General features: G+C 36.2%; 2 protein-coding genes and 1 long non-coding RNA gene across 5 annotated transcripts; 1 reads left to right on the top strand and 2 right to left on the bottom strand.

Annotated features, from left to right (window-relative positions):
• Nucleotides 1-29,982: 29,982 nt before the first annotated feature.
• LOC129443897 (uncharacterized) lies at nucleotides 29,983-34,236 on the bottom strand. 2 transcript variants are annotated; one of them, XR_012359940.1, is made up of 4 exons: nucleotides 34,152-34,236; nucleotides 33,013-33,082; nucleotides 31,482-31,652; nucleotides 29,983-31,004 (listed from the first exon to the last, which is right to left on the bottom strand). It is a non-coding gene; the product is annotated as an uncharacterized lncRNA (long non-coding RNA). The 2 variants fall into 2 exon arrangements; XR_012359939.1 differs by lacking the exon at nucleotides 34,152-34,236 and having other exon boundaries at nucleotides 29,984-31,004; nucleotides 33,013-33,348.
• Nucleotides 34,237-38,336: 4,100 nt separating this feature from the next.
• Nucleotides 38,337-40,137, top strand: LOC141352868 (PWWP domain-containing DNA repair factor 4-like). The gene is made up of 5 exons (XM_073858931.1): nucleotides 38,337-38,476; nucleotides 39,127-39,315; nucleotides 39,422-39,510; nucleotides 39,612-39,677; nucleotides 39,998-40,137. The coding sequence occupies exons 1-5, from the start codon at nucleotides 38,459-38,461 to the stop codon at nucleotides 40,005-40,007; spliced, it is 372 nt and encodes a 123-aa protein (XP_073715032.1). The 5' UTR covers nucleotides 38,337-38,458; the 3' UTR covers nucleotides 40,008-40,137.
• Nucleotides 40,138-50,549: 10,412 nt separating this feature from the next.
• pstpip1b (proline-serine-threonine phosphatase interacting protein 1b) lies at nucleotides 50,550-66,469 on the bottom strand. 2 transcript variants are annotated; one of them, XM_073858930.1, is made up of 15 exons: nucleotides 66,325-66,469; nucleotides 63,264-63,364; nucleotides 63,121-63,195; nucleotides 59,215-59,249; nucleotides 59,011-59,115; nucleotides 58,696-58,760; nucleotides 58,068-58,172; nucleotides 57,125-57,170; nucleotides 56,813-56,892; nucleotides 54,733-54,831; nucleotides 54,499-54,595; nucleotides 54,301-54,370; nucleotides 54,167-54,204; nucleotides 53,938-54,041; nucleotides 50,550-51,411 (listed from the first exon to the last, which is right to left on the bottom strand). In XM_073858930.1, exons 1-15 carry the CDS (start codon nucleotides 66,331-66,333, stop codon nucleotides 51,220-51,222), a joined length of 1,221 nt encoding a protein of 406 aa, XP_073715031.1. In that variant the 5' UTR covers nucleotides 66,334-66,469; the 3' UTR covers nucleotides 50,550-51,219. The 2 variants fall into 2 exon arrangements, with proteins under 2 accessions (XP_073715031.1, XP_073715030.1); XM_073858929.1 differs by lacking the exon at nucleotides 66,325-66,469 and adding an exon at nucleotides 63,706-63,985.
• Between the last annotated feature and the right edge of the window lie 1,107 nt (nucleotides 66,470-67,576).

Below are 67,576 nucleotides of genomic sequence, written 5' to 3'. Positions count from 1 at the left end.
AATATTTTATGTAGTTGTAACGTAGGGCTGCTTACACAAAGCGAGAGAGAGATGAATCCATGTGCTAGAAGGTTTATTTTTTTAAATCCCAAAGGGCTGACAAACAAATCCAAAGGGGCTATCCAAAAGAATAATCCAAAAATGCAGGCAAGGTCAAAACCATAAACAAGAAAACAAAACAAGACATGAACCATGAAACAAGACATTAACAATGACCATGAAATGCTCAGAACTGCAGCTGTTACACATACAATACTTCGCAAGGTGATATTGAAATGGAACCGGTTATATAGGGACAAACAGGAAAAGTTTTAAGCACATTGCAATCATCCTCAAAAATGGTAGTAATTTATATATTTTGCTGTAGTGTGTAATATCAGTTTACAATCCCAAATATTCCTTTTGCCATTATTTGAAAAACCCCAGTGAGATTTGTGTATGCAAAAGGAGTCTGACCACAACTGCTGCTCCACCCCAAAAATAAATAAATAAATCCTTCCACATTATTCTCAGAAAAAATGAACGACTATATAATTGGGAAAAAGAACAGTAGAAAAATACAGAAACAGAAAGGTTCTTAGCACCATTGATCTTGACTTGGCTGGTTAAAAAAATCTGTGCCCACTCCATTAGCTTTTCGAGACCATTAAGAATTCACCGGAAGCCTGGAACTGATTCTGGTGACAGTGAGGTCATCTATAAACGCTCTGATTGGTGGCTGATGTTGAGATGACTGTTTTGGGCCCTCTACACTCTGATTCGGGAGACTTTGTGAGCATATTCATTTTCAGTGAGAACAGAATTACAGAGATGGTACATCCTGTAATAATTCCAATCTCATTCTTATGCCAGCCGGATGTCACTGCTCCTACAGAGGTTCTCATCCTGAAATTGTTGTAATAGTCAGCGATGAGGTCTCTGTCTCCGCTGGGGACATGATGTTTTGTCAGAGTGAGTTGCACCAGCTTGTGTGGTATTGAACCATATGCATTTGCCAGATCAAGCCACAGCACTGACAGATTGCCCTTGTTCTTTCTGGCCTCTCTGATGAGCTGTGTTACCACTCCTGTGTATTCCAAACACCCAGGTATTCCTGCAACTCCACCCTTCTGGACTGATGTGTCAATAAACCTGCTCTTTTGGAGAAAGGTGCTCAGTTGGTTGGAGACAGTGCTGAAGAGACTTGGAGACTTGGCTTCAATTCACATTTCTTCTTGGAGTTTTCCTCCTTTGTAATCAAAACCCCTTCAGCAACTCTTCATTGTTCAGGAATCCTACCCCTCCACCAGATGATGCGCAGGATCTTCCACAGGTGCAGCAGGAGTTTAGGACAGTTCTTGTACACTTTATACGAAGAGCCACTTGGTCCTGGAGCGGAGCTGGCTGACGCTTTCCCGACAACCTCTCCAACCTCTCCAACCTCCTTCAGCTGCAGCTCTGACATACTGAACTGCACACCTGGCCCAGAAGGGTATCAGGGTGCTGCACTCCCCCAGGTCTTGCTCTCTCGCTGGGTTGCTGTATGTTTCCTTCAGGGGGGACCAATCTCCTCCTGAGACCAGACCAGCTGGCCACTACGCTTCTGTCCTAGCAGCCCCTTAGTGAAGTTTAAAGGGGTTGGAAATGAATGTAGCTTGCTTTCAGGCTCTTCATTCATTTGCAACACTTGGAGGTTGGTTTTCTTTTAAATGTCAGTTTCACGTATTGGTTACTCAACTGTTTTTCCTATTTTTAAACAATTGTTGCTTCAGTCTGGGGTTAGAACAACTTTCTGTTACATAAAATTACATCCTTACCCAAACCCAACTTAACCCCAACCTCAGGCAACAATGGTTTAAAAAGCATATGAAAAATAGTGTAAACCAATACTTACATCCTAATGTAAAAAGCAAATCTAACCTCAAACCGAAGCGACAATTGTTTAAAAATAGGAAAAACAGTAACCAATAGGTGAAACTGACACGGAAAAGAAAGTGGTGGCACGGGCAAGTAAAATGGTGGAAAACAAGACAATGCCACGAAAACTGAGCAAAATAATGCGTAACTATGGAAATTTGTGAGATCAGGTTGTGGTTTTCAATAATTGCGCATGCAATAATGACATTTTTTTACATTTGGTTTTAATGGGAAGAGTCAGACAGAGTGTGCCCTGTCATGCCTGTCCCATGATCAATGCAGACACACACGTTTCCCCTCAGATTTTTTGGGCTGATATTTTGTGTTTGGTTTTGCCAAACGTGGTATTGTGCAATATGGCCAAACATCTCCACTTTGGTCTCATGATCTGTGCAAAAGACATCGTTCCAGAAATCTTATAACCTTATGTAGGGTTATAATAGTATCAGATTTTCAGGGTATGAAACTGTCTAACTGTCTATCACTCTATTCAGTTACAATGGCTCTTAAATGAATGAAAACAGAGATTTTTTTTCAACAAACTTGAAACCATTTTTAAGAAAAGTGTATCTCCTTTCTGAAATTAATCATAAATTCCATTTAATTTAAAATAAAAAAACAAGGCCTTTTAAAATAATTACGTTAGACAAAAATAAACCGCATATTTTCATGCAAGAATTAATCTCTTTACTAATCTAAATGCTTTATGTTGATTTTTTGTGGTTAGAATTTGCTATTTAAATTCCCCTTGAAATTTTTCTTTTAGTATATGTTAGACTTAAAGCTGTAGTCCACGATGTTGAAAATCGGTCGAGAAAGCCTGAGACGGTTAGTAAGTTTTAAAAAACTGATCCCGCCCCTCTGTGCTACCTGATCCCTCCCACCGGGAAACGACCTGAACAACGTCACGTCAAGCTGTGATCACCGGTAGTAAACATAGGAACAGAGATTTACCGAGCAGTAAACACATAAAGCCTTGAAGTAATGAACACTTACAATTATGACTGATTGACGTTATTTACTTTCACAACAACATTTGGCATACGTTTCCCCTCCTGAGCCTCGTTTCCCCTGGTCAAAAGTGCTACCTAGCGCACATTAATTGCACAATAATTATTAGTTAGTATTGCTAAGGTTTTGAGTAATTATTATAGCAGCACACAGCGCATCATGTTCAAATTCCGATTGGCTCGAACAGAAACCCACTAGCCCTATTGAAATTCAAGCACTTCAAGAAATATAATTACTTTGACACGTGATACGCGATGCTAAACGGCTAACATTACAATGCCGACCGGCAGCATGAACATGTTGTCAGACTGATATAAAGATATTTACGTAACACCTCACACCATAAAAGTATAAAAAAAATGCGTTCCTGCTCAACAAAAAGTCCGCCATGAGCATGTTGTCAGACTGATATAAAGATTTTTATGTAACACCGCACACCATAAAAGTATAAATAAATGCATACATGCTCAACAAAAAGTCCGCCATGTGCATGTTGTCAGACTGATATAAAGATTTTTATGTAACACCGCACACCATAAAAGTATAAATAAATGCATACCTGCTCAACAAAAAGTCAGACTTTCTCTTTCTTCCAAGCAGGGGCCGCTTGCTGCTGTCGGTTTCTCCATTTGTGAGCTGTTGCTACTTTGCTAACTACCATACACTGTCAGAAATTTCATGTCGCGGGCGGGGCGGGGTGGGGTGCGATGGGGTGGAGACGCGAGCGCAAGGTGGAGTTTCAAGTGGAGCGGGGATTGGATGAGAGCAGTCGAACAATGTAAGCTGTCTGGCCAGACAACCTACATTGGTCAACTTCCCTGCCGCTGTACACCCAATAGAGTGAATGGATTTTTTTCATTCTTTTTTCTCTTCATATTATTAGGATTTTACTGTAGAACCATAACCAGCATCTAAACAAGGTTATTAATAATTAACTATCTTTGAAACCGTAGACCATAGCTTTAAAGGTGCTCTTAGCAAATTTGCGCGTTTTAGGCCATAAAACATTTTTGTTTATACAGTAAACATCTTCTCACTATCTGCTAGCTGCCTGTCCCCTGAACACACTGTAAAAAAATGCGGTCTCTGTAGACAGCCCAGGCTCCACAAACTGAAACAAAAACAAAGTGGTCAAACTACCACCTGTAACGTCCATACCGCCACGCCGCCAGAGGGAGCCCTCACCGGAGTACTGACATGGCGCCGCCCTCCGCTTCTCTGACTGTTTCCTGTTTGTCCCTATTTAAGATTCAAGCTAGCCTAGGGCTAGCGCGAAGTATTGCCAGCTAACCCCTGCATACCGAGCGTTTTCTGAGTATTATTCTGACTGCCTGTTGTTGTGACCATCTGCCTGTTTATCTGTTTCTCTGCCTTTGGATTTACCCTTTGAATTGTTTGCCTGGTTTGGACTGCCTATCTTTGTTTGATCTGCCTGCCTGTATATTGATTCCTCTTCTGCCTAACGTCTTGGATTTGTTTGCCAGATTGGTTTGTTTTAATAAAACACCGCAAAATGGATCCCAGTGTTTCTGAGGCCTCCTTACACCACCACGAAACATAACAAAGTGTTCCAGCCTTAAAGGACTAGAAGGATTTGGGAGTGGGGGTTGGGCACGATTATTACTCTTTCAGAAAGCATGGAAGGGAGGGGGAGGAGTTAGCTACACTAAATTTTGTTTGACAACACTTCGAACGTCAATAAGAACTGACGTCACACAGATTCGCTTAGAGTGCCTTTAAAGTTTCGCAACCAAAGTTATGGTTCAGGAAACTCACGTCAGTTGGTGAAGAGTTGGAAAACTTTACAAAAAATCACACCAGAGCACTGTGAGAAACTAGTAAAATGACTGGTATTCTAATTTTGATCTCCACTGTATTTCAATATGCAGAAATTATGATAAAAAATCTCCTTCTATACCCCCTCTGTCAAATGAGTAAGAAATATGTACTGCAAAAATTATTTAGTTTGAAGGGAAATTAAACGTTAAAATAGATGACTATAATCTTCATGTTTAGCCATTTAACCTCTATTTTAAACCATCTGTGCCACAATATTTGGTTGAATAATTACTGTTAAGAAAGTGACTGCTATAAGAAATAAATCACAAACAGTGCAGTACACATAAGGCCAACTTAGTATCTCCAGTTTACCTATACTGGAATTCTTTGAATTTCCACTTTGGTAATTATGAAGGTAAAAATAAAATTCAGTAGTAGTGTATTTATTTGGAGTAATCTTTAAAATCAAATTTCATGAACAAATGTGCTTTATTTAGTCAAAACAAATACCAACAAAAATGTAATCAATGATTATCTTATTCCAAAGTCTGGTTTTGACACACATTAAAATGAATCGAAAAGTTACAACATGATCCAAATAATTCCAAGGAGTAAATTAAAGTTGAGGTGTTATTATTATAAATTTGAATGTTTCAGAAGAATTAGCTGCAGTTCTTTGGACAAAGTTTGAAAATCGTTTGAGCATGTTTCTTTTTTGCTATTTATTTTTTTTGTCAAGCAGCAAGTGTTATGTGAATTCCTATCAGAACTCATAGACAGTATACAGAACATTATTTTTAAATTTCTTTACAAATTAACAACAGTATTGGTGAGTTGTCCTGACCATGTTTCATTTTTTAAATGGGTTAATTGATTGTAACGTGTACTCACTGAGAGGAGACAAAGTTTAGACCCAAGTGTAGTTTATTAAATAAAGTAACATAAATAAACAAGAAGCATGGCGTGGCGTGGCGTGGCATAAACCTCCAGTAAATACAACGCTAACATTTTGCCTAAACAAAGCATGACAAAGAAAATGCAACACAAGAGGGCTTATATACATACAGGGAACCAATCAGAACACAACACATCAGGGAATGGGGAAGCAAGACACAACCATGACAATGAACATTTCCAAATTAAAGACGTGACTATGGAACACAAAACTTCATAATAAAAGACATGAACAAAGAACACAAAACTCCACAGTGACATTGATGAAGGTGGAAACATTATTATATATAACGACACTATATGTTAATATCTTTAACGACACTGTAAATCTACATAAATACAATCTTCCTAAACAGTTTGTGTTTCTGCCATGAATATAATTAGTGTATCCTTAGGCATGCTTTAAGTCAATAAAACGTTATGATGATAAGCTATACATAAGAGAAGATCAACATACTGTTTTGTACAAGAATAACAGAATTGAATAACATGCCATCATTTTGTGCCATCATTGTACAGTCACTCAGTACATACACCTGGCAGAACAGTAAGAAAAATATTCAGTATTAAAGAATAACTTAAAGGTAACATGGCTGAACTCTATGCTTTGGTACTTACCATTCTCTCTAATAGCATACAAAGTTAAGTTTCTCCTCACAGTCTCTGTTTTCCCAACGCTGAGCCCCCAGGTTTCGAGCGCCACAGTAAGACTGCTTGGCAGGGCATGATGGCAGCTGTACTAGGTTTCCCAAGCCCTCTTCACTCACCCAGAACCACGAGCCTGTCAGAAACCGCAGACCTGTCCATACGCTGGGTGTTTCAGCCATTGCAGTGCTTTGTTTGGCTTGTATAAGATGTAAACTTGTTGGCAGACTGGCTAGATCAGTGTAGTGAGTCCTGCAGTGTTGTAAAGCATCCTCCCAGCTCTTGTTCTCTCTTATCACGATCAGATCAGTATCCCACTTGTAGCAGAAAAAAGATAAATAAGAACTACAGTAGTAGTCATACAACTCACTGTTTATAAGCATACCGCAGTGGGCATATTGTGGATCGTTTGGTTGATCACTTGCCCACTTGTAGTATTGTATTATGCTTCCATCACTCCACTGCCAGTTTGTGTCGTTCTGTTGCAGACCAACCCAGCTCCATGGGCATGGACTAACAGCCCCGCTTGCTTTTTGTAATCCTGCAAATTCTTCCTGACTGTCAACACTGGACAGGTCTTCATAGTTTTCTCTGCAATACCTTTGAGCATCACTCCACATCTTGCCAACATTTATAAAAAAGTGTATTCTTTTTAGAGATACTGTCAGCTCACAATAAGCTGCCAGCAGAAAAACAAATCTGAAAATATTCATTTCTTCAAGGGCTGGTCAGTCGACACTGTCTCAAAACACACTCAATATCCATCCATTCTTTGAAGCAGGTTATCCCACACACAATATGTTAAGGCAAATTTAAAATTTGTTATTCAGTAACGTATGCAAATGTTTATTTGAAAAAGAAATGAATTGGAAAAGATGAAGCAGAAAGATTTGTTTTTAAGCTACAAAAAGTGCATTTAACAAACAGCACAGGAATCAAATCTTAGAATAAAATTGTAAAATAAAATATGGGAAAAAAGGGAGGTTTTTACTCCCAGTTCCTTGCACTGAAGAGTGAATTTAAGAAAACTACAGTGTTGAAGTTTTGTTGTTGGTCTAAAAGCGACATTTAAAAAAAAAACAAGGATGCATAGAAATGATAGAGCTTATATTATGTTTGCACCCCCTTTTATCAAGCTTAAATTCTTTCAAGTTTCCATAGCCTTAAAGCGGCAAGAATGTAACACTCTTGTTTCCATTTTTAAACATATCATTTTCCATATTGTTTACCACAAATTATTAAAAATGTTTAAATGAAAGCGACTTAAATGAAAAGAAACAGTATGGTATTGTATGTTCTTTTATTCTTTTTTTTTACATCAAGACAGTTATATGGTTGAGAACCAATAAGTAATTGTTTAATTTAGTTTTTTTTAATAAGTATTTGTATTTGTTTCCTATGAGGCTTAGGAAACAAGCATGCAAATCTGTGTGTGTGTGTTTGTGTGTATGCATTTGTGTTTGTACAGGGAGCAGGTGTAGGTATATTTGTAAAACATACACACAAGGAAAAAGTTACCCATCTATGCAATTAAGTAAAATAATAAAGAACACTGAGCATACAACACTATACGGAAAAGATACACATTTTTTTTTTATCATACCCTCATTTGGGTGTGGGGGGTTGTTGGGGTAGTATGATTAAAATCCTATTGTCACCACTGTAGACTGCCATTGCACTCATTGTACCGGGTAAAAATATGTGAATACATTTAATTAAGACATAAATTAATCATGCTTCTCATCAGATCACATCTGAAAATTAGATAATGAGTACAGAAATAAAAAAGATGGGTACTGTTTTTCAGCACATGCACTATAAAATGTAAGGTGACTTTACTTAGAAAATTTGAGGAAACCGTTTAGCTTACAATTTTAATACCTTATAATAAAAATTAAAAAAAAATGTAGTTATAAAATAAAAAAATGTGTAAACTCAAAAATTCAGCTTGTTCATCAAGTATAATAAAGTACTGGTGATTCCAAAGGTTAAAGGATTAGTCAATTTTCTTAAAAGAAAAATCCAGATAATTTACTCACCACCATCCAAAATGTTGATGTCTTTTTTTGTTCAGTTGAGAAGAAATTATGTTTTTTGAGGAAAACATTGCAGGATTTTTCTCATTTTAATGGACTTTAATAGACACCAACAATTAACACTTAACTCAACACTTAAGAGTTTTTTTTCAACGGAGTTTCAAAGGACTCTAAACGATCCCAAACGAGGCATAAGGGTCTTATCTAGCGAAACGATTGTAATTTTTGACAAGAAAAATAAAAAATATGTACTTTTAAACCACAACTTCTCGTCGTGATGCGCCAGCGTGACCCCACGCAATCCGCCGCAGTGTTTACGAGTGTTGAGAAAGAGGACCATTCCGACGTTGTTGTATGTCAACTGATATTAATGTCTTTGTGTCAGTTTATTGTTTACAATGGTCCGCAAATGTGCGTTTTATATATCGTCGCTGCCCGATGAAACTCACGTATGTCCAAAACGGTTACTTTTCAGAAAGTGAAAAAAACACTGTATATCAAAAGCAGTTGAATGTAGCGTTGTCATACTTGGTACGGCATCTTTACATATAACCATATTCTTGCCAGTGTAATGATATAATCCACATTTGACCAAAATTGAGTTTAAATGGACATACGTGCACATTTTACAGTAACTGTAATCTATACGTGTTCTTCCGATCATTAATTAGAATGGCCAAGTCGCGTTTCGTATTGACAGATGAATACGCTCAGTTCATTAAATAGCCTACGTCTTGGTTAAATACGCTTATTTTTTTTAATATTAATTATAAGTGTATTAAATGTCTCTTGCAAGCTATGAAGGGACAATGAATCAATACACTGACATGGTAATGCTACACAGCAGGGGCGTCAGTTTGTGTTGAAAAGTGGTGGGGACAAAAGATCAGATAAAAACATTACTGCAGGACAGGAAAAATATTGAATAACGGCGCATCAAAAATGGGCATAGTGTAGGCTAGTCAACAACAAGAAAATACTCAGCATAAAACCCTCAACAATGTCGACTGCACACATGTAACAGTCCCTGCAACACCAGCTCAACCAAACAATGCCAAAGCACCATACCGTAGAAAACAGCAGCGCGTTTAATAAATGATTACAATGAATTTCATTACATATGTACAAGAAAACACACCATAATCATACAACGCAACATATGTGACACTAGACCACAAAACCAGTCTTAAGCATCGCTTGATTTTTCAGAACATTTTAACCAAATGCTTTCAAAAAGTGGTGGGGACATCCCCAGCGTAAATAACACCAATGCTAGACAGATACTTTGTTTGCACAGTCCTACCGTAATTAAGTCACTCCTAGATGTTCGTCTGGCATCCGGGGGAAACGTTTACCTCGAAGGAAAGTCATTGTCATGTTTCTTCGGCTATATCCAGTGCTGAGCTTCGATGAAACTTTACGAGACCGGCGAGATGCTTCACAGGCAGAAGATATGCGGCGTGATTGACAGCTTTGACACCAAATGGGTATACGTGAAAATCAGATGACATGATTTCACAAGTTTTCATTGGCCATTTAGGTATGTGACGCATACTGTATACGTAAATGAACCTGGACATTCAATCTGTTGAAAAATCTCAAAATCGGCAAAATGAACATACGTGGTTTTCATCGGACAGGGACGATATGTAACACGTGACCTCCCTACGTCACTACGCATTTACGTTAGGACGCGCTGGACCGGACCTAGACGAGAAGTTGTGGTTTAAAAGTGCATATTTTTTATTTTTATTTTCAAAAATGACAATCGTTTCGCTAGATAAGACCCTTTTGCCTCGTTTGGGATCGTTTATAGTCCTTTGAAACTCAGTTGAAAAAAACTGTTCAGTGTTGAGTTAAGTGCTAAGTGTTGGTGTCCATTAAAGTCCATTAAAATGAGAAAAATCCTGCAATGTTTTCCTCAAAAAACATAATTTCTTCTCGACTGAACAAAGAAAGACATCAACATTTTGGATGATGTGGTGGTGAGTAAATTATCTGGATTGTTCTTTTAAGAAAATTGAATATTCCTTTAAATTAATAAATTGTATGAACATGAAATACACATCAAACTGAATCAGGGTATCTTCCGTCCATTCCATATCCGTTTTAAAATAAAAAACGGAAAACGAAATAAACAAATCGTATTTACATTTATCGTTTCCTTTAATAAAATGAAAAATATTGAAAGATGCTTTAAAAAGAATGATTTGATACATTTTTCTATATTTAGTTTTTCAGTCTTACTTTTTAAAACTAAATTGTAAAAAAATGAAATAAAGAAAATATTAAAATGCTTTATTTTCCAATTTTCAACTAAAGAGCTACCTTTTCTCCCCAGCATTTACAAACGTTACCGCTGGGGGGAGCAAATACACGGAAATTGCACCTTTGGCAGGGCACGCAGATGTGATCATTAGGGTTTTTGATGATCATATGACTTATAATTGTTTGCACACCTTTTAATGGGCGTACAAAAATGCTCTGTAATGAATGTTTGCAGGTTTTGCAGAGCATGAAAAGTCACTGCCAAATAGATTATGACGTGCAATCTGCCAGTGGCTTGGAATTCATGATCACTATAAAAGAACCCACCTCATCACCCCTCAAGATCCAGCCATGGACACAATCATCATCATCAGTAATAACAATTAGCTTTTGCCGGTTGAATGTGTTTTCTGTAATGTACTGCACTCATAAGAAATCTCCCCTTACATAACATGAACAAACAATAATGAGCTTAAAAAAATAGTCCACAAACTTATCTAATTTATAGATATCTATGTTTGGAGTGGCAGTAACTTTACACGTTTCAACTTTTCACAAAATCTGCAAAACATTGCAGAGCATTTTTGTATGCCCATGTTGGAAAGGTGTGCAGAAAAAAAACATTCCCAGTTGGTCCCAAATTGCTTAGTGGTAAAGCATTGCATGGTAGAGCATTGCAAAGGTCATTGGTCATGAACACAGGGAACACAAATATTGATAAAATGCCTTATAATGCACTCTGAAGCCTCTACTAAATGCATAATTGTAAAAGTTTATTAGTCATAGGATAGTTAATCATGTTAATGATTGAATCTGCGTGCCCTGCTAAATGTCATTAGAAGTCTTCGCTTTCCTCGTCTCAATAAAGAACCATTCACATTATAGCTATGAAAAATATTGTTTTAAAAATCTTTTATATTAAAGAGAATAGCAAAGTTACCACAACTATAACGATAAAGTTACAATGAACGGTATCGTTGGGATCAATTTCTGAGCGATTTTCCCAACTGATAAACCATAAACCATTGACAGCCAATTAAATCTATTTGAACTTCAAGTGCACGCGCATTTGAATGACAGCACTGATGGAGTTCCTGCATGTGAAATTGACTACGTAATGCTTTTTACTTTACATTAACAACGCCAAAAATGTAAGATATTAGATTAAACAAACTACTAGATTCACTGTTTAGAGTTACGTAAAACGCACACTGAAAAAAACAACTTGTAAAATTTACTTTAAAAAAATCCTCGTAACAATTTGCACGAACTTTTTTTAATTAAAATGTACTGCTTTTTATAAGTAAAACTTACCTACTAAAATCAAATAAAATTTACCCAAAATGGTATGATAAAACATATGTGAAATAATTAATTAAATGTTAATTAATTATTTTATTTAGAATCGTCTAGGTATAGTCTATTAGGGTTTTTTGAAAATTGAAGCATTGCTGTCCTAATAATATAAAATAAATCGTATTTTCTGTTCGTTATTTTCTTTAACATATGTCTATAGACCCAGTTATTTTTAGTGTTTTAAACGTCATTATAACACAAAATGCATGACTGACATCAAGTCAGTCATTGAATAACCTTGATTCTAAACAGAAACGCACACAAACTGTGTTTCTGACATGCTTTATCAGCACTGTGGAGGAAATTACAATACAACGTTCTGAACAGGCTTCATGTAAAGAAACACTGATCACCTGAACGGTGACTTCACAAAATTATTATTTACAACAAAACAACATCAATATATAAGAGCTTAAACTAGGGCTGGGTGGTATGACGGTATATTCCGTTACCGCGGAATAAAATGTCAGACGTAACAGATTTTTCTAATCCGTCTATTCCGCGGAATGCAAATAAGTGGGCGTGGCTAACGCTGCCCTCACGCTTGTTAGACTTAGTGTGACGGAGAAACAAGTAAAATATTCACTCATAAAAAAAATAAACGAGTTATTTCTGTAATTTTTTGCAGCGAGACTCTCGCTCGCTCTCTTTCTCTCTCTCTCTCTCTTTCTCTCTCTTTCTCTCTCTCTCACTCTTGCTCTCTCTCCCTCTCTCTGTCTGTGCTCGTGCAGCAGCCGGCCGGTCTCTAGAGTGCAGAGGTCTCTACACTGAAAAAACTAACTTTTTGGTGTAGTAATATTTATTAGATTAACTCTCATAATTTCTACATAATAATATTAACATTTATTGAGAACTAGATTTTCCTAAGTAAAATGATGATAAATACACAATTAATTCATGTAAAAAATGAACTCTGTGGGAATAGTAAGATTTATTAGATATTTTCTTGTATTATTTAAAGGAACAGTATGTAAGAAATGTATATCAATTAATCATAAAATGACCATTATATGTCACTAGACATTAAGAAATTATTTTTTATTTCAAATACTTATATCACTGACAACAGTGGTCTGGTCAGGATATTGTCATTTAAAAAGTGGCGTTACAGCCCTCAACTGATGTTTATGTTGTCATTTTGTGTATTGGCCACCCGTTGGGTGATTGCAGTACCAGTTTTAGCCACAAGTTTTGTTATTGCAATACCAGTTTTGGCCACAATCCTACATACTGTTCCTTTAACTGTTTTATAGACATTTATTTGCACATGTTGTAAGGAATACCCACAATTCTTTGCGCCTGAATATATATTTTTTTAAGCTTCATCACAGAATAAGAACTGATAAGAACTTTAACTACTTAAATATTTGTTAGCAAAATGTCATAAAGGTTTAAGCTCTTATATTATTGATGTTGTTTTGTTGTAAATAATAATTTTGTGAAGTCACCGTTCAGGTGATCAGTGTTTCTTTACATGAACCCTGTTCAGAACATTGTATTGTAATTCTCTCCACAGTGCTGATAATGCATGTCAAAAAAACAGGTTGTGTGCGTTTCTGTTCCGAATCAAGTTTATTCAATGACTGACTTGTTGTCAGTCATGAATTTTGTGTTATAATGCCATTTCTAATACTAAAAATAACTAGGTCCATAGGAATATGTTAAAGAAAATAACAAACAGAAAATACGATTTATTTAATATTATTAGGACAGCAATGCTTCAATTTTCAAAAAAAAAACCTAATAGACTTTCCCTAAACGATTAAAATAAATCTAACTTCTAAATAAAATAATTAAGTAACATTTAATTAATTATTTAACATATGTTTTATCATGCAATTTTAAGTACATTTTATTTGATTTTAGTAGGTAAGTTTTACTTATAAAAAAGCAGTAAATTTTACTTAAAAAAAGTTTGTGCAAATTGTTACGAGGATTTTTTTAAGTAAATTTTAGAAGTTGTTTTTTTCAGTGTAGGCACACGCAAGGAGCTGCGACGCCTAATAAAAGGTTCTTCTCAAACATAATGCTAATAGTTGTAATGTTTTAACTTTAAGCAAGTTAAGACAAAACTCGCGTTTATATCAGTGACACGTGCGCTGCTGGAGCGATGTAGTTTGACGCGCCATTTGCTTATACAAACATATTTGATTGGAAAGACGAGAGACGCAAATGTTAAGGTCTCGTAGAAAGTAAAGGGCATCAAGACCTTAAAACAGACTTCATGATCATCACCTCATAGCACCTGTCATATTTATAATATCTAGAGCTTTGTCTCTCATATAAGCTAGGTATTCATCCTGTCTGTAGGTTTTTGCATATATTTATACCTGTTCATTTTACATATTGCCTATTTTTAATGTAATGTATGCATCTGCTAAAGTTTTTGATTAAAATTTACTTAATTATTTTAGGACTATGTGCAGTGACTATAAAACAGTTAAATAATACAAGAAAATATCTAATAAGACTTACTATTCCCACACAGTTCATTTTTTTATATGAATTAATTGTGTATTTATCATCATTTTACTTAGGAAAAGCTAGTTCTCAATAAATGTTAATATTATTATGTAGAAATTATGAGAGTTAATCTAATAAATATTACTACACTAAAAAGTTCGTTTTTTCAGTGCAGCGTGTTGGGGACATCTGCTCGCTGTGTGGGTGCAGCGGGAGCAGTATATTTACACATTCTATAAACAACTGCAAAAGTTTTTTTTTCCAGAAAATATGCAATATCATGCCTATGAAGGTTAATGATTTGCATAAAGTTGCAGTTATCGTCCGGTGATGTGGACGCTAATATATTTATTGTTATAATTAACGTCTGTTACAATGTAAATATGATTACCTTTATAGTTAATGTGAACGGCCCTTAAGAATTTTTCAGTAGACTAAGAAGCTAACTAGAAAATTGTATCAATATTTCGTTTTCTTTTTTTCATTTTGTAAATGGAAACGATAAATGAGAGATCGATTTGTTTTTTCGTTTTCCGTTTTTGATTTTGGAGCGGATGTGGAATGGACGGAAGATACCCTGATTAAACTGTCTTTCTAAAACAGATATTTATAATTGTGAAGATAAATAGAATGCTCGAACAGGGTCAATGTTTACCAAAATAAACACTAATAATTCACTTCAATTCAATTCAATTTTATTTATATAGCGCTTTTCACAATACTCAATTGTTTCAAAGCAGCTTTACATTAATAGAAGCAGTAAAAGCACAGAAAAATGACAGATAGCACAACATAATACACAATAGCATAAGCTGTCAAATTTGCTGAGGCTATGACTCGACATTATGAACGAGCGTATTACTAATGTAACGTCTAGGAGAAGAAGCTAAATTAAGCCCAAGCAGGCTACCTCCCCGGGGTAAAAAAACCCCTAGGAGAAAAAAAAACAAAAACCCCGGGTTGTTTAGCCGAGGAAATAAAAAATAAAAAGTCCTAGGAGGGAAAAACCCTTGGGAGATACATATGTATATAAACACATATAAACGGATAAGGAGATTAAGCGGAGATTAAGCGGGGATTAAGCGGAGATTAAGGGGGTTCTGCCGGTGGTCGTTGGTCAGGCATCAGCTGGGCATCACAGTGATGGACGACCAGTAGATCAGAGGTGAGTCGACTTTCACATCTACCGGAACTGGGTCTGTTTGTCCCATTGTCCTCAGGGTCGAGGACAGGACAGGGAGAGAAAAACAAAATCATATTAGCGTAGGGGCCGTTCACATGTAATGCAAGTGTCACACAGTGATGTGGTTTAATCAGCTTAGTTTCAGACAGACTAACTATTGCGGCATAATTATATTATCCACAGTTGAGGATTTTGCAAATTGGGGGCCCACTGCGACGGTATATAAGGTAACTAAGGGTCACCTTCTGATTTTTAATATAAAGAGAAAATGAAACCTGTCGACCCGTTTGACTAAGGCCTGTAACCCCACTGTCGTCGTTAATGCAGGTTCAGTGGCAAACGGGTCTATATTGCATGCTATTTACAAGATCACGAGAAAACGCCAACATCGCAACCTGACCATACGTGCCAACCCGTTTGACTAAGGCTGGAGGCCCCACTGTCGTCGTTAATGCAGGTTCAGTGGCAAACGGGTCTGTATGGCATACTATTCACAAGACACAAAAAAGCGCAAAAATAATAACCTAGCAGAGGTGTAAAGAAATGTTTTTAATATTTTTACTCACTATGCAAGTACTTGGACTATATCTGAATCTTTTTCTTTAAAGGTACAGTGTGTACATTTTTGTGGCATCTAGTGGTGAGGTTGCACATTGCAACCAACGGCTTAGTCCACTACTCACCCCTCACTTTTGAAACCCATAGAGAAGCTACGTTTCGCTAGATAAGATTGAAGAGATTCAATGCATAGATCCAAGGATAAAGCATGCCCTGTGAACACCTTTAAGGCCTCAATAACAATTCCAGCATCCCTTGGGCTGCCACTCCTAGAAGATCGATTCTTTACAATTACAGCCATCACAAGCTGCTCAAGTCCCGCCTCTTCATCTTTATCCTGCAACATTAAACAGCAAATATGTCTTAAAACCTTTATAAATGTATACAGCTTGAATATTGCAATAATCCACACATTAAACTTGTATATTAAAATGTTTTAAAGAAAACTGGAAGATATGTGCAATGGAGTTCATCTGAGTTTGTGGCTTATTAGGTGTGTTTGAAATGTGCAGTAATATTGAAAACTGATAAAAAAATTCTCATTGGAATTTCAAATAATATCAAAAAATGTTTGAAAAGATATATAATCTATATTTATAATTAGGGCAAATCTTTTCCCTACATTTTTTTCTGTCACACGATAGGATACAGTCACATATTTATTTGTTAATCAAGTTACTCACATGTGTATATACACACACATACACTATATACACAATATAATATGTACAATATATTTATTTAATAATATTCCTCACCTTTTGTTGTGAATAAAGTTCTCCCTCAGCAATGTTTCACGCAGGGACGTCACTAGGATTGGAAGACAGGGGGGGCTCAGCCCACAGAGTATTTGTAACTTGTGTTTGCAAAATGTTTGCACTCACATCTGACTGAGCTACAATTATGTCAACATCCAGTCAAGAAACCAAGATGTTAACAAGTAAAACATGACAGACATATCCTCCTCTTCCATTTCTACTCTGTTAAATAAAAGTTACTGTAATGTTAGCTTTTAGACACATCAAAGCTGCATGGGGGAATTTAGGCCAGACTTTGCTCCTGATTAGTTATTCTATAAGCAATGACTTAAATGCTATCTGTATGCTTTTGTAACTGTATGATAAAGTAATAGCATACTATATCTAATTTCTATATTAAGTTGTCCACACACAGAATGCTATGGTGGATAGGTTCAATCAGAGTGCAATTTTGTTTGACCTGCATACAGTTTAACCCAAGAACTAGAGTTTTAAAGTCATAGTGATATTTGACAACACACAGGTTTGAGCATTTCTCAATTAAAGATGATTTATTCTGCCAAATGAATACAATGTATAATATAAATCAACAACAAAAAGGCAGTATTTTACCAGGTAAGCTATTGATATGGATCCTTTTTAAAGTGGCTACTGTATAAATACAATAACCTGATGGCGGAAGGAATAAAAGATTTGGAGTAATGATTACTGTATAATATGTACTGTATGACTGCTTTCATTTTTGTTTCACATGTGTATCTGTGGAGAGTGTGGGCATTTACTCATCTTTAGCCTACTTTTAGGTAACATCTACGTATTTAATATTTAATTTATCACATTATATGATTAAAATAGTCTCAGGCCTAGTTAGAATATAGCTAGCATATTAAATATAATGGAAAAAAATGTAGTGTATGTTATGCATAGTGCCTAGACCTGCCAACTAGTGATGGGCAGTCCGGCTCTCTTCATTGATTCGGCTCTTTCGGTTCAAGCGCTGGCTCTACATTTTAGTGATGGCAGTCCGGCTCTTTTCATAGATTCGGCTCTTCTGGCTTAGCCTGGTAATACCATCCTCTGCTATTTTGCTTCGCTTCATAGACAGAGTCTGGCTGGGCATAATTGACAATCGTTTTCCTTCTCGTGGGAGGGGCTTGTCTGAAGTTTAAAATCATTGGTCTAAACGTAAGCCAATCACACATAACATTTGGATATGATGTGCTTTATGCGCCGGATCAGCCGCATCGAATCTCTGCTGTAAAATACACGTATGATGTGAAAACAAACCCCATCGAGCGAAATACCAGAGTTAACATGGCTATGAACGACTTTTGCAGATTATGTGAAGTAAATCGGGCCAGAGCTAGTTGAACACTATCCTTACGGTGGCTTTCCACTCACGTCTAACGGGAGGAAAGCCCCTCTCTCCTCTCAAACTCTTCCACCAGACAACCATAACCATATGTAAATTAAATCTCCCTACCTTATTTTCTGGTTAATCAGGAATGTCACCAAAGAATGCTTGCCCACGCGTCCTCCACCATTAACTGTGAACAATATAATTCCCTTCCATGATTTCTCGATCGTTGTGCACGTCAAGCTGTGCTGCACACAGTTTCTCGCTGGCGATCGGTAAAGTTGATAAATTAAACTTTTCCAAAAACTTGTCGGGAGCAGGGCAACAACATAATCTCCATTCAAATGTTTAACACTTTTCTTGTTCGGGTTTAAGTTGGCAAGTGCCGGTTCTCCACAACAGAGCTTTCTGTGTCTCCATGTCCACAACAGACTACAACCGTGATTCGGCGTTTAGCGTCTACGTCACGGCTCTCAGCCCGCCCTCTGTTCGTTGATTGGACGGTCGTTTTGAGACCGGTGGAAAACGGTTTGAATGGGAGGTATCTCAGACTGAGTACAGAAGCGTATTGAAATTTAGCGGAAGTACGAAGTCTGACGTAGTCAGGCTACTTCTGGCTCGGCTCCCTTAGAAGAGCCGGCTCCCCTGCATGCGTCTGAAGATTCGGCTCTGCTCGTTCGCTACAAAGAATCAGCTCTTAGAGCCGCTCGTTCGCGAACGACCCATCACTAATACAGGCAACCGGAAGCGATCGCCGTTTTCCGGTTTGGTCACTTGACGTTCGACATCTAGCGTATTCTGTCCAACTTGTCAGATGTTTTTTTTGTAGCTGGATATATAACATTTGTTGAGTCTAAATATTAATGAGGAAACGGTTTTTGATAAATCTAATTTTACTGTTGTTCTTATAATCATTTAGGGGGGGTTAGGAACATTTTGGGGTAGCTTCAGCCCCCCTAAAATAGGCCTAACGACGTCCCTGGTTTCACGTTGCCTGCAGGAAGCTGCAGTACGTTACAGGCCTTCATGAACACACAATTTAGATAATAGGTTGCGAAATAATAATAATAATAGTGAATGTTCAATTTACATTATGTAGAAAGCTTAAACATTTTAAAAAGACAACTTATACATTTAATATCTTACTCACCTTTTGTGGAATTAAATGAATAATGTTATATTTCCCCTCAGTAATGATACTGTACTCGCGGGAAAATTCAACACAGGGCGTCGCAATTGAGCACACAATTAATTTACAGCGAAGAATAGTTTTACATTACCAATTTATTTGAATACTTTGTGGATATAGTTAACACAAAACTAAATAAACCGAAAAAGACAGCAGTAAAGTCACATTTATTTTTATAACACGAACCAAGCGAGCGAGCAAGCGAGCAGAATTTGTCATAATAGATACATACATGATACATATCTATGAGAGTAAGTGATAAGAGAACCCACCCATTCAGAGGAACAGTATGATTGGTCAGTTTTTCTGTCACTCAAAATGAGTTGCATCTGGACCACCAATCGCAGCATGCGAATCGACGAATGCATCCTAGATATGCGACCTCCTGGGTCCTAAAGCTGAAGTTACGTCCAAACCCAGTTCATATTAATCCTTATTGTAATTAATATTTACAAATTACAAACAAATTATACAAAGAAACCCTGCTTATAGACTTATAAGACCAAAGATTGCCCGTTAAATTTACCCGAAATGAATTTTATCCACAGTTTAAACACTACATTGACGTCACAGCCAGCGGAGATTTTCATTGAGACTGGCCGAGGTGAGGCGACGTTTTCCGGTATATTTACGCGCGGAGTGCCGGCTGATTATCTGGAGCTCCCATCGCCACAAAACTCAAAGGAAATGTTTAAATAGGCGATATCTTTATGAACCTACTGCAGATTCTTGTTTAAAAAACATACATTCTCGACTGAAATGCTTTCAAAACTTTGAATTTTGGCACAATAACAGAAATATTTCCTAAATCCGTCTGCTCAGCGCTCACGACCTGCAATACAACCTGGAATGGTTTTTGATTTAAAACAGCTGATTAAAGGGAAATTCCGCCTTGAAATGATCCTAGAGTCAACAACAAACGTGCACCGAGCTCGACCGCCCACCGGAGCCTGCCCCCACGCCAGTCCAACGTGACCAGTGTCACTGCCAAACGCAAACCAGCATGCCATGGCAGCCTTCGGGGCATCAGCGCACCAAAAACGAAATCGCCATGTCTACACCACCAACAATGCTCAAAACAACCCCACACCCACACTGCAGCACAATGAGGGTCTCCACATGCAAACCGAAGCATCGAGAACTCTGCAAGTGCACAGGCAGTCCATTAAAAAGAAACATTCACCGTTCACGTCTGGATCACATATCCATGCGGGCGCCATCTTGGGAAAACTAAACTCTCGCGTGAAACGTTGTTGCCCTGAACAGGTGTTGTGCTTTCACGCGAGAGTTCAGTTTTCCCAAGATGGCGCCCGCATGGATATGTGATCCAGACGTGAACGGTAAATGTTTCTTTTTAATAAACTGCCTGTACACTTGCAAAGTTCTCAATGCTTCGGTTTACATATAGAGACCCTCATTGTGCTACAGTGTAAGTGTGGGGTTATTTTGAGCATTATTAGTAGTATAGACATAGCGATTTCGTTTTTAATGCACTGATGCCCCGAAGGCTACCATAACATGCTAATTTGCGTTTAGCAATAACACTGGTCACGTTAGACTAGCATGAAAACAAACTCCAGTGAACGGTCGAACTCGGTACACGTTTGTTATTAACCCTAGGATCATTTCAAGGCGGAATTTCCCTTTAATATTACGTTGGATTTATTCAGTATTCGCTACATGCGCAGATACACAATAAGAATAGCTAAATCCTTCATAAAAACAATAAGTTGTTTTTATTCCAGTCATTTTTAAAGAATTTTAACACAAAAATACCAAACCACATGAAATCAACTTCATTAAACAAAGTTTACATATTCAACTTCATCAAATCCACAAGCCTGCAGAATGACTTTTTACAGTGTATTTTTAAGACATTTGACAAGTTAGGTGTGCGGTTTACAGAAAAATAATCAACACCCATAGAACATTTCTCAGCCAATCAGAATGCAGCATTCAACAGACCCGTGGTATAAATTAAAGATATTCCACGTAGGCAGGAAAACACATCCAAAAAGGGTAATCCACAATCATAATCCAAAATACAGGCAGAGGTCAGAATCCAAAACATAAAACATGAAACAAGACAATGGGATGAATGCTTAGAGAAGCAGGTTACACTGACAATACATACAGTAGCAATGTGCTGTAGAGATTGAACCGGTTTTACAGTGACAAACAGGAAGTGGAATGTGAAGCATGACATGACACGATTTTCAAAATCTAGAAACAAGAACATGATATCAAATATAAGACCTTAACAAATAACTACACAGAACACAAGACAAAACCCTTACAAACAAACCCTTGAAACAAATTGGAACTGGACATCAAGATCTGCAGTGTAAATCCAGCCTAATACTATAATGTCTGACAGTTCACAAGCTTAGTTACTTACAGTAGGTAGTATTTCTAAAGTAGATTATTGCGATAAAGTGTTATTTGTAATTCACTATAAAGATTTAGTTTTAGTTTTTTCCTTTAATTCATAAAGATGTTGTGCCCTTGACCAAGGTACACTACACTCTTAAAAATAAAGGTGCTTAAAAGGTTCTTCACAGCGATGCCATAGAAAAACATTTTTTGGGTCCTCAAAAGAACATTTTAGTCAAAGGTTTTTTAAAGATCCTGGCTTTGAACATTGGCTTTGAGCAACCATTCTGCTTGAGTTTACGCACACAAAGTAACATTCTAGTCTTGTATCTGTTAAGAGCTTGTTGTTGATTTTTTGAGGAATGAAAACAATTCTTGAGATGATAAAACTTGTGCTTGCGTGTGTGGGGAAAAACGTTTTGTGTTCCCTCCACCAAGCTTATGAAGTTGAAACACCTGTTTAAAAACACTTTGTGCACATGCTGCCCTCCTCTGGTGACAGCCCAAAAAACATGCACAATAAAAAAGTAGACATGCATAATGGCTCCTACAGAACCATTTATACATTTCATAATCTAAAGAACCCTTTTTTCACCATAAAGGGATAGTTTGCCCAAAAATGAAAATTCTTTAATCATCTACTCCCTTTCATGTTGTTACAAACCATACATTTATTTTCACAAAGGAAGATATTTTGATGAATGTCTTAACCAAACCATGCCCTATATTTATGTCTATTCTTTTATCCTATATGGATGTAAATAAGGCTCACCCCGGTTTGGTTACAAATATTCAAACATTCCTAAAAAAAGTAACATTTTCAACAACAACAACAACAACAACAACAACAACAACAACAACAAAAAACGGATCTAGTTTTATTACCAAGATAAATAATTTTTTGCATTTTTTTTATTTGCCAGAAACAAATTAAATACACAGAGTCATGAGGAGATGATTGTCCCTTGACTAGTAGCTATTTTCAAGACACAGTTGAGCAGTATTTTGCATGGCATTGTGTGATGCTTGAACCATTTTACAGGTCCTACACTGTTAGCCCTTGCTGTAGATTTCTGGGTAAATAACTGTAAAATTGGCAGTATTTAGCTTTAACATTGGTGAAAGGTATTTTACTGTGATATGAGGTGCAGTTATGCTGCACTAATAATAAACTACAGTAAATTACTCTTTGCACCAATTAAGGGAAATAACTGTAATATTATCTGGTAAATTACTGGCACACACATCCACAGGTGCAGGTGTCACCAATTTGCCTTGATAAACTTGTTTGTTTACTCGTGCTGTGTTGAACAATATAATAGTGGATTTGTATGTTTAAAAGCTGAAAATGAGTGAGTAAACTGTTAAAATATTTGTGAGTGTCTTTAAAACACATAAGTTAAGGTTCCAAATAGCTTCCTGATTAGCAAGTTTTTAGCATCTCCAACGTTAACCCTTGTGCATTGTTCAAATGCACTGCCCTTTCCTGTTGTTCGTGGCAAAAAATGCCACTAAATGAAACTGTTGTAAAAATGTATCAGATTAATATAAAAAATATTAATCTGTTAATCAACCTCAATACTGATCAAAATTACCAAATATTTACATAAACTCCATGATTGTAACTCTTTAAAAAGTTTATAAGTGAACTTCCCAAATAAGTATTTGGGAAAAAACACAAAATGACTTATTTTCAATATAAAAAGTGATTTTGGACTGGATTTTTTTAAAAGCCTTTCCACAGTCTTGGGCATTTCAACGATTAGAAAAAACATTGGCTTTGATTAATTTTTAGTTTTTGTGCAGCATCAGATTTAATTTTTTTTTCCTCATTTATGGTTTGTGGTCATTTTTGCCCCATTGACTTCCATTATAGAAACATTTTTTTGATTGCAAAGCCATTTTTGATTGATAATGGTTTTTCTTTTTGCAAAAAGGTAAAATTTGTAATTTTTACTGTTGATCACCATAAGGCACCATTACCCCTTAGTAGGCCTGTGCAAAAAACAGAGCTTAATTTCTGGTTTCTACTTCGTGTTAAATGAAGCATTTTTGTTAATCCTTGAATTGTAAGAATATAAGAAGGTCATTAAAATTATGTTGAATAACTGCAGGTTTGGAATAACCTGAGGGTCAACGGAGATCTTTTTTTTTTAGGGTGGGATTTGACATGATTGTCTTGAGTGTCTTAAAAGAATTTGTCTATTACACTGAAAGTAAACCACACAATTTGCCATATGTGTTTTTTATATGTGTCGCACTACCAATAAATAACCTGAATGTTATTTGATTGCATTGATTTGGAGTATGATTTTGTTAGTTTTGGTTTAACTGTCATGCAGTGGCAATGTTCTTTGTTTATATTATTGCTTTTTGTTATCTTATCTTATTTTGCAAATTCTACAGAAAATTTGTTCTGTTTAGTTTAATTTTGCGATTCCTTGTGTTATGTATTTATCTATTGTCAGGATCCTGCCAATGAGTCTTGTTTTGTATTTATATCTAGTTATGATGGCAGTTTGGAGTTCTGGCAGTCCCATGCTCTATGTCAGGGATGGGCAGCTTGGGTCCTGGAGGGCCGGTGTCCTGCAGAGTTTAGCTCCAACCATAATTAAACACACCTGAAGCAGTCAATTAAGGTCTTACTGGGCATACTAGAAACTTTAACGCACGTGTGCTGAGGCAAGTTGGAGCTAAACTCTGCAGGACATTGGCCCTCCAGGACCGAAGTTGCACATCCCTGCTCTATGTGGAGGTTCATGCCTTGTTTATTGGGTCATGTGCTTTCGGTGTCTTGTCTCTTGTCCCCGCCCCCTCGTTCTCCTGCTTATTAGTAATCATTGGTTTTCTCCCATCACCTGTTCCCCCTCGTTATCTTGTTTGTTTTTTTCTATATAATGTCATTATGTCCTTAGTTCTGTGCAGGTTCGTTTTGTTTTGTTCTCGTGTTCATGTGGTTATCTAGCCGAGTTATCTTGTCAAGTTTAGTATTATCTATCTGCTTACAGTGTTTCATGTCATGTACACCCTCGTGGGTTTTGTTATATGTTAGTAAATAAAGTGTTTTCTGTTTTCCTGGACTTTGTCTGCGATTGGGTTCATCCATCCTCTGATCCTGACATCTATTGCCACAGTAATAAAGTGTATTTGTCTAAATATTTTGGGGTTCTTTCTCCCTTTTTAATAAAGTAACATAAAGAAAGAATCTTTCAAAAGTGTTAGAGTACCACAATGAGTACGGCATTTTATATACTATACAGTATTCTACCTGAAGCATGTGGTACTGTACAGTAATTAACTGAAATCACTGCTGCCAGTTATTAACTGTAATTCCTAACCTACAGTATAAAACTGGCAACACTGTTGCCAGTAAGACACCGTAATGGTACAGAGACAGTAAATTACTGGCAACACTGTTGCCAGTTATTCACTGTATTGTCATAGACACAGTACTATACTGGCAACACTGTTGCCAGTAAGTCACCGTTACAGATGCTGTACAGTAACTAGCTGGCAACAGTGTTGCCAGTAATTTACTCCTAAAAACCCTGGTAAGGTTTAACAGTGTAGATATGAGGGGCAAACATTTTTGTAAGTTAAATTTAAATTACATTTAGGCATTTGGTATGCAACTATATCCAAAGCAATTTATAGAGCATTCAAAATATAATACACAAGTAACAACATTTTGCTTTACAATAACACATGAAGTTGGGTTTTGATTAAGCACCTGCTGCTATTAAAATGTATGTATTGTTCAGAAAGCATAGTTTTTATTAAATTAATAACTGAAGCCTGATCAAGCTGTCTTGTCACAGTCTAAAAATAAATGATGCTAAATAACACTAAAAGTACTTCACTGGCTCATAATAATCATAAGGGGAACCACTTTTAGCTCCAATGTAGAAACATAAGTAGTGCTATAGGGGACTTAATAAGCTAAAATAATTAGCCATTCGTTTTTTATTAATCTACAGTATATACTGTTCACTGCACTTACCACAAGCTGTAACACACACTACCTTTGTATTCATACAAATTATCTTATGGCATTCATAAACCCTAGATATGCAGAAATTTGTTCACAAGATCTGACAACTGTCAATGAGTAATTGAGATGAAAAACAAAGGGAGTCAAAAATTTCATAAGGCATGCACAATGTATTAGAAGAAAAAACAAGAAAGGAACTACAAAATGTTTACCTTTAACATTAATTGAATCAAACATTTTAAAACAAACAACAACTATTTTTTCCTTGCTTTTCACTTTTTTTATTAGTCATAAAGATATATTTTATTTATTTGACTTGCAGTAGTACTTCATCCATCACCCAGCACCTTAGCTTAATTCCACCTTAATGTTTGTTACTTTTGTGTTATTGTATGTTTCTTGTTTTATGTAATGCTTTGGCAATATTGTAAGTCACACAATCATGCCAATAAAGTTTCTTTACATTGAAAATATATTTGTTTTACATAGATTAAAATAAAGTGAGTTCTTAACAAAACTAACAGATAACATTGTTTTTTATTTTATTGTCCCTTTTTGGTTCTATCTCTTACAAATTAGTCAACTGATGAGCGGTAATATATTAAACTATAGCTATAGATAAGTAAATCTACATTCACTTGACATAAATACAATCTTCCTAAAAATTTTGTTAGACAAAAATTTAGTTAATTTAGTAATCCTGAGGTGTATTGCAGGGTGCAGATGTGCATGTTGACAAACAACTTGTTTAATTTGCAAATCTTTTTACAGCTTACGTAAGTCACACAGCAATGTAAAATATATTTTTTCAGGAACTTAATAATCACCCTACTAATTAATTATGTTTCAATAGTTATATATGCATTTACACTTTCTTCATATGTCATGTGTTTCTCTCGTTGTCTTCTTAAAGCCTTTGAAAAGACATAAGTATTTTATTATGGTATACTTTATTATAAAAAAAGTACTGCAGTATCTATCAACACTGTTGTCTATTATTATGTAATCATCACATATTACTTACTTTTCACATAATACTTTATTCTTACTGAATGTAAAAATACAAAGAGAAAATATTCACACAGAGTGTGAAAGCATAACTTCATGAACATATTGTAACATGACATTACTCACTGGTTTGACTTACCTTCCTCTCTAATAGCATACAAAGTTCAATGTCTTCCCACAATCTTTGTTGTCCCAACTTTGAGCTGTCTTGCTTCGAGCTCCACAATTAGAGCAATTGATAGGGCATGGTGGCAGCTGGACCAGATTTCCCAATGCTTCTCCACTCACCCAGAACCATGAGCCTGCCAGGAACCGCAGACCTGTCCACACGCTGGGGGTCTCAGCGTTAGCAATGATTTGGTTGGCTTGAAAGAGGTGTGAATATGTAGGCAGACTGGCCAGATCAGTGTAGTGAGTCCTGCAGTGTTGTAATGCATCCTCCCAGCTCTTGTTCTCTTTTATCAGAATGAGTTTAGGCAGCCACTTGTAGCAGAAAAAAGCTTGTTGGCTTATACAGCTGTAGTCAGACAGCACGTTAAACTGGAATTGAACACAACTTTTTGTGTAAAAATTGGATAATATCACTAAATTAGAATTGAACAACGTTCCATCACTCCACTGCCAGTTGTTTATAGTTGTAGAGGTCTTGTTTAGACCAATCCAGGCTGCTGTGTTGTAATAAGGATTGTCTGTGTTCGTAGCAGGACTGTTCTGAGTGTTCATGACATCTGTTGCAGTTTTCAAGCTCCAAATTTGATCTGCACCCTCTAGACTGGACATGTCAGCATAATTCTCCCTGCAGTATTGTAGAGCTTCAATCCATGTCTTGGCTTGATTTATGAAAAAGTGTTGCTTATACTGAGCTATTATCAGCTCACAATGAGCTGTAAGGAAAAGAGCAAACACTACAATCTGCATCTCTTCTCTAAAGGCAAGTCAGTCAATCCTGTCTTAAGACACGCTTAAATTTTAAGGACAATTTCTAATTTGTTAATCAGCAAAGTACGCAAATATTCACAGTGATGAAAAGTAACACTCACACAGAAAAATGCAAAGATATTGTAATGATCCAACTCATGCAGAGAGCTCAGGAAGCATTTTCATCTTTAAACAAAAACTCCAAAAATCACAAACTTTCCTCATGAATTCATTACAAGCTTTTTTGTTACATTCTTGATACATGTGTTAAAGGAGTGGAAATCTTGTGTGTATAATCCCAGCAACAGTGCAGTTGTGTGTGACACAGTTGACAGCAATACATACACTATAGGCCTAAATGTAAGCAATAATTACAGTTATAATTACAATACAGTATAAACAGCATTAATGCAGTGGTGAGGTGAGTTATGTAACCGTGTTCAATGCTCTAATGGTTTGGGGAGAGAACGGTCTCTGAATCTGCTAAACCGGGATTACTGCAGTACCCCTTTCCTTGATGGAAGTAGTGGAAACATTTTGGGGTTAGGATAACCTGTCTTTGATAATCCTTACTTTGTCAGTAAAAGTATTTCAAAAACCTATAGAGGGTTAATGTCTTTGTTCTTTGTTTCCCTGATCCAACCCTATGTGTTTAACAATAATGATTCCTTTTTATTTTAGTTCTTGGTTGTTCTTGTTTTGATTTAGTATAGGTATCTGTAGTTCTTCCAAGTGGTTTAAAAGCACCTATAGGTTCCTATTAAAACCATTTTAGTTTATCTTTTGCATTTGTCTTTTGGATTGCACACACATTTCAATAACACTGATTATATTGGAAACGAGAAAAATGTATGAAGTGAATTTTGTGCCATAATTAAACAAACAAATCCAGCATGTTGCAAACAAACTAAATCTGCTTCGCAAAGGGGAAACTCGACTCCGAAACAAACAGAAAACGCTTTGCAAATACATCCTGTAAGGTAATTTGAGAGGAAATTCAGAGGTGTAACAAATATGTACTGTGTTTTGCAGCACGGATTCTCTTGGCTTGATTTTCTCATAAATGTGACCATTTAGATTTTCCCACAAATATAACCAGTGATGGGAGTAATGCATTACAAAGTATTTCCACTACATTTTGCGGTAACGAGATTCTCAGATGTTTACATTAGTTTCATGGAAGAGGATCCGATCCACCCACGGTTGTTGCTTTCCAGTAAAATATGCACCCTGCACTGTACAACAGTGTTAGAACCCCATAGTATGTGTGAGTGCGCATTTAGTTTCAGATTTGTTTTCACTCGCTCCATGTACAGAACAATCCACTCGCTCTGTGTCCATCCGACAAAACAATCGTACTCTGTTTTCTGATTAAATATCTTCCTTTAATCTTGTTTATCATTTAAATCAAACAATATATAATATTAAATCTTAAATATCATGGATGTGGAAAAGAAAACTCTGCGACTCTACTGTATTCCAAGAGCGCACTACCCGCAAGCTTCACAGTCCCCAAATTCTTAAAGGGACAGCACCAATTTTAACACATTATATATTTTCAATGTAAACATGCAGAATATTTGACTAAATGATATACATAAACAAAGTAAGCTTACATATTAAGATAATTTCTCACAAAAATATTCAAAGGCTGAATCTAAAGCAAAATAGGCACAGTATGTGATATATACACTGTAAAAAATTTCCTGTAGAATTTACAGTAACTTACTGGCAGCTGGTTGCCAGCAACTTACTGTAAATTAACTTACAGTAAAAATACTGTATACAATTTTACAGTATTATTTAATATACTGTATACAGTTTTACAGTACTATTTAAACTACTGTATACAGTTTTACAGTACTATTTAAAATACTGTATAGTTTTACAGTACCATTTAAAATACTGTATACAAATTTACAGTACTATTTAAAATACTGTATACATTTTACAGTATTGTTTAACATGCTGTAACTGTATTTACAGTATATTATATTTTCTACTGTAAAATATACAATAAATTTATACTACAATGTATATTACAATGTGTATTTTACCGTAAAATTTCCTTTGATTCATTTTCCCATTTCTATTTACTACAAAACTGCACAAAATTTAAATGGAGGTGTTAAAACAGCTTTAAGTAAAAACAAAAATAAGCAATGACAACATGTTTTTAAAATTTCTTTTAGTTTTTCAAATACATGAAATCAGATTTTCATATTTTTGCACATTGAACTTTCAGCTTGCATCACAAACTGTTGTTCTCAAACCGGCAATAACATTTACTCATAGATATCATATTACAGAATTTTAAATCAAGTCATGCACTAACTCAGTCATAATAACAATGTTCAAATACAAAATACTTTTAGCAAGTAACACACAAAACATTTACACACACATATCACAGCATCAATTCATGAACAATACATTCAAATGCAGTCATAAGCAATGTCAAAAACTCATACATTCAAAATATTATTCTGAGTAAATTGTAATTTCTTGCAGCAACAGCTTTTTCAAAGCCAATGTAACATTTACTCACCGTTTCATTTCACAGTATTATCAAATAATCTTAGTACAAATTCAGTTATAACTGTAGACGGTTTCAGCAGTAACAACATAAACAAACGGCTGTCGCGGTCCGCATGAACTTCCGATAAACTCCGCTAAGAATAAAAAACAACAAAGTTCTTTAAACGCATTTTATTTATATAACAAGCAAAAAAACAACACATAGATTAGCTCGGAAACCAAAACATTTGTTATTTTCGACGAGGCATTTGTTCAAGAGATCAGTTTAGCAACTAGTCAGACCATTAAAAAAGCAAAACCGGAAGTAAGGTTCGGATCCAGACGTGTATCACGTGCATCCGATGAAACCGTCTATAAGAATAATAAAAAAAAACGTAACAAAACCTCTCCTGCGTAGACTTATTTTGCTTTTAGAAGCAACAGTAGTAACATGTATACACTGGAGTTTCATATTACAATATTATAAATCAGTGCATGGACAAATTAACTACAAGAAACCTTTAAGATAAAAAAGAACTTCACAAACCTCTGGTGAGTTGAGTAGAATGTATTTGCTTTAGTAGCTTAATAGTTTTGCTTAATTCATAAAGTTCTGAATAAAGGTGGATATATACATGATGGTTCAGGCCAGAGTTCTTCCTTTGCACCATCTTTCCACTTCTTTTGCTCACCTGGAAGTTAGAGGAGCACTTGCTGTTGTCGGGGCTGATCCTCACAATAAATCTTTACATAAAAAAAATAATTAATTAGATCATTTGATGTGTAAGAGAGGGACACTCCACTTTTTTAAAAAATAGTGCCATTCCTAATCGTTGCTATACAATAATATCCTCATATTGCTCAGGCCCACTGTAATTACCACAAAGGACCAGCAGTTTCTAATAGATGACAAGACTTTGCCACTTCCTGAAATCTAAAATCATATATAAAAGCCCTTATGTCCTTCCTAACCTGTATGCACTTTCTTTAGGGGAAAACAAAAGAAGATATTTTGAAGAATGATTGTTACCAAACCACTTTTGTTGATGGAAGTCAACAAACCAACTAAACATGTTTGGTAAACAACATTTTTCAAAATATCTTCTTTCGTGTTCCTCTGAAGAGAGAGCATACAGGTTAGGAAGGACATAAAAGTAAGTAAATGATGAGTCTTTCTTCAATATTTACCAAATGTTATAGCATACCGAAAGATGTACTTACCTCTGAATAAACTCCAAAGTAGTGGCTGCTTCCACTTGGTACTCGATGTTGAGCACGTAGTAGCAACCAAAGTGAACAGCAAAAGCTGAAGAAATGGTAGGTCAATCGCAGGAAAGCGGACTTAGCCTTCAATCGGCAGCATCCATTTTTTGTTTTGTAGATCTGGATCCTCTGAAAATAATTATTTAATAATAGCGTTTGTTATTTGATTTTGGTGTAAGTAACAATATTTAGATGTTAGAGCTTTTCTCAATAATTTGAAATCTATCATTTTAAAGTGATAGTTCATATGTCCCCAAAATTCTTTCATCATTTACTTACCCTTGTATTGTTCTAAGCCTGTAGGAGTTGATTCTGTTGTATTTATAAATACACAAAAGAAGATATTTTAATAATTGATGGTAAGCACGGTTGATGGTACCCACTGACTTCCATAGTAAGAAAAACAAATACTGTGGAGGTCAAGGGGTATTGTCAACTATTAGATAACCATCATTTATCAAAATATTATCTTCGCTCAAGAAATTTAACTCATGCAGGTTAAGAACAACACAAGAATAAGTAAATGAGTACAGAATACAATTTGGGGGGGGGGTTACCTAAAAAGGCCAATCATCATTTCATTACTCTTGATATTCAAAACTCAAGAAGAATGCCAAAATTTAAGCATAATGCTTAACATTAACAAAGGATTAAAGGGATAGTTCAGCCAAAAAATGATATTAATCCCAAGATTTACTTACCCCCAAGCTGTCCGAGATGCATATGTACATCGTTTTTCAGACAAACACATTTTCAGATGTTTTAGAACTTTCAGTTAATTAAATGTGAAGTTACGGGGTCCACGTTCTTCAAGTCCAAATGTGCGTCCATCCTTCACAAAATAAATCCAAGTGGCTCCAGGATGATAAACAAAGGTCTTCTGAGGGTAATTTGCACGGTGTTGTTGTAGAAATATCCATATTTAAAACTTTATTAACGAAAATAACTACCTTCCGGTAGCGCCGCCATCTTAGACTCCTCTGTATTCAGGAGAGAGTATTAGTGTAGTGTACGCACTTTTCTTAGTGACGTATGACAAATTCGGAGGGCGGGGGCACAGAGCAGCAGCAGAGTAATCTCTGTAAGTTGCGTGATCTTGAATGCGGACCCGACTAAGATGGCGGCGCTACCGGAAGGTAGTTATTTTCGTTAATAAAGTTTTAAATATGGATACTTCTACAACAACACCGCGCAGATTACCCTCAGAAGACCTTTGTTTATCATCCTTGAGCCGTTTGGATTATTTTGTGAAAGATGGACGCACTTTTTTTGGACTTCAAGGACGTGGACCCTGTAACTTCACATTTAATTAACTGAAAGATCTAAAACATTTTCTTAAATATCTGAAAATGTGTTTGTCTGGAAAATGATGGACATATGCATCTCGGATAGCTTGGGGGTGAGTAAATCATGGGTTTATTATCATTTTTGGCTGAACTATCCCTTTAATCTTTTTAATGTTCCCAAAGTATGTGTTAAAGAATCTTACCAAGCATGATCAGCCGTGGAGTGGAAGCAAGGGAAAGCGTGGTCTCTGCATCTGCCGTTGTTGTTGTGACCTGCACACGCACACACACACACACACACACACACACACACACACACACACACACACACACACACACACACACACACACACACACACACACACACTTTTTCTTACTGGCAGTTATATCAATTTAATTGAACGACCCATCGTCAATTATTCCTTGTTAGATGTGCATGTTAGAGAGAAACTGAGAGACTGATTTCAAAATAGGGTTAAACACAAAAGCTCAGTTTGTCGCCTAGCATTTCATATGAACACTCACCAAACGCAGTCAAACACGAAAAAGAGAACCGTTTATGTTGATATGTCGATGGTGAAATGTTCTAAAAAGGGGAAGAAAATAATTAAATATGATTATTTGCACAGAAAGTTGCGTTTTGTTCAGTCTTAAACGAGTTTCTACCTCAAAGCTCTCTAACTATCTTGTTAGAGATAGTTAGAGAGAAGGTAGGATGATAAACAAAGGTCTTCTGAGGGTAATTTGCACGGTGTTGTTGTAGAAATATCCATATTTAAAACTTTATTAACGAAAATAACTACCTTCCGGTAGCGCCGCCATCTTAGACTCCTCTGTATTCAGGAGAGAGTATTAGTGTAGTGTACGCACTTTTCTTAGTGACGTATGACAAATTCGGAGGGCGGGGGCACAGAGCAGCAGCAGAGTAATCTCTGTAAGTTGCGTGATCTTGAATGCGGACCCGACTAAGATGGCGGCGCTACCGGAAGGTAGTTATTTTCGTTAATAAAGTTTTAAATATGGATACTTCTACAACAACACCGCGCAGATTACCCTCAGAAGACCTTTGTTTATCATCCTTGAGCCGTTTGGATTATTTTGTGAAAGATGGACGCACTTTTTTTGGACTTCAAGGACGTGGACCCTGTAACTTCACATTTAATTAACTGAAAGATCTAAAACATTTTCTTAAATATCTGAAAATGTGTTTGTCTGGAAAATGATGGACATATGCACTTCGGATGGCTTGCGGGTGAGTAGGTCATGGGTTTAGTATCATTTTTGGCTGAACTATCCCTTTAATCTTTTTAATGTTCCCAAAGTATGTGTTAAAGAATCTTACCAAGCATGATCAGCCGTGGAGTGGAAGCAAGGGAAAGCGTGGTCTCTGCATCTGCCGTTGTTGTTGTGACCTGCACACGCACACACACACACACACACACACACACACACACACACACACACACACACACACACAGACACACACACACACACACAGACACACACTTTTTCTTACTGGCAGTTATATCAATTTAATTCAACGACCCATCGTCAATTATTCCTTGTTAGATGTGCATGTTAGAGAGAAACTGAGAGACTGATTTCAAAATAGGGTTAAACACAAAAGCTCAGTTTGTCGCCTAGCATTTCATATGAACACTCACCAAACGCAGTCAAACACGAAAAAGAGAACCGTTTATGTTGATATGTCGATGGTGAAATGTTCTAAAAAGGGGAAGAAAATAATTAAATATGATTATTTGCACAGAAAGTTGCGTTTTGTTCAGTCTTAAACGAGTTTCTACCTCAAAGCTCTCTAACTATCTTGTTCACAACAGTCGTGTGAGGTAAATTACCGTCAACTGCGTGTTGTTAAGTCAGGGCTCTCAAGTCTCACGCATTCACCGTGAGACTCACGCATTTCAGTCAGTTCACATGCTCACACGCCACACCTTGTATTTCTCACGCTGAAAAAATAAGAAAACTTTTCCCACTCTATACAATTAATGAACGAGGCACAGGAGAGAAGTTCTCTGCCGAGTTCATATCTGTCGAGCCGCGGACTACACGGTCACACTAGACATCCTGATATAATTGTCACCTACCAGCCAATCAGAAATCAGAATTTGTTGTTTCTGGGTAAATTTCGTGATCCTGCTGCAAGCACATTCGTTACTAGGCAACATAGATTCTCACGTCACACAGACGAAGTGGCAGTTGGAAGAGAAGAATCCGATGAAAGCGGTAGGTAACGCATTCTTTTTTATAGCAATTTGATTTTACGATTCTTGGATGACATCACAAAAATGTGATCAAAGATAATAAAAACTGTTGTTGGGAAATATAGCCGAGGTAAATTATTATTGATTAAAAAAATCGAACTGCTTTGCAATCAGAATTAGCTTTAACTTTAGGAAAGTACTAAACACTAGAGGCTACCTGAAACAATCCCAGGTGAAAAATATTATAGGAAATACTATAGTGTTTTTGAACCATACTAATAGTATAGTAAATTTTAGTATATTATAGTATTTACAACACTTTGTTAATGATTGCTACAGCATACTCTGTATTAACTATAGTAGTGAACTGATAAACTGTAATAAATACTCTAACGTTAGTATTCTTTAGTTTATACTACAGTAATCTGTAGTGTATATTCTAGTATATTATACCCTATAGTTGTAGACAATGTAGTACAGTATTGGATAAAGCAGGGGTTTTCAAATTGGGTGAATGTGAGCCTCCCCTTAGAGTAGGTAAGGACAGCCAAGCCCCCCCTCCCCAAAATCCCGTCCGCCTGCCCTAACCCACACATTAAAAAAAAAAAGATTTTAAAATGTTGTTTGTTTTGTTTAAGCAGTTTAGTTTAATGCTACACGTTTGTTTTAGTTTTTTTGTTCAAACACAATTGCAATGCATAATACTGACATAAATGGGTAACTCTTTGACATAACTCATCCAATGAGTTATTTTTTTGAGTGCACACGCCTCTGCAGTAATGCCATCTTTGGTGTGTTCCAGGCTATGATGACTTTCAATATCTGATTGAAAACATTTTATTTCCACAACTTTTTCAAAAGTGCATTCATAAATGATTCTTTGCAACAGCAAATAATTTCCAACTTCATGCAGGCCTAATTGAGGCTTAAAATCACTGAGCATCAGTTGACAAGTCAACAAAACATGCTTAAAAATACAACAATACAACAAGCGCCAAAAATACAACTAACGACACTCCACGGCTGCAGTCGGTGCGTGTTTCTGCGCATATTTGAAGGAGATCGTCTCAAACAAAATCAGCACAATGGACAGCTCTCTGATCAATAAAAAACAACGCTGTTTGTTCACGGAACACATAACATCTAACAGTTAACTGCATTGCAGGTATATCAGATCGAACAGATTAACATATTTTCATCACATTTTTTTAACGATTTTTTTTAACGATTTCAGCCACATAACACCTTAAAAAACAAACAAAATGCCATTCACATAATGTGTGCTACGAGCGGCATCAACCCCATGGCCCAACCAATTTATGCATTCAATGCCTTGGTCCGGTGACATGATCCCACAGAAGAGAATTTTGAAAAAAAAATAACCCCTGAAATGAAGACTTCTGGTGAAAATATAAATATATTTCATACAACTTCTTAGGCCTAAATATTTAATGAATAGCAAAGTATGCCTAATAAGTATACAAGACTGAACCACATAGATGTGAAATATAAAGGCTATCATGATCATTTTGCCAGCAATGAACCATGGTTTTGTTAAGTTTATAATACGCCCTCTTCAAAGACCCCACCCCCTTTTAACGCTTGAGCTATCTAAATCCATAATTATTTAATAAGAAACCCATCAGAAATGATTAACACATTATGAGACGGGAGGGAGCACTGGAGAGATGTGGATTGTTAGTCTAAACCTGTACTATCTCTTTTAATATAATCACTTTCTTATCAACTATATTTCAGTTTTAAAAATCCACATAATTACATACCATATGAGCCTCTGGAGACGACTGATGGACAATGAACCTTGACATTGCTCCATCCTGTGCCCGCAGCCTCTCGCTCCTCTTGTGATTATCTCCTCATGAGTGCTGCTTAATATCACACACTCCGGCGTGACAAACAGAAAAAAACGCGACGGCATATGATACAATTGGCCTTGTATTCATTGTCCCTCACGCATTCCAGCCACGGATAGTCATTTTCCCAATCAATTCTATGTCTTTGTGCTCGTTTCTTTTTCGCCGGCTGCTCGGATGCAGTCATTTTTACATTTCCCGCTGTTGTCACTTGTCGTCATCGTTGCTATGATACGTGACATCACAATGACTGAAACAACCAATTAAAAGGGCATTCCCTGATGGCGCTGCAAGATGTTAAAAACGCTACGCTGATCATAGACAAACAGAGGGAGAAATGACCGCACCGTCAGGGTTTTCTTATACAAATGACGCGGTCTTCGTTCGTGGCTGACATATTAGAAGCTAATATGTCTGTCATGTATTTGCACTAAATTAATTTTCATAAAATACGGAACAAACTGCTTCCTCTCAAAAAACTCAACTGGCTTGTTCACTAGATTTGTGTGCTTAGTTTCAATGTGACGCCGAAGTTTGCATGGTCTCATGCTATCATTCGCTAGCACCTCCTTGCAGACCACACACTGCGGCAGCGGTGCAGCCTCAGACCCCGACCAGGTAAAACCTAACTTTAAGTATTCAGGATCATATTTCCTACGTTTTTTGCTGGGTCCTGTCTCCTCCCTTAATGCTGACTTCTGTTGAATTGGGACAAGGAAACGATGCATTTTAAATATAATACACGCACGCACAATTACAAATATCAATAGAGCTGCATACAGATGTGTACAGATGTGTGCCGTTATTTTTTCTTCGCGTGTCGCGCCTCCCTTGTGGCTCTTTGGCGCCCCCCTGGGGAGGCGCGCCTCACCTATTGAAAACCTCTGGGATAAAGTAATACGTTTATATTACTATAGTTGATGTTATCACAGCAACTATAGAATTACCACAACAAATTAATTCAAGTACATTACTATAGTATGGGTCAAAAACACTATAGTATTTACTATAAATTACTATAGTATTTTTTTCACCTGGGAATGGAAAGGACAAGATATTTCATTTTCATTTATTTCATTATTTTCAAATGATACTTTATTCATACTCTTTTTAGCTATTCAGCTATACTCTGGCTTTTATTTTAGTAATGTTTATATCCCGCCAATGTATACATTAATCATTGCATTTATCTGTTTAAAAGATGTCACACAAACACACCTTGTATTTTAAGTATGCTCAGGGCAAGTTCTGCAATGTTGCTGTTCAGTTGGCTCATTTGGGGCAATTTTTTATATATTTGTATTTTTGAAATAAAACAATGTATTTAATTTCTATGACTTTGTCTTTAATTAGATTTCCCAACTGTTATAATTTCTATTTGTGCTAATCAATTATAAACAATATATTAAATTTAACTGCTACCAAAAACCTGAGAGTAGCATCTGCCTGCACAACCGGAGGCTGCACTTTTAGGACCGTAGTTTTAGGACCGCAGTTCTAGGACCCTGGATTTTAGTGACAACGCCACCTAGCGAATTAGAGGACCAGCAAAGATGGACGACAAACAGAGTGTGAGTATCAAATGTGAATCAATTTTTATTTGAACATTAAATACAATCGTGATGCATTTCATTGGAAAGGTAACGTAACCGAAGTGATCGTAATTTGCTAAAAAGTCTTGAAATCATAGGCATCATACGTATATTAGATAATGCTGTAAATGAATTGTTAGCACATTTGTTTAACTAAACTGTTGCATAAAAGCTTGTGTTGACTGTTAGTGACAACACAAGAAAACTGTATTACGTTGGTTGTAAAAACTTGTTAGTTAATCATTGTTTGTTTTTGTTTTGTTTTTTTTAGTTAAAATAATTTGTTTTAACTGTCACGTGCTCACAGACTTTTTAACGTTACCACACAATACGTTATGGTAACGTTAGGCCCACGTCTCTTTATTTACATATGATTTTATAATGTCGATTGAGACATATGACGTTTTTATAGTCAGACATAACAGTAAGCCATCATAATAATTGACTGTTAAAATACCATGTGTTAGATTGTGTCATGTACTGTGTACTGTACTCTATATGAAATGCTTTCAAGGACACAGCTCAGGGCAGGTAAAAGTATGACAAAAATGAATTAATTAATTGTTTATGCACTAGACTTATTGATGTATATTTATTATTTTATTTAAAAATCCTGTCTGTGCTTGTAGGATGTACTTAATGGGAAGACTTCAAAGTGGTATCCTCCGAAGTCCTTTCGCCAGGTGCCTGTCTACCTTGACAGTGAAGAACCACAGGACAACCTTTGTGCTTTTCTGAAGTGTGTTCTATATAAAACACCTAAGAAACTGAGCTTCACAGATGAAGTGCAGTTAATCTGTGATTTTCTATTTCCAGAGGTACTTATAACAATACAATGTATTGTGCATGTTTTTGCCCTTTCAAACTGTACCATATGCTGCTTATCTACAGACCATATTTCAATTAACAATTTTCTTTTGACAGGCCATCATATATGGCCTAGCTGGGCTTCAGAGTGTGTCTCTGCAGGACGCTGAGCAGGCTTTCCTCTCTGGTACACATTATCATCACAGGTAAGTGTGGAAAATTTTATAGTTTTTACACAATGCCCAATGTGTCCTTTTTTAACAGCATTTTGTTAACCAGTCATTATGTTCCTTATGTACTATTTCAGTGAAGTGGAGGAATTTAATAGAAAAATAGACAAACAATTGAGAAAAGAGGGGAGAGCATCCAGTTGGTAAGTAGTGCTGCTGCAAACGTCACAATGTGTGCTTTTAATATTTATATTTATCTCTCTATATTATTTTTTCTCTGATGGGCTGTATTGACATGAATGTTTTAAAAACCTTTGTTCCCATAATAAAATTAACAGTATGCGATAAGATATGAACATTACTTGGTATGAAGATTGAAATAATTCTGTATTGTATATAATGTGTGTGTGTGCTCTGTGGTGACTAAGATATTTGATAATATTTGAATAAAAAAATAGAGAGTTAAACATGTTCAACTAAATGTTCCTGGTTTCATTAATTTCTTTATCTTTCTCTCTCTTAGGAGTCAGTGAAGACGTCCATGCAGTTCTTCCTATGTTGTTCATGTCATGAACAAATTTGTTTTTGTGTATGTTCAAATTCACCAGTTCGAGTTCTGTTGCAATATATAATTTTATAAAATATACACAATTTTTAAATCTACCTCCAGAGTCATTCTTGTGTATTCCCTCTGTACTTGAATATGTGATTGACTGAAAAGGCAATAGGCATATCATGATTCCTTGTTTATTTAACTTGATGAGTTATTTGCAACTTAAACCCAATAATTACTCAACATTCTTAGAATCCAGATTTAATTTCTATAAAGAAAGCAGTATTTGAGTACGGTGTAATAAACCTTTAAAAACTTTAAAAGTAGTTAAAATTGGTTGAAAATACTGCTGAGTACGGTGTAATAAACCTTTAAAAACTTTAAAAGTAGTTAAAATTGGGTGAAAATACTGCTTTGGCATTTTTCGAGTAGCATCTGCTGGAGCTTCGCTAGGTGGCGCCGTTACAAAAAACTAGGGTCCTAGAACTGCAGTCCTGAAACTGCGGTCCTGAAAGTGCAGCCTCCGGTTGTGCAGTCAGATAATGTTGAGGGGTCGCTGCTGCAAATATTTAAGTGGCTCCTCCCCTAACAGATGAAATCTCACTCCAAACTTTTGATAAAACTTGAGAGCCCTGTTAAGTGTTTAAAAAAAAGTGTTTCAAATTAATGAACTAAACCAAAAATATTAAATATGGTAAGCAATTACAAGATTACTTACCTTTGCAGATGGTGAAATGTTCTAAAAAGGAAAATAAATATATATGATAACGTGCACCGAAAGTGTTGTTGAGTCTTAAAAAGAGTTTTCACCACAAAGCGCTTTCCCTATCTAGTCACAACAGTCCTAACGTGTGAGGTAAATTGCCGTTAACTGCGTGTTGTTTCAAATTATTTAACCAAATAAAAAATTAAATATGTTAAGAAATCACAGGATTACTCATTTTACTTGCCAGCTGTTTAACTTGAAACCATTGTCCTGTGCTCTTTTTTTCTTCCGTGTCTTTCTGTAAAGTGTCAGGGTTTCGCGCTCATTTTTTTTTTTACTGTATTTCGATTTAATGATGGCTGGTCATAGAGTGCAAAAGAGCCTGTACCGCCATATGCACACACAAATTAACAGCGTGTAAGGTCCGCGTTGAGTCATGACTCTTCTCAAAAAATAATGTGACATACAAAACTATAACATTGATTCATGATAACATTAAAACACGTTTACTTACTATACGTGTAATAAATAACAGGATAATCTTTTGCAAGTGAGCTGCGGCGGGTTTGTGTACAGGCACGTGATCAGCACAGACGTGATTACATCCAGGGCTGTGTCTCAATTCGTTCCCTATGGCTCCCGAGGTGGGGAATCATTATATCGTGTAGTATGCGGGTTCGGCCACTGTCAAGGACCCTCACTTTATATTGGAACACTATTTCGGTTTCCTGTGTCATGGCTGCTTACACGCGTTGAGAAAATTCACAGCTGGTATTCATCACTCATCAACAACCGGCAAAACCTATCTCTAATTTTTAAACACTTACATTTATAAATTAATTCGAATATACAAAATACTTTAATGAAGATGATTATATTGTGTTTTGATAAATAAATCAGCTCTACTTGCACTAATTTAGTTGTTTGATTGTTTTTAGGACTTTGTTTAAGTCTTCTGAATTTTACTTTACATTTTAAATCAATATATAAATACAATAATATTACATTATCTGTATAAGATAGCTTAATCAGAGAGTTAATCCCCCAAAAACAAATTAGCACCACCTGCTATTAAAATACAGTATTTTTAATTAACTGTAAATTTTACAGTAAATAGAAAATACAGTATTTTACTGGCACATAGATTACATTTCCCACAATGCAACATCAAAATACAGCAACATACTGTATAACATGCCCTACGGTAAAATACAGTTCATATTACAGTAAAATACAGTGTAATTTACAGAAATCGTTAACAGTGTATTAGAGTCTTATGTGTAAAATAGCTTATCCATATAAGAAACTTTACAGAAATAATGCAACACATAACCAAACTTACAAAAGAGTAACGCCCACTGTGGCCTACAGCCTATCATTTTTTTTTTTGGACTGTTCAGTACTGTTCATATTTACATTTAAAAAGCAGACATAAAAGTATATTAAAAGTTACTTTTCCTAGTAACTAATTACTTTTGATATACAGTCTGGAAGAGTAATTTAATTACTTTTAAACTAGTAACTGTAACTAATTACTAATTTTCAGTAACTTGCCCAACACTGAATATGACCATGCAGATTTTCTCACAAATGTGACCATGCATTCCATAACAGCAGATGGCGCTATCAGGCATTTTCAACAAGTCTCCCTGAAAAGCCCTGAATTTTATCTCACATACCACCTCTGCCACGAGACGAGACACGAGATTGGGTTCACGAGAATGAGATAAGATGAGATTTTTACACTTTTTAGGAAATCCTCAATCTTAAAAAAAATGAAAAACTGAAATCACATCATTTTGAAACTAATCTAGGACTGTCCCTAACAATTATTTTGCTAATTGATAATGAAGGTATTTGATTTTTTTGGTAATAAAAATAGACCCGAGTTAGCAATAACCTTTAAAATTACATAATAATGATGATGCAATAACAATTGGTTCAAATAAACTATCAAAACAAGTAAACATCGCCAGGGATGCCCATTAAGTCCCACACTTTTTGCCCTATTTATAGAGCCACTGGCCCAAGCAATTAGAGAGGATGTAGATATATCAGGATTCCAATTTAAAGGAAATGAACACAAAATATGTTTATATGCGGATGACATCCTTATGACAATCTCCAATCTGGACTCCAGTTTACCTAAACTTATGTCATGTCTTGAACAGTTTGGGTGGTACTCTGGATACAAATTAAATTTAGACAAAACTCAGACTCTCTCTTTTAATTATGCTCCACAGGAGACCATACGTAATAAATATAATTTTAAGTGGAAAACTAATAACATTAAGTATTTAGGAGTTATCATACCAAAGAATGTGACAAAAACATATACTATAAATTATGAAACCATAACAAAAGAATTAAAAGTAGATTTGGACAGATGGATGCCCTTAACCCTTGGTCTGCATAATCGAATTGAAATTATTACAATGAATGTTTTACCGCGACTACTGTTTCTATTCCAATCACTACCTGTAGAGATTCCGAAAAAACAGTTTCATGACTGGAATCGAATGATCTCTAGATTCATATGGAAAAATCTTAAGCCTAGGGTCAGACTTAAAACACTACAATTATCAAAGGAGAAAGGAGGACTGTCCCTCCCATGCTTGGAAGATTATTACAAAGCAGCACAATTGAAATATCTAGTATGCTGGTGTAATGCTGCTACCCAGTCTCACAAAGTTTCGTGATATAGTCACGTATTTTTTTGATTCTTTTTTCGTGCTATTATAACGAAATTTCGTGTTTTTTCGTAGTCGTATAACGAATTCCTGTTTTCGTGTGATTATCACGTATTGGTTGCTCGACTGTTTTTTCCTGTTTTTAAACCATTGTCGCTTCGGTTTAGGGTTAGATTTGGTGCTTGCATTACAATGTCACTTAATATATTGATCTATACTATTTTTCCTGATTTATTTTTTTATATGTCGCCTGGCGTTAGGGTTAGAGTTGGGTTTGGTTAGGGATGTCATTTTATGTAAATCTAACCCTAAACCGAAGCGACAATGGTAAGAAAATAGGACAAAACAGTCGAGTAACCAATACGTGATAATCACAAGAAAACAGGAATTCGTTATACGACTACGAAAAAACACGAAATTTCGTGATAATAGCACGAAAAAAGAATCAAAAAAATACGTGACTATATAACGAAATTTCGTGAGACTGGGCTGAATAATGAGTATGACGCAAAATGGAAAGATTTAGAATTCAGCCAGTTGGACATTCCCCTACCCTCTTTATTAGGGGATAAAACTACAATGCTTAAATACTCGAATAAATTGAGTCATTGGACAATTGTTCCTCTTAATATTTGGTTCAAGGAATGTAAAGATTTTAAGCTTGAGACACAAGCACGGTTGTTAAGATGGGTGGCCTATGACAAAGATTTTAAACCTGCTCAGTTGGACTCAAGGTTTAAGCAATGGACATTGAAAGGCATTACTTCATATTGTACAATCTCATCTAATACAGGTTTAAAGAGTTTCCAAGACATTACTGACACCTATACATTAGAAAAACAAGATTTTTTTAGATATTTACAACTTCGGAACCACTACAATAAAAATATTAAAAGTAATGGAAAAATTGAAATGAATATCATCAATATTTTTATTGATGCGTATAAGTGTGGGACTCATAAGAGACTGATATCAAGAATATATACAAGTATACAAGCTTCTAAAAATTATTGTACATCCTATGTGAAAGATAAATGGGAGAAGGAAGCAAACATAATTTTATCTGATGAAGAATGGTCAAACATTTGTAAAACACAGTACACTACCTCTAGTTCAGGCCAGTGGCGAGAATTTTCATGGAAGAATATGATAAGATTCTTTATTACTCCAAAAAGAAAATACTTACAGAACGGGAATCTGGAATCTGCACTCTGCTGGAGACAATGTAATTACTCTATGGCTGATTACTTTCACATATTTTGGAAATGTCCAGCTATTCAATCCTATTGGTTAGAAATAATCACTGAAATAAAATTGATATTGGGTTTGGAAATTGAGAACAGCTTTGGTACTATATATTTAGGAAACATACCACCTGATTTTAACACCCAAGACAAGTACCTACTTAAAATATTACTGGTTGCTAGCAAAAAGGCAATAACAAAGAAATGGTTGGATGTGAACCCACCAACAAAAAAAGAATGGATAATGATTGTAAAAAATATGTATGATATGGAGAATCTCACCTTTTCTCTAAGATTAAGCATGGATAAATTTTACAAGTACTGGTCAAAATGGTTAACGTATAGGAGTGTGGATCGAACATAATGAGAAGTTGTAAATGTCTTGCAATGTCTGTGCTTTTTGTTTTATGAGAGGACCTTGAACCTTTTTTTTTTTTTTTTTTTTTTTAGACATATATTCTCCTGGTTTTCATTTTCATTTATTTATATATATATATATATATATATATATATATATATATATATATATATATATATATATATATATATATATATATATATATATATATATATATATGTATTATTATTATTATTATTATTTTTTTTCATTCTCTCTCTTCCGATATTATTTGGAGAGCAACCCCTGACATAAAGTTAATTGTACATGAACATCTTATCTGTATGTGATACCCCAGTGACCTGTCTGTTCTGTTCGTTGGTATGTGTTGCAAAAAAAATAAAAAGTATAAAAAAAAAAAAACAAGTAAACATTACAGTAATATGTAATAAAATCAGCATTATGTATTATAACAAATGCCTGCAGGGGCGCTAAAGGACCCACTTCTGTTAGTTTCACTTTAGAATCTAAAGTTTAGATGCTTATCTTTAGCCAAACAATGTTTAAATGCATTTAAAACTTTAATATTTGTCAAATTATTTACAATAGAAATGATACAGAGACTGTTTTTCTTGAGCAAGAACATGCAGACATTAAATCATGTAAACTCTGAGTGAGGGTTTAATCAGCTGAGACGCTTCATCTGACACTGATCAACAGACATCACAACGCGTTTCAGATGAATATTATTGGAAACCCAAACAAAAAACACACACAGTGAAAGACAGAATATAATGCATTCACATATAGCTTAAGCCAGAAACCTAAAGTCGCAATGAAATTGATATGAAAAACTATAATATATATATTTTTTAATTGTGGAATTATTAACAAATGACATATCTGTGAGCTTCATTATTTAAAAAAAAATTGTGTGAGCTCATAATCTTTAATCAAAAATGCAAATCTCCTCTTGTCCTCAAAACGATCTCTTTTCACTTCCGGTCATATGGTATGGCAGGTGGGCGGGGTCCGGGAACGATCCAATCAGACTTCAAACGATCCAATCAGATCTCGATGGATAAATTCAAATCCTTATTTCATTCCAGAAGCCATTTCATTCGTATATACTTCACCAGGGGAAAATAAAGCAATTGCTACTTCCGTTTCATGGCGACTTTTGACTTTATACTGAAATTAGGACAGTGGCCGTTTCTCAAACAGAAAACTGCATCCTCCGGAGGTCGCTGCATACGTCATCAAGCCTGGTTTTAAGTTAACTGAGCCTTACATTCGCAAGTCATAAGCATATTACAATAATTTAGGATTAACTAAATATAAAAGTAAACTTTATAATTGTTTATATTCTCTAATAATTCTTTATGATGTATGCAGTCTACAAATGTGACCTCCAATGGATACAGCCTTTTGTTTGAGAAACAGCCAGCATTTCACCTCCACAAGAAATCTTGTGACATATTTAATCTTGCGCGATCTCGTCACACAAGATATCTTCACACCCTTACTCTTAATAGTAAATTCAACTTACAAAGCTTATCATGGTACTGCTCCTGTATACATTTGCAATTGTCAATCCTAAGAGAATCTCCGCTGCAAACACAGTACACCTTTGCATTTTTTACACAAACTGCCTTTTGTTTTTGCTAAGCGTTTTCTGTTTGTTTGCGAGTTAAGTTTATCCTTTGCAAAGCAGATTGAATTTGGTTGCCACATGCTGGATTGTTTAATTATGGCACAAAATTCACTCTATATCTCTAAAGAAAAACAAAGTGTTTTAATGTGAACACATCAGCAAAGTAAATTCGAACATGGTTGCATGTAGATAACTTTGAATATTATTGTTTCTTGTGTGTTTCGTGACTATTGTCACATGTGTGTTTCATTATGTGCACCCGCAAAAACCAGGAAGATTCGACGTTATTACATTTAGCAGCTCCAATCACTGATGACTGATGATTGAACACATGCAAACATTAGCTTCATTAAATATACAAACCTCATGCAAAAACATGTAAAAAGCACAAAAGCAAATAGGAAAAAACTTTTTAGAAGTATCATTTTGTCTCCTTAACGGTAGAACAATAATTAGCTATTTGTAAATAAGAAATATAGATTTCTTATTTACATAAGACCATCTGTCCTTTCCCCAACAAACACCATGACAAAGCTGAAATCTGGCCCGTCACAACAAAGAGCAATATGACTCGGATATCGGCTCAATTCGAATGAAAATGGCACAGGGTGTGTCAGGCCGTAGTTTTTAAAGTTATTGATTAGTCCCATCTGTTTCTAGTTTGGTTCCCCCAACCTTGTGTGTTTAACATTAATGATTCCTTTATTATTTTAGTTCTTGATTGTTCTTGTTTTGGTTTAGTGTATGTATCTGTTCTCCAAGTGGTTACAAAGCACCTATACAGGTAGGTTTCTATTAAAAACTATTTTAGTTTATCTTTTGCATTTGTCTTTTGGATTGCACACACATTTTAATAACACTGTCTGTATTGTTCCAATGGCACACTCCATATGTTGGAAACAAGAAAAATGGGTAAGCAAAAATTCTAAGTGACTCACAAATAGTTATGGTTATCACAAAGATAAGCACTATCACTAGAGCAAGTGTGTGACCCTTGTCCACCACAAAAAGCACCTACCATCGAGCAGTTGAAGAAGGTTGTCTGGTCTAGTGAATCACCTTTAAGATCAGGTGCATGTGCCTCTATTACCAGAATAAGAGATGGCAGCAGAATGTACTATGGGAAGACTGCAGGCTAGCTGAGGCAGTTTTATGCTTTATTCATCTGGGAAGCCTGGCATTCGCGTGGTTACTTTCATAAATAATATCTACCTAAATGCTTTTGCATACCAAATACATTACACGCCTTCATGACGATGGTGCTGCCCCAACGGTAGTGGTATTTTATCAACAGGATAGTGCACCTTGCCATACTTCAAAAATGTAGAAATGGGTTATAGAACATGAAAAAGAGTTTCCACTCAAAGTTCCTAGATGTCCACCTGATTTACCTTTATGGGTTGGTCTGGGCCAACAAATCCACTGATGCCTTACCTCATTTGCAGGACTTAAAAGAACATTTAAAGAACTTAAAAGGGCTATTTTTGCATGATCCTTGATGCACCTGAAACAAACAACTTTTCCACTACACTATCCAATCAGTACACAGTGAATAGTGCCAAAATGCAAAGCTTAATTTTAAAAACAAACAAATACAAACTTTATGCAAAACATGTCATTGCACGTAAATGCAAGTTCCCCCAGGTCAGGAAAGTAAACTCAGAGTGCATAACCTCAACTTTAAGAATACAGAAGTAACCATAGCTTCTTACTTTTAAAAGATTGGGCGGTTTCCTGGACAGGGTTTCGATTAAGCCATGACTAGGCCTTAGTTTTTACAAATATACCCTCCAAAAAAACATTACTTATGTGCATCTTGAGACATAACAATGCAATGCTGTGAAAGGTTTTTTATTACTGCAAGTTACATCAAATATTAGCGTTGCACCCACCTGCTTCATGGTAGCTGTGTTCAATTAGCTCCTCCCCTCCATCCAGATTTCCTTTTATACTGAAATTACTTCCTTTTAAACTGAAAGTTTGTATGCATCTGCAAGTGTTTTATAGGTGTATGCATGCATCAAGTTTATATGTATATGCAAGTGTTTAATGGGTGTATATGGATGGATAGAGTTTATATGTATATGCGTTACTTCAAAAACAGTAACTGAGTTAGTAACTGCGTTACATCATTCTAAAAGTAACTAATTACCAGGAAAAGTAACTGTTGAAATTTAAATATTTCAAATAACTTGAATGCCCCCAATATTCAATTTGTTAAATGAATAAATTAGACGGAAAGAGAAACCACTAATTTTGTGGCAGCATGTGATGATGTGAGGTGCTTTATCAGAATTAAGCTTTAAGCTCATATGTATATGTGAGTGTTTATATGTATTGTTATTTTGTATTTTACTTGCTATCTCATATACCTAAAAGTGCAGTGTGTAGATTTTAGCGGCATCTAGCAGTGAGATTGTGAATTGCAACTAATGGCTCAGTCCAGTGTTCAATAAAACGCATAGAGAAGCTACGGTCAGGGGTGCAAACTTGTCACCTTTCAGCGAAATTCGCTGTTTTTGATCCAAAATAGGCCATTCTTGTGATTCGTTTAGATCCAATGAGTTTTTGAAAATGAGGGGTGAGGGGGGTCTGCGACAGGGTCGCAGTAAATTTAATTATGAAAATCATGACCAGCTTTTGTGGTAATGATGTCAAATCACTAGCCAGTTTGGCGAGTTATGTCTTACAATTTATAGTCACCTTATTTGCTGCCGAAGTTTAAGCAGTCTGTGCAGATTGAGCGCACACACTTAACTGCTGTGCGCGTGGTCACAAAAGCTTAACTTTTGTACATGTATTTAAGCAACGCAGTTTTAAATTAAGTGATTTTAAGCCATTGAAACACAAACAACAGTGCTACATGCGCACGCTGTTTCTGTTTGAAAGAAACGTGCAAGCCGCGCATCCACTTCTCATTGAGTTTGTGAGTATTTTTGCCGCTGTATTAGCCTTAAATACACACATGCGTCAAAATTCCCAGCTTTTGAAAGTATCCTCATAAACTCCACAATATAGAAAGTAAACAGCTAAAAGAGAAAAAGCATGTGTAACAGTATATTAGATCCGGACTTTGGTCCTAATTTTGCTCCTGTCTGTCACCCGTGTTAATCAAACAGCATTGAGAGAAAATCTGCTCTTAACTAAATCACTTTTCTATCTTTAATAAGAGTTGTACCTCGAATTGTATACAAGTTTGATTCGTGTTGCTCGTTCAGGGATCATATGCCTTACTCTGAACAGAACAAACCCTGAATTATTTGTTTATGTGTACTGAATAATATAAAATACAAATGTCTTTACTTTACAAAAAGGTTGTATTTGTTCACATTAGTAAATGCATTATGAACAAAAAATTAACAATATATTGTATTTAAGCATTTTTTTATTCTTGTTTATGTCATTACAGTAATTGATGTTAGTTTGGGGTGCATTCACTAATGTAAAATGTTTCAAATTTGATTTAAAAATTAGTTAAGATTTAAAATAAATAAATAAATAAAATACATATATACATATATGTATGAATTTATGTATATACACATATTTTTATAAATGTATCGCTAAAACACATTAAAGACAATGGAGTACGGAATTATGGAATTACCCAGTTTAATTTTTATACATTTCTGAGTGTGTTAAGGATTATTTTGCAGGGCTAAAACCCATAACACAATCGCAAGCATACATTCACGTTGTAGCAGTATTTGAAAGTTGAGAGACAGGCAGCTTCCATGCGAGTGGGCGTGGTTTTAGCAGACACGCCCCCAGCATTTGAAAGCAGAGAATTATGATTGTTCTCTTACAATGTTGATTATTTTACCAGAATATATTATAGTATATGTCACAGCCAGTTAATTCTCAATATATACAAATGTTTCATAAAAAAAAAACATTCATAAAGGTAATTTTATCGATTGTAAGCATTGAATTCAACCGTCAGACTAATGGCTTTGTATTGTTTCTGATTCTATACAATTTTTGTATATCAATAATACAAATATACACTGATGAGATAAAATATTATGAACAAATACAGGTGACAGGAATATCGCTGGTCATTTCCTAACAAGGCCACATATTTAAATCTGTGTAGATCAGATGGTAAGCAAATAATCAGTTCTTGTAATTGTGATTGAATGCAGTGGAATGGACGGAAATGAAGATCTGATTTGCAACTTTAATAAGAGGCAAACTGTTATAGCAAGGCGACTGGGTCAGAAAAGACCGAAACCACACATGGTCCCACATGGTGTAAACCAACAGTAGGTCTATTATTCCACAAACAACACAAAATTTTAATGCTGATTGTGTGAGGCATGTTTCACAACAGCACATTTCATATACTGTAGGGCTGCGTAGCTGCAAACCGGTCAGAGTGAGTATCATGACACCTCTTTCCACCATTAAAAGTGCTTACAATGGGCATGGAAATGGAGCACAGAGCAGTGGAATAAGGTAGGCTGGTCCATTGAGTCACGTTTTCTTTTACATCACATGGACGTAATCTTTAGTTTTAGTGTACGGACTCAATTCATATTAGTTCCATATCCATATCTGCTTAATTCAACTTGATGGGAAGGCATTCAGTATGAGGAGAGGGAGGATCTCTATTTTGCTGTGAGATTTTGGTCAAGTAAGTTCCAGGGACCATCCCACATAAGCCATTTTTCCATGCTGTCCACCACCCATCTTCACCTTGCTCAGTTACTGTGACAATGTCTCCTTTACTTATAGACAGCTCATCTGCTTCCTAAAAATAAGACAGGAAGTGAGATGCAGAGTTACAGTTAACCACTACCCAACTTTGAATTGTATGTATTTATTGTATTGTATTTATTTACATACAGTAGTTAGTATGTATTGCAGGGATACAAACTCTTGAGAAAAATGTGTGCCATTTGTGCAGGGGATCCCTTTGAACTTATTTTCATGCTTATATAAAAATGCTAGTATTTTAATGCTTTAAAGGAAAACACCACCGCTTTCAATATTTTACTATGTTCTTACCTGAACTTAGATGAATTAATACACACCTATCTTTTTTTAATGCGTGCACTTTTAGGGCTCTATGCAATGCGGCGCAATGCGCGACGCAAGTGTCTTTCGCTAGTTTCCACCCTAATTTTCACGTTTAGCGCCGCGTTGTTTAAACAGCAAATGCATTTGCGCCCCTTTTTGCGCCCATGGGCGTTCCGGAAAACGAGGTGTGTTCAGGCGCATTGTTGGCGCGTTGCTATTTTGAGGCAACTAAAATAGACTACGCCATTGACCAACAAAAACCTGCTCTATTTTATCTAAATAATAATTAAAATGTTTTCATAAGAAACCTTAATGTATATGAACTTGATTTGTAAGTGTACTTTGGGGTTGGACCTTGCTTGCGTTTCTTGGGTCCGATTTCAAAGCCCCCAAACCCTTTCAGCGGTGAGGGTGGACGCAGCGATGTCCTCCTGTGTGCCCGGCATGCCCGTATTATGCTGGCAAGCTTGGAATCTCCCCGTGTCCTTACATCATTGTATTGCTTGGCGCAGCTTATGAGAATATTGCGGATTTTTCCTCTCTGTTTAACCGACGCTGATTTGGGCGGGTTTCTCCCATCCTCTTTCAAAACAACTTGTCTGTCTTTGACTGTTCTTACAAGAACGTGGGTCTCCTGTGAACCGCTCATGGCGTGCGCCTGGTAAATCCGTCATAATAATAGCAACCCGCTATGGAACTTGCGCCTTTGCGTTTAAAGGGAATGTTGGATAGCGTTTTGATTGGTTTATTTGACGTTACGCCCAAACCACACCTATGAATAATGAACCTACTTCAGACCAACCCCTTATTGATTTGCGCCCGGCGCAAGACTTATTTCTCCCGCCGGGAAAATAGCAACAGCGCCCAAGATCCGTCCACAAACTCACTTGCGCTTTGCGCTTCGGACTTGCGTTTCAGATCGTTAAAATAGGGCCCCTAAAGTCTAAAGTCAATGGCGCAATATGTTTTATGTTATTTAAAGAGCGCATTAGTAAAATGCGCTAAACGGGAGGACAACGCGGGTTTGCTTATCACAAAGTACATGAATGCGCAGCAGCACAAAAATGCTTTTAAATATGAAAGATTAAATGATTGAATGTAAAAGATTATTATTGAGTATCTTGGACATAAATGAGGACTAATTATGAGATGTTAGAAGGCGCAAAGAGCTGCTTCACCTGCAGCCTGGTAAGTAAATAAATGCTTTGCTTTAAACAATTGCATCTGTTTTTAAATGTTTTTTTAATGCTACCTCATGGATTTATTGTATATGATGACTCTGTACCTGCGGAATTGAGATGAGAAACATTTTTAAGTAATGCTTAAAAAAACTCTTTGCTAAAAAACGCTGTCCAAAGTGCTGAAACGTGAGGAGAGCCGTTTTATAAATTCTTTATCTCCTGTTTGTTACAAATAAAGTATTTTTAGACTACAAACCTTATCTTACATACTTGTCAATTATTTTTTGGCATTAAAAGCAATTAAAAGCCTGCTTTTTTACTTCCATGACTAAAAGAAAACGGGTTTTAAAGGTTTTAATAAAAAAATAACAAGTTCAATACAAGTGAAAAACAACACAATTATTTAACATTAATCCTAAACTGGGGATCTTCTTCCTCCGCTTAGTTTTTCAGTTTACAAAGTTCGTCATCTAAATAGGGACATAGCGCCAACGCAACTTGCTTTTAAAGGGGATGAGAGCTGTGACTCTCATTGGTTTACTGCACGGTACGCCCAAAATACTCCCATTACAATAGGACCAACCCTTTTCGACCATGCACTCGGCGCACAAACCATTTTTCCCGTGGTTAAATTAGCAAAAGTGGATTCGGACACGCCCATTTAGACGTTGCGCTGTGCGCTTTAGACAATGCGCTTAGATTGTTAAAACAGGGCCCTTAATTTTTGTAAAGCGCTTCGTAAATGTGTTAGCATTTAGCCTAGCCAAATTCATTCCTATGGCTACAAACAAAAGTTTTTATTTTGTGCAACCATACTTACTCGTGTAATTACTCATGTAACAGTCTTTAAATAGGGAAAACAAGTGTTTGGTGGCTTCTAAATTCATCCCTGTTTGGAGCCATAGGAATGAACGGGGCCAGGCCAAATGCCAACACACCCACGAGGCGCTGCACAAAGACCAAAAGTGCACGCATTGAAAAAAGATTGTTGAGGAAAAGTTGAGATAAGAATATATAAAATATAAAATGAATGCACATAAAGAAAACCTCAATGTAAATGTTAAAAATTCATTTACCTGAGCTCTAAAATTATACAACACCATGTACTTCTCAGATATGCCTCCTCTTTCTTCAGCAGGTGTAAAGGGTCCACCCGAATTCCTGCCTCCTTCTAGGTTTCCTAAGATGTACAGATAAAGACAGCAATGCTTAGAGTCCTTCATAAAATGAATCAGTGTGCCAATAATTCTGAATGCTACTGAACTTCAAGTATTACATGTAGTGTAATTTAATAGCGATACTGACCACAAAAGGGCACCCTAATCGGCAGCATGACAGATAATCTAGAGAAATCGAAATTCACAACAGTTCCAGAGTCAAAGTTAATTCACCTTTATTGTTTATTTTTACCATATACTGTAGGTGGTTTAGATGTTCACCTGTTTGTTTCAAGCCTCCTGGGACTTTGATTAGAATTCACTTCGCTGTAACACTGAAACTCAGTGGGTGCTAAATAAACATGGAGGGAAGTAAAATTATTATAAAATCAATTAATGTATTTTTTATACTTTTGTATGGTATTTTGACAGTCCTTCATAGACACCAGTGAATTATAATAATAATGAAGTTTAATGTACCTGGTGGACGACAGCTCGTCTTTTTCATCTCAATGAAGCAGTTGTTGTCAGCAATGATGTCACACAACTCTAAAACCTTCCTTACTTCTTCATAGCACTACCAAAGAAGAAATCTGTGTACTCAACTAGTTTAGGCTTGTATAAGTAGTAGTAAATAACAGTCGGTGTAAATAACAGCATTTGCCTTTGAATTCTATAGAGATACAGTGAGCAAAGGCTGACATGTACGTTTACCTCATCGTCATTCACACACTGCACAGACAGCAGATTGCAGTGATCCCATAACACACAGCGTAAGATATTAATGCGTTCAGACTCCTGCTGTTGAAACACCTGCAACAAGATGCATAAATACTTGCTAATTCAAATAATTTATTATGTACAATTATTTTTAGCACATACATTTTGACTTATTTAAAACTTGCCGTGACTGCTTTAAAGGACAAGTTCGGTATTTTACACTTAAAGCCCTGTTTTCCAATTGTTTATGATGAAATAGAACGGTTTTGACTGAAATTTGGACATATGATGCTGTCCCGAGAATTGTGGGTCTTTGTTGTATAAGCCCCCCCCTCTACAATGGGTGCATAGGTGCACTGGAACAATCCTTCCTAAAATGCATTAAACTTTTGTTTACAAAGACGTGAAACTCACCGAGTGGTCAGGGGTGTTCACTGATATACTCACACAAAAATCGCTGCAAAAGATGCTCTCCGACAGGTTTTATCGTAGTTTTTGTCCAACTTCATTGACTTGTATTAAATGTGCTATGAGGTACGGTATTACTCCGCGCCGGGAACGTTGTTTGTATTCTTGCAATTGGCAAAGGCGGATTATCGCCACCAACTGGGCTGGAGTGTCTATTATTCAAGCTCTCAACGGAAGAATATTCGGGTGTGAGGCGTTTGGAAAAATAGGTCCTAAAGTTTACAACGAATGCTAAAACACCTGTTGGAAAGCATCTTTTGCAGTGATCTCTGTGTGAGCACATCAGTGAACACTCCTGACCACTCGGTGAGTTTCACGTCTTTGTAAACGAAAGTTTCATAGATATTTGCACTAGATGTCGCCTTGGGGTTCTGAGCATTCGTCAAAACAGCCGCCATCTTAGAACACGGGTCTTGTCATAGGAAGTATCTAGGTAAAGCTGCTATCTCCGCCTGTACTTCGAATTTTTTTTTCTTTTGTGCTGCGTATAGATGTTAGGCCTTGTAGCACTATGCATTATATTTAGAAAACGTACATTTTCATAATTTCAAAACTTTTTAATTTTTTTGTTGAAACGAACCAAAAGAAAACCAAGAAAATCGCATTCATGACGATTTATGGTGATTTTATTTCCATTACACCATTGCATACAATGACGCTGATGCGGGATTCCCCTGTTTCAAGATGGCGGCTCTAGTTGATGCATTCAGTCCAATGGACTGCCGTAGCCAAGGCCACATCTAGTGTATATATCAATGCAAAAGTTTAATGCATTTTGGGAAGGATTGTTCCAGTGCACCTATGCAGCCATTGTGGAGGTGGTGGGGTGACACAACAGAAACCGAAAACTCTCGGGCCAGCACCACATGTCCAAACCTCAGTCAAAACCGTCATAAACAATCTGAAAACAGGGCTCCAAGTGCAAAACACCAAACCTGTCCTCCAAAGGGCACCTATTATGCAAAATCTACTTTTACAAGGTGTTTGGACATAATGTGTGTTGGCAGTGTGTGAACATAACCATCCTACGATGACAAAAATCCACTCGCTCCTTGTTTTTTAATCCCTATTAAACCAAAGCAGTCTCATTAGACATGTTTTTCTTATGTGAGGTCACATTGATAAAGCCCCGCCCACTTACAGTCCTGCATTACCATAGTTTCCTTTCTCAGCGAGTTGCACTCTGCCCACTAGATATTAATGTCTCAGACTGTATTAATCAGATCTATTTTTAACTGAAAGTGCTCACTGTCTGTTTGTAAGGAAGTGAGGAGCTGTAGCTCATTTCCGTTTAAAGGTACAGACATTAAAACAGCGCATTTTTGCTCCCACACAAATAGGGGCATTTTGGACACACTGTAATAAATGATTTGTGGAGTATTTTGAGCTGAAACTTCACAGACACATTCTGGGCACACCTGAGACTTATATTACATCTTGTAAAAAGGCTAAAATAGGTGGCCTTTAATACATGCCTATTTATTTAGCCATTCCCTTGAAATAAATATTAAAGCTTTGCTGATTTGTTTGAGTACATTTTTAATGGCTTTTTTTAAATGCATGTTTTGTTTTATTATGCACGTTTGTGTATACTTGTGCTCTGTACCTCACACGCACTCCTGTATGTGCTTTCCCAGTCCTGAAGAGATTTTTGTAGCTGTTCAGCATTCCATGTGTACTGTTTTTCTGAATTAACAAAATGAAATTATTATTGTCACTGTGCCAAGTATTGTATTACTTATGAAGCCTATTTTAGCCATATCTACATTGTTTAAATCTAATTTTTTTCTTAAATCACAAAGCTCTCTAAACAAGCTCTCTAGTTGAATGTTTTATCTCTCCATACAGAATAATTTCATTACTTTGAATCTCTTGCTGCCAACATAATTATAACAATAAAGACGTTTTAAGCACAAACCTGCAAGATTGGCTGATTGCCTGCATATCCGGGCCCTGTTCAGCACCTACAACATAGTGCAAGACTGATAAGTTAAATATACATTGTATCTGAAATGTTAAAAAAATCTGATCATCAGAAATGAAACTATGAATGGCTAAATTTGCTCTAAGAGCATCATGAATAAAAGCAAAATGTGCAGAATTTTTTATGATGGTTTAAGTGTTACCACCCTTTTTTCTATCCCCCCAAAAAAGTGAATAACAGTGACTAGTTGTATTAGTGACTATTAGTAATAGTGACTATTTAAATAATTTAAATTTGCATTGATGTCGAGTCATACTGAAACACACTAACATTGCTTTAATCCCTTTTTGGCCATACTGTTACCGCAAACCTGCCAGAGGTCATTTTTTACGATAGGATTTAAAAAAATAATGACTAAAAACATGCAATCTATATAAATAACTAAAATGATCTTGTTATATAGAGATACAAAAATTAGTGCAAATGTAGCATAATTGAATGTTATTACTCAGTATTTTTAACTGCTATGAAGGCAGAGTGCACAATGTTTGAAAAACGCTTTGGAAAAGGGAGTCGAGCCGACTACCAAAACACACTTGCAGTAAGGGGCCTGTCTACTAACCGACATCCTTGCCGCGGTTGCGTATGTGTGGGGCGGGTCTATCAAAAGAAGGTCCAGATTCTATTGGGGTAGGGGCGTGTTTGTTTAGGTGATTTCAAATATCAACATTGGTTTTGAAACATTGTGCACTCCGCCTTTAACAAAAGCAGCTTTTGCGTTATCTGCCCAAATGATCTGGAGCACAGCAAGAAACATTCCAGTTTCATTTCCACTTGAGCACAGCACAAACTGTTCATGGACAGGTAAGCTGATTGCTCTACTACACAAATAAAGATGTGACAACCAAGTGGAAAATTGCATTTCAGGCCATCACACCTTTTCTGATTGCCGGTGGGTGGAGGTGTTCACATTTGTCTTCTTCCCTATTGCTTGCTCAGCTTCATCGGCCTCTTTACATCTCTGCTCATGTAACCTTTTTGACTGAGAAACATAAATAGTGCAAAGTTTAAAGTGACTGAAACTTCAAAGTGAGTGAGTGGAAAAAGAAGCAGATCTCATCATATGACTGTGGTATTTCTGTGCTGTAAAGCACAGGAAGTTCAGGTCTTAATATATCTAGGGTTACTATAGCTGTCAATATACAAACAAACCCCATTCTGTCTTTTTCTATTTTCCTTTTTAGCTTTGACTGTCCCATCTCTCTGTAAATATTTTATTCTCTTTAATGTTTTATGTTTTTGTAGTCAAAATAATTATTCTCTGTCTTTAAATCCTAAACAAATTATAAACTCTGCAGTTATTTTTAAGAGTGTTATATGTTAATTATATCCAAGTACATTCTGCAAATACAGTCAATACATAGCCAGTGCCTTCTGCTTTCAGTTTCTGCAGTATCTTCCTCTTTTGGCTAATACTGAAAAATGTGTCATTAAGGCCTTAAACCTCTATGGCTAAAGAGGAAGTCAAATGACCTCAGGCTATAAAGTATCCTACAGTGTCTTACCTCCATGGTCTTCTTGTGCAATGCCACTTTAGACTTCTGAAGTTTTTCAATAATCTCTTCAAGCTATTTGGTGCAGAAAAGACATACTACATTCATCTTTTTATTAATTTCATTCCTTAAAAATCTTTACTTACAAAACACATTCATTAACCACAGTTAATGCTTGTGGTTAATGAACTTGCCCATGAGCAAAAGCTACATTTACACCATAATAAAACCACACAAAAAATGACAGTTTCCTTCCTCTTGCACATAGACCAAAATGCTAAGGTGTAATAAAACGGCATCATTTAATTTAACACATATTTTCAAGCTTTTTTCTCTGTTCCCTCTGGTGTTCTCGAAACGCCTCGACTTTCTGGACGTCCTCCCGTATCTTTTCAGATAGTTGGATGTGCAGATTTCCTGTCTTTTCAATCTCTGAAAAAGACCAAAGCAACTCAATTTAAGTACATGACAGTAGCTTGTTTTGTGTAAATGTCAGATGGTTTGCAAAAAAGGATTTTTGAATTTACATACCAGCTTTCATCTTGTCAAATGATGCTTTTAATGTTCTAAGTGTAAAAATGAATATATTTAGAAAACTAAATGAAAAAGACGCGGGGTATCCATACATAGTATGCATATTTCTGGGTATATTCGTAATTTATTATGCAGTGGTTAACAGATTTACATAAATTCTATAAACAATGCATACCTTTCCTTTCTGGACTACTTTAAAATTAATGCACTTTGAGTTAAAGGTGCAGTGTGTAATTTTTAGAAGGATCTCCTGACAGAAATGCAAAGTAATATACAAAACTATATTATCAGGGGTGTATAAAGACCTTTCATAATGAACCGTTAGAATGAGACGTTTTATCTACATACACCGAGGGTCCCCTTACATGGAAGTCGCCATTTTGTTTCTACAGAAGCCCTTAACGGACAAACTTTTATACTAAGTTGTCTCCGACGATGACATGTTTGTCCGGTGGTGGCTACCCTAGCTTCTTTATGTGTTTCAAAAGCGAGAGGTGAGCAGTGGACTGAGCCATTGGTTATATTCGCAACCTCACCACTACATGCCGCTAAAATTTACACACTGCACCTTTAACAAAAATACAGAGTATTAGGAGTAACGTGATTAGTCCTGTATAATAGTTACCTGTATTGATACTGTGCATACACTATAAACTCTGTTTTTTTCTACCCAAATGCTGGGTTTAAAGCAAACAATATGGTGTAACAAGGTGACAGTGTTTATTTCATGTAAACATAGAGCGCATTTTTTTCCATTGCAAAGGCCTACACCACTTAAGCAGCTCTCACAATAAAATAAAATTACTCATCCTCCACCTTCCCTACTTAAAAATCCAGCTAAGACCAGCATAAGCTGGTGAGCTGGTCTTAGCTGGTCTCCAGCTTGGTTTTAGCTGGTTTTGCTGGTGTAGCAAGCTGGTCTAGCTGTGTTTTGGACACATTTTAAGCTGGTCTAGCTGGACTTAGCTGGTCAGGCTGGAATACCAGCTGGCCCACCAGCATGACCAGCTTTGTCAGGCTGGGAGGACCAGCATAAACCACCTTAAACCAGCTACCAGCTTATGCTGGTTTTAGCTGGATTTTTCAGTAGGTTTAAAGCAGTGTTTCTCAAACTTTTTCAGCCCAAGGACCACTTTATCTTCCAATTTTTTTCTGAGGACCACCTAACATAATCCCACTCTAACACGCCCCCCCCCCCATAAAAAATAGGAAGGATAAGCTAAATTTAAGTTTAATATGCAACTGTTTCAAGTCAAAAAGTAATTTAAACACAAATGCAATATGTTCAGAAATTATTATATGAATTTTATTTCATTTGAAAAAGTAAATGTGAAATAAGTTGCAGCTTAATGACAAAAACTGCAATTAAACATACTGTAACAGCCTAGGTCCCACTTAGTCCATAGAGCCAATAGTTTAAAACTGAGGTGGTGGGTATAGAAAGTCTATGGTTGTAACTATGGTCACAGTAAAATGCTGAAAATTTTTTCCCCTTAATGTCTAATATCACTGCAATTACAGGGATTTTTACACATGAAACAAAAACTAGTACATTACAAAACTAATAAATCTGCGGATTTTAGCTGCTTTCAGTTGACACTTGATCTTTTCTTCTGACTACTATTTTGTTTAGCCACCGATCCATTTTTACGTTATTTAAACAGAATGGCAAGAAGTGATATCACAAGTTTCGCAAGTGCATTAAAAATCTACTTAAATAAGTGCCGATTTTATAAACACTTGCCTAGTTTAGGTCATCTTTTGGCGGACCACTAGGAGGCGATGGCGGACCACTACTGGTCCGCGGACCACACTTTAAGAATTACTGGGTTAAAGGAACACTTCACCGATTTGCATTAAGCTTTGTATCGTTAGAACCCCAGTCATGTTTGTGAATGGTCGTGCATCATTCCCTCAGTTTCCCCTGAGACGGAAGAAACACAGATTTCAGTGTTGCACTTCCTTCTTTCAATGATGTAAAAATCGTCATTTTGCGTCATTGAAAGAAGGAACTGCTGTATCTTTGTCGAGGGTGTAAGACTACAAACACTCATTCCTCATTTTTCCAAAGTGGGGGCTATGGGTGGGACCCACTCACGCTAAAGACCTATTACAGATCAGTGGGTGGGACTTAAGAAAATATACGAACACAGACGAAATAAAAAAACGATCAGCCGCCATCTTTATGCTGAGCTAAGCTAAGAGACATTGTGGAGCGAGCCAGACTTCATGTTACAATAATAGCGGAAGGTAATCGCAAGCGTGATGCTGTAATCCGCTGTTCATTGGACCTTTATGAGCCACAATACAGCAAAGAGCTGAGGCAGGCGGAGGAACAGAAGCCCGAGGAGTAGGCCTGCGTAGAGAAGCCCGGGAAAGACGCTGCAACCATCGGCCTTTGCTGCGTAGAGAAGCCCGGACTGGCTCGAGCTTAGACGGACTAGTAGTGGCTGTACTCTCGCTGTGTGCTTTCTGTATAACATTTCATATCAGATCAGGATATGGACTTTTTTGGTGAATGTTCTGGGCAAGAAGAGGTATTTGCGCTTGTTTATTTCACAGACATGTTTTGGCTTACGAGCACAAGCGCTGAGCCAGCACGTCTGTAGAGTATACATATTGTGCGGTGGCCGTGTTTGTGTGCAGGATGCGGCATTTTCTTCTTTGGGAATATACATGTTTGGCCAAGCACTCTCAAAAATATATCAGACACTGAATGCAGCTTGCTCCTACCCAAGCTTCGTACCGTATATGAACAGGGGCATCTTGGATACATATTTTAGAATTCTAAACTGGAAGCAACAGCCAAAGCCTGCAGGGATAAACGGACGTCTGACTATAAAGTGAGTGTTTCTATTTTCTTTTTTATACTAACGTGGCATTTATGTACACAAATGCATATCTGAGCGCTGTTCCGATTAATGGGAGTGGCTTGCAGAGCTGTGCATCGTGGGAGTTGTAGTTTTCCATACAAATGTGCCCTAAAGTCACGTTTTGACTTTTCTCAGTCAAATGGGCACAAAATTCTAAATTTATGTTACATTTCAACTACAAATATGACCAACTTTCAATAAAGATTAATGTTTCTATCGATGAAATTTCCATACAGTGGTGCTAGGCCAAGTTACTTGTCGTGAGGCATTTTGGACCATCATTAGAGGACCATTAAAATAGCTTTAGTCAGCAAATTTCAAATTAAGTCATATCTATTTTTTTCTGGTGAAATGTTTATAAAAGTAATTTTATGTCAGCAATAAGGCAAAAGAGGCTGTGCTGTATCGTGGGATAAAGAGCTGTTGTTAGGCACAACGCGAAGCTCGGCAGCCATGACTTTTTTATGATACAGCACAATACAAATATTAAAATAAAAATAGCCCCTAATCGACTGTGAACAGCAACAGCATGTTTCATTTATTTATATGGTGCTAAGGGTGCGGCATGGTGACACACAAAATTGTTGGGTGCTGTGGTCATAGTTTTAGTATGTTTTATTTACATATAGTTTTATTCCAAGCTGTTGGATTTTGTGGACGAGGGCAAACTATAATAATTACAGCAGATGGAATGAGAATTTGAGCAAATGTAATGTTATTAATATTAAATAATCAAGAATATACCATGTTTACATGTTTTATAATATTGTGTATTTAACATTTTTGCGAAAATTAAACCCTGGCCCAAATATTAGGCCATTTGAGAAATAAAATTAACCTTGCGTTTTAATAACAATGAAGCCATCTTTTGGTTTATAAAGCAAAAGGACCTTTTAGCCCAAATGTGTTCTGTCTTTTAGATACCATATGTCATTGGCCTAAAAACCCAGTTTGAATTGCTTTAAACCCAGTATTTTAATATTGTATATTTGCATTTGTTGAGCAATGCTCTGTTCAAAAACCAACTTACCCAATCTCAGTTAGACCTTCTGCTTTCCGAGCAATGGCTACCAGCTCTCTTCCGTACCTCTCCTCAGCCATTGCTCTGCGGGTGAGAGTAGAAGTCACACAGAGGCTTTCACAGACACGAACACTGAGAGATTTCTTTCATACCTCATTTTAAACAGCTCTTCCACATCTTTGCACATGTGTCTGCCATCCTGTAACCTCTGCAAAATGGCTTCATAACCTGATTGGTCAGTAAAGTCAGCACCCTGGAAGACACCACACATTAGAAGCATACAGCTAGACACCCACTGGGGAAAACATAAGCTTATTAAGCGAAATGTCGAGGACAGAAGATCGAGATCAGTGCGGTGAACTCTCTCTTTAATGTTATAACACAATGTATTGACTTACAACGGGCAGCGAAACAGTTTCACTACTGGTTACACTTAATTAATTATATAATGAAGTGAATTAATTCATGTTTTACTTAATGATGATGACTCTGGTACATGCCTTAATTCACCATTAGTTCATATTTAAGTAATAATTGCTTTAGGCTAGTTCATAGGCTACACTTAAATGTAAGATGCTTAACTTATAGACTTACCCAAAAGGCATCGCAAAACTTTAAAGCCATCGTGTAAAATCTTTGTACGTCAAATATCCTTAATTCGTAACGCTATCTTCGTAAGTCGTATACAGACACATACGAACTCCGCTGGGAAAGATGAAGTTTGTTTGAAAAAGTTGTGAAGTCTGCACACAAAGTCGCGCCGCAAATCAAAAGTCAAATGAAGAGTTTGAATTGAGGAAGGAACGACGCTTTAGCTTTGACGTCCTCCTGACGACTACATTTTAAACTCTTAGAAAGAGGAAGAATAAAAATGATGTCGGTGCCACAATGCTTAATTTTTTAAAAAGATGTAAAGGATTTATTTTGATAACTATATTACTTCTACTTACATATATGTTCAAACGAAGTGGAATATTCTAGAGATTTTTATTACAACACTTCACAACTGTTAAAAATAGATATCTGAAATGTCTATGAATATAGTAACCTTTATTATTTGAACTTCTTTCCTCTTTCTATTTATTGCTGTAATACACTTTAACCAAAAGGGGGGGACAAAACACTGTGCAGAACAGTTCGTTTTTTTTAATGTTGCATTATTTCAAAGCATGTTTAGAAGAATCTATAAAGAAAATCACAGGAAACGTATTCAATATGTAGCATATATATAACATTATTGCAAATTTTAAGACTGTAATTTACTAAAGGGGTTATACTGTTTTTGAGACTATCATACATTAAGTCATCCATTTGAAGAAATAACAGAACCAGACATGCCTTTCCAGCTTACAAGGAAATTAAAGAAATGTTACATAGAGAGAATTCGCAATAATACCATGAAATGAACCTTAGCATTACATACTGAAAAGAAAGTAAAGTAATTTAAGATTATAAGATTAAAGTCTATGAGATTGTAAAAGCAATATTAGCAGAAATCACCAAACACTAATCTAGGGCGACAGTGGTAAAGAACCAAAACTCCAAATGATGTACAATGCATAAATGGGTGAAGGATCTCACATATTCTGTTATTTGGTAAAAGGTTTCACCCCACACGAAAAATCATTAAGTGTAAATGGGAATTTTGATAAATGATGGCAATCACACTGTTGAAAGTACCAGTATTTGTTTTTTCTGCATAGTGGGGACCATCAACTGTGTGCCTTCCATCATTTATCAAAATATCCCTTTTGTGCTCAACCACTCATATGTTTTCATATGGCGGCCGGTGACTTCTTTTTTCGAGGGCGCTCGATGTGAAGTTCGTCACAACATGTTTGTAGCCCGTCATGTGTGTGGTTTGTAATTTCAAAATATGTGTTCTGCGCATCAAGAGATCCTGTGTGCATGACGTGTCTTGTCAAAATAAGTGCCTGCTGCGGGTGCGTCTTAAGGGTTTGTGATGGGAGAGATGCTCGCGTTTGCCAGATAATCGCATAATCTCATGCGTAATCAGAGTTTACTGTTAAAGGAGTGTCTTGTATTTTGTGAACGTGAGCGTCTCTTTTATCATAAGTGGTTTTGACGCGTGTGCAGTAGGCACTTATTTTGAAAAAAACAAACATGTGATGCACATGGTTCACATGACGCAACAAACACATATTTTTAAAAAACACAAGCAACACACATGACACTCCAAACACATATTTTCAATTAGCGCCCCTCGGATGAGCAGTCACTCACGAGCCGCCACTGCATGTTTTCAACTACATGAGGACGAGTAAATTAATTTTGGGCTGAACTCTCCCTTTAACAAAAGAGGAGGTTTACACATAAAAAACATTAACTGCGTCAGTATTGGCTGTGAGTGCATGTGTGTGTAAAGCTCACATTCACATGCTCTTTTTAGTTTGTTAGTGGTGTGTTTAAATGGAGACCAGTTTGCAGTAAATTGGTGTAACCTGTTCACTAACTGACAGATCTGCAGTTTAATTCTCTGCAGTACTGCTAATGACTTGAACCAGCTGGATCTTAAAACTTGGGCATTTTAATATGTGTGTGTGTAACATTTGTTTAATGTTTGTGGTTTTCTCAGTTCAAACACTACAAATAGGAAATGTAAGCCACTATACAGCACAATGGTAGTTTGATAAATGGGTCAAAACACAAAACTGATATAGGTCTGTTGGAAACAAGGACAACTAATTTTACAGACCACTACTATAGTTGTTTTAAAGATTTGTCATATTAATTCTTCAGATTCATAACTTTTCTAACATCATGGTGAGAATGAATGACTAAGTTATATGTGTTGAGGTAAAATCTACCTAAATCTTGTGTTTTCCCAAATGGACATAGGCCTACTGTTGTTTTCACGGTGGTGCAGTTGCTTATTAACTGGGTGATATCTATACTTTTTCAGAAGATACTACTGTCCAAAACTCATACACTCATGCACACTGCATAATGTTGCCTATTTGTACATCATTTGAGATGCAATCTGGGTTTTTCCCTTTTGGCAGGTTGACAAAACCTCTTCATCTTTATCATTTTGTCTCATAATCTAAAGGGCTGCTCGGTCAGTTGTATTGTCATTTTCAATCCTCTACTCCTATTTCTTTTTTATGTCATACAGTAAATGAGCTTCTGTATGTGTGAAGCCCCACAATGTATATTTCAAACATTAAAATATGTTAAGGATATACAAATTACCAAAGACATAGTGACAGGACCAACAGATCACATCAAGGGTTGGGAACCTTTTGTTAACAGTTGGACATGCTCAGATCTGTCAGGAACTGATGACGGATGAACCCAATCGCAGACGATGTCTGGGAAAACCGAAAGGACTTTATTGAACACACAGGAAACACGACAAAACAAAGGCCCACGTGGGGGCAAACAGTATAGACTGACACAAAACACTAGACTTGACAATAAAACTCGACTAGATACTTGACTGGAATACACACGACTAGATCACACAGACAATACAAATGAACTTGCACAGAACTAAGGACACAATGAGATTATATATAGAAAAAAAACCAAACAAGATTACAAGAGGGAACTGGTAATGGGCGAAAACCAAGGGGCTAGGACAAGAGACAAGACACCGGAAGCACATGACCCAATAAAGAGGCCATGAACCTCCACATAGAGCATGGGACTGCTAGAACCCTGCCATCATGACTAGACATAAATACAAAATAAGACTCTTTAGCAGAATCCTGACAAGATCATACTGCTGTCATGAACAAAAAAAATGGAGTTGACTTGAGAACTTCACTAATTTATCCACAAGACTCAACGCCTTTCAGTGTTTGCTAAGTTGTTAACCCTCCATATTCACTTGGTCTGGTGAACCATCTGCAGTGTCAGCGGTAGATGACTGAAATCTCTCTATTTCCTGTGGAAACCACAGAAAACCATTTGTTTATGTTGTTGTCGCTGAAACCATCTACCGGTATATAATGACCTGATTACCTTCTTGTGCATCAAAATCGCAGTATTAATGGCTCATTGTTATTTTTACTAATAAGAAGTACAAAAAAAGTAAGAGTAATTTACCACAAAGTTTGCATATCTTCTTGTTTTAGGTTTTATGGTAGGTTGACTCATGAGAAAAACTTGAACAAAGTCATGGGACCCAAATACTCAGAAGAAACCCACACTGTAAAAATGCAGCATGAAGTTAAAAATAACTTGCTTATGCAAGTCAATTCAACCTTCTATTTTAAGTTGACATAACTTATTGAAATATTTTAAGTTGAAATAGTTTTATTAATTGGTTAAGGTAAAGTAAAATAAAGAATATATTTTGATTTAAAAACATATTTTTCATAGCAGATGTGGTAAATAATATGTAGAATTATTAAAAATATCTCAAAATAAATAAAAGGATTGCATATAAAACTTCGTTCTAAAACTTTCTACAAGAAACGAAGTATCTTGTGGACAGTGA

This window comes from Misgurnus anguillicaudatus, chromosome 21 (assembly GCF_027580225.2).
Source record: "Misgurnus anguillicaudatus chromosome 21, ASM2758022v2, whole genome shotgun sequence".
Taxonomy (NCBI): domain Eukaryota; kingdom Metazoa; phylum Chordata; class Actinopteri; order Cypriniformes; family Cobitidae; genus Misgurnus; species Misgurnus anguillicaudatus.
The sequence above is the reverse complement of the archived record's forward strand: the minus strand, read 5'-3'. Positions and strand labels throughout refer to the sequence as shown.

What these genes read in the sequence shown, in the direction of transcription:
- LOC141352868 (XM_073858931.1), top strand. An exon ending in GTGATTTTCTATTTCCAGAG is followed by an intron (nt 39,316 to 39,421) that starts GTACTTATAACA and finishes TTCTTTTGACAG; the next exon opens with GCCATCATATATGGCCTAGC. An exon ending in GGTACACATTATCATCACAG is followed by an intron (nt 39,511 to 39,611) that starts GTAAGTGTGGAA and finishes GTACTATTTCAG; the next exon opens with TGAAGTGGAGGAATTTAATA.
- pstpip1b (XM_073858929.1), bottom strand. Translation starts at nt 63,735, where the DNA reads ATGGCTTTAAAGTTTTGCGATGCCTTTTGG. An exon ending in CATACAGGAGTGCGTGTGAG is followed by an intron (nt 54,832 to 56,812) that starts GTACAGAGCACA and finishes ATCTTGTTGCAG; the next exon opens with GTGTTTCAACAGCAGGAGTC. An exon ending in GATTAGGGTGCCCTTTTGTG is followed by an intron (nt 54,042 to 54,166) that starts GTCAGTATCGCT and finishes TGTACATCTTAG; the next exon opens with GAAACCTAGAAGGAGGCAGG.